The following is a 72,089-nucleotide window of genomic DNA, read 5'->3' as shown; positions in this document are numbered from 1 at the left end:
CTGGGACATCTGCCCTTTTGCCCCAGCACATCTTCAGTCAAGGGCCAGGAAGCTTTCTCATGCTTTCCCTTATCTGCATGCCAACGTCCTCATTGCTCCTGCTGCAATGGGAGCCCTTGCACCCTCGCAGAGCAAATCCCAGACATCTCCACCACATTGCTTCAATGGTGGAAACTGATGGAAGACCCAGGGCTTAGGCAGAATATGGCACCTCCATGACTACAGCCTTAGTTCAGTGATGACTAGAGAACAACAACAACAGAAAAAAAGTAGGAAAAAAATATATTATGGGTTGGAAGCGGATGATCTTTGAGGTCTCTTCCAACCCAACCATCCTGTGACTCTTTGACCTTTGATGTCCCATCCAATCCAACTCTTCTATGATTTCACAGGATAAAATAAACACAGAGCATACATTTTGATAAATATTTTGACAAAAATAGCCAGCAAAGAGTTTGTTTCTCTCGCTGTTACTCTCAAGGCTGTACTGTCAGCTCACTGTCACTACTAGTGCATCACTGGGACAGCTGATGCCCAGCCCTCACCCTTGTCCTTCTCTCATTTTTCCAGCATACCATATTTTTGCCACATCATAAAGAGGAAATAATCCAGTTTTGTTGGAAGGGTCAGGCCCGGTGGATCAGAGCACATTTATGTGGTTGAGCCTGAGTTAGACGGAGAGAACAATTACCAGCAAGTCATTACTTAAAAACGGGATAATTTTTCAAGCAAGCATGAATGCATCTGCACATCTCCAGCAAGCAAATAGGTTTGAAAACTCCCTGAACTGGAAACAAAACCAACAAAAACCATGGTGAGTTCTGATCACATGCTTTTCTCTAACTGTATTTTAAAGAAATATTTGCTCAGTCCTATAATCTAAAAAGTGAAACAGGATTTTAAGTTCATCCGTATCTCAGCGCTTCGATGTTTAGCCTGTGGCTAAACAAGATTTTCCTGTTCACAGTTATGGTCTCATGTGTGGCTGTAATAAAAAGGCTCGATAAAAACGTAGGCACTGTCAAACCGTTGGTTTTTAACTAAACATGCATTACATAAAAAGAATCCTTAAGCATACTGCTAATCTCCCAGCGCAACATTTCACTGTAATCGGGGCTGTCATCAGCCTGTGCTGAGGCAATGGTCCCACTGCACAGCACACGTGTGGACACAACACAAGCAGCAGCAGAGCTAGCCTAAGACTTTGCTTTCTCCCCCCCCTCAAAGCATGGGAACAGAGACATCAGTGCTCCTCGCCTCCTTTTGCTAGGAGCTCGCATTTGCTGCATGCTTCTGTAGTGCCAGGAGATGATGCATCACTCCAAAGCAAGGAGCCAGCCAACGGCAGTGCAATGGGAAAGCTAAGTATGCTGTAACAGTAAAAAAAATAATAATAATAAAAAAAAAACCCTAATCAAAGTCTTTCAAATTATATGGAATACTGACAGCTTTTTACGCTGTTTTAATTAAGTACACTGTAATTTAAACCACTGAACCATAACAACCCAACGTTTAGTGTTATATCCCTAGGAGAACTTTAAAAATATGCATAATTCTGCCCGGAAGGTAATTGAGGGATATTTTTGGGGTGGTGGGGGTAATTAAAGGTTATACAGGAGAGTAATAGGAATTTTACTTGGGTACTGACAGCACCGACAACTGTGCTGAAAACCTCTTCAGGAAAGCGATTCATGTTTCTCCTGGCGTTTGGGAAGGCAGCAGTGGGCAGCGCAGGAGGGGCTGCTGTGTGCAGCAGGCTTGGGGACACTGCTGGCACAAGCACAGGTTGGTTTGGGCACACAGTGGGACTCAGCCCACAGCCCCTGCTCACAGCAATCCCATCCCCAGCCCACGAGAGCAGGATGTCCACATCTCCTCTATGGGAAGGAGGAAAACCAATGCACGAGGGGTACTTAAAGGCTCATTCCTGAAGAAGCATGGCCCAAAGCATCGCAATACATCATTTGAGGGGCAATATTTGCTATACGTTAAGCAGGGAAAGGTGCTCACAGCCCCCGAAACCTGACGGGCTGCATAGATAGAGCTGCCATAGTATGTACAGGGAGATTCAATGTGAAAAGTGGAAGATAATGTGCTCACACACTAATGGGCACTGAACTAGACACAGGCTCATTTTTCACATCATGTCATCTCTAAGGTTTGAATAAAAAGTAATGGCTAGAATGAGCCTGGATCTATCTCAGACATTATCATTTGCCTCCTCAGTTTTATTTGTGTTGACTTGTACAGTCTAAAAAGATGACAGTCTCCGGGCCCCCGGATCAGTCTGAGTGATAATACACAGCACATTACACTGCTGGTGACAGGTTCTGTTCTCCTCGCTGGCATATGAGCGCGGCGCATCTCCCTCCGTCATCTCAAATGCTATAAACTGACAGAATAAAGAATCTTGCAGAGGGGACATCACAAACCCTGTCTGTTATGATTTTATGAGATAAACTGGAGTTTCTAGGGTATCTTGTTCAGGAAATTAGTGTCAGTCAAACTTTAGGGGAATTTTTTTCTTTTTTTTTTTTTTTCTTCTTTTTTTTCTTTCTAAAAAGATAAATAGCAGGCTCCAGAAAAGTGGCTTTCTCTATTTACATCCCCACACAATCAAAGCCTAATTTCGCATCATGGAAAAAAAAATATATATATCCATTTTCAAGTAAGAATCCTATTATTCTGCTGAGGGTGAAGGGAACATTTCCGACTTCATCCACGCATTCTCACAGCGCTTTCACCCGAGCATCACCACAACCTTATGTTGCATCGGTATTTTCCACTCTTAAAATGCCTCAGATACCCTCACAGCCCACAGCCCTGATCCTAGAAGTTGCTCCAGCCATTACATCCAATGATAAATTCACATAACCTGAGATTTCTCAGCTGAACCTGGCGCGCTCGGCCCCGTGGGCATAATGCTTAATTAAGTGTAATATCTTTATTTAAGACCGGCGCTCTCGCTAACTCTGAGTAGCGTTCCAGAAATTATTTTCAGAGATTTTTAGTTACAGGAAAGCATAGGGAAAAAAATATTACTGAGATAATCTGCAATCTGTAGAGATAGATGAGAAATCTAATTCTTTTGTTTAACCTGGAAGATAATTCTAAGCCTGCAGTTAATGAATCCCAGTAGGTTTGAGGGGCTCGGATTAATCTCTGCCATGCTAATCCTGCCGTGGGGGGAGGATGCTCACATCCCACATGCAGAGGGCAGGGACCGATCCCAGAGGGTCACCGTGGGGCTGGGTCTGCTCCCACCCCACTACCATTAGGTACGGCCAAAAAGGCTTTCCAAGCCTCTGCTGTTCTCTAAACCTAACGAGATGCTTTCCTCGTGCTTTAAAAAAAATATATATATATACATTTCAGAATCATAAAAATTTACAAGTACTTGAACCATAATCTGCCAATTGTGGCAGCTGTTTCCCATGTAATTTCAGATACTTCTGTTATAATGAATGTGTCTCACTTGGCTGAAGTTCCTGTGAGTATTTAACTCAGACTGTACACGGTCCTTTCCAGACCTGTTTCCTGCTCCGAATTTCCTCTGCTGTCTGGATGAAAGGATGTCACAAAACATGCAAAAATGTATAAGATATACAGCACTGGCTCCCATCTCTGTTTTAGTAGGAACTCTCTCCCAAGGATGCTTCCACTTACCGCCAGGCAGATTTCTCACATTGCTTTTGAGTGTTACATATATTTTATAAGGAATAGGAATTGAAGTCATAACAAAAGTAGAAACCATGTAGGAAAGGTGAAAAAACAGAGAGAAGCAGCAGGAAGCACAGGACTTATTTCTCCTTTCTACAAACTGTAGCACTGCCGTTTTAAAGCGTTTTTGCACCGCCTCATCTGTGAGACCCCAATGCAAAATGAGCACTGGGCTCCCACATCGAGTGTTCTGTTGGAGCATGGAGGCTGGAGAAGACCTCTACGACCCCAATCAAAGCACCATGCCCACATCCCTCAGTGCCACCATCCCCATGGCTCTGGGACACCTCCAGGGATGGTGGCACCCTCTTGCATCCCCAAAATTGTCGATGTTTTTTCCCGCATCTCATCTTCAATAGCTTCCCCCCAGCAGCACACAGCGTGTGCGCCCCGAGTATCTCACACACCGACCTCTCCAGTCACTGGGAAGGAAAGTAATTACTGAAAGGTAACTATTAAATAGTACCTGCGAGCGGTTCTTTCTTAGAACTGGGCTTTAATTTCATTCACTACTGAAACTAGATTTTTAATAATTGCTAACAAAGTCAATTCTGCTTTCTCAAAGATTCTCCAGTTTTTGTAGCCTGAGCAGCACTCGTGTTCCCATCCCCAACAAGGAGCAGTGCCATGCAGGGTACCACAAAGTTGATGCACCCAGTAAAATGGTGCATTTAAGGAAGAATTTTAGCAAAGGGTGCCCAGTGCCAGCATTGCTATGGCAACACCCAGCAGTCTATAGCAGCCATAGGAGGGCCATATGCTGGCAGGTCGATCTGCACTGTTGCTGCTTCCACACCACGAGGCATGGAGATGTCCCCAGCCCAGGACCTGTCCACAGGAGGCCAAAGGGCTGGTGGCACAACAGCGTGCTTCAGTACTGCAGAACCACAGAATCATTAAGGCTGGAAAAGACCTCCTAGAATCCCCAACCCCACCCCACCATGCCACTGCTCACATCCCCATGGCTCTGGAACACTCCCAGGGATGGTGACCACCCCCCTCACCTCACTCCCTGGGCAGCTGTGCCAGGATGCTGTTGGCCTTCTTGGCCACACTGCTGGCTCACGATCAGCAGCCATCCACAAACAGCCCCAGATCCTTTTCCTCCACACAGCCTTCCATCCACTGCCCCACGCCTGTAGTGCTGCATGGGGTTGCTGTGGCCAAAGTGCAGGACCTGGCATTTGGTCTCATTGAACTTCACCCCATTGCCCTCAGCCCAGCAATCAGCCTGTCCTGATCCTCTGCAGGGCCTTCCTACCCCCAGGCAGATCAACACTTCCAACATACATGCCGAAATGCTGACATATCAGTGACAGAAAGATGCAGCAAGCCCTGAGCTGCCCACCTACCCTGCAAGCAGGATCACCATACCACACCGTAACCCCACTCACGTACCCAGGGGTACCACCCAATTCCCCCAGACAAAGAAGAAGCTGCCCCAAACAATCCCGTGTGGGATTATATAAGGCCCCATCCCTTGGGGAACCTCGGCTGCTATTTAGCTGATTGCAATTTCTCATCACAGCAATTCTCAACATCATCATTATCAGAACAGCAATCAAACACAAACAGGAGCTGGTTCTAAATGAGAGGTGGATGGGTAATGAAATAATTGCCGTGCTTCACAGCCCAGGGACACTCCCCAGCCCCCAAATACCTGACCTTCTCCTGGCATGTCAGGTACGGAGGTTTCCATGTTTTACATCACTCCTGAATACGTTACAGCCATAACCCTTGTGTTGCCAAAGGCACACTGGAAACTCCAGCTGATCTCAGAGAATTCCCTTTGTAATTTCCAATTTGAAAACATATGCTCTGCAAACAAAACAAAAAAAAAGCAATTTCTTTTTTTAATTGTTCCTTTCTGCTGCCCTATGGTTTCCTTCTGCAGCAAAAGGAAATGTGTCAAGGCACAGCCCCACTGCAGCAGCGCTCACACCCGTGCTGGGGCTGTGTATCACAGAGCAGATTCTCAGATGCCATAACTGTTGCATTTCTGATCATGCAAAGGTAATTTATCGCTCAAGAAAAGCACCATTACGTGCCCACTCCAGGTACAAACACTTATCCAATTAGTGTCTCTGCTGGACAAAAAATCCCAGAAGCTCAACTTCTCAGATTTTGCTCAAAGTTAAAAACCCTGGTGAACTGTTTATAAAAATCTTGAAAGCACTGAGACAGGCCCTGCATTCATCTTTTGGTACCTGTAGGCTGCATTGGAGGGCTGGCAGAGATGCACTGTCTGCACAGATCAGGAATGACACCTCGACCTTCCCTGGGGGCTGCATTGCAGGATCCAGAAAGTGAAGATGAGCTTTCTTTTAATTGTTCTAATTTGTTTGAGCTTTTTAAAGTATTATTTTAATTTTTTATTCAATGATAAGAATCCTACCTCCAAGCACCTAGGCCAATACTGTGTGCAAGGAGCAGCTCATTGGGGCCCCATTGGGAGCAATGTCACTGGGCAATGCAGGATAGGGTACCTTTGGGTGTCAATGTGGGGACACTGATGGGATGCAAGACAGGACACCTCTGAGTAGCAGTGTTGGTGCAGCCTTCCTTGGCTCTGCCCAGCTCTGAGCTGCATTGAGATCTGGATCCAGGAGTAGCTGCATGCAGGAAGTTTAGTGTAGTTCTGAGCACTAAGCACTCAAGCAAACGCTGTGCTTCAGGTGTGAGGGCTGCCTGGAGCTGCTCTCCCTCATATCAGACACAGCTCAGTGCCATGGCTGACTGCAGTGCATGTGCACCATTCTGCTCTATGACAGCAAGCCCTTTTCACAGAGATAAGAGTCAGAGAGCACTGCAAGTTTGGCTTCCTAGGTGAGATAGAAGACATCGATTGGTTCCTGGGAGCTTGTTTGGTGGCATTGGATCACTTCCTAAATCACTAATTCCTCTGGCAGCAATTCTGCACTGTGCCAGAAGTCAGCAGTGAGCAGGGCTCGGGGATCTCCATGGAGGTGGCAGAGCATGTGTATTCAGATATACTTATCTCCCAGATATATGCATGTATACACTTCCAAGCTGGAGATTTTTTCCTCTGCAGTTTGAGCAGAAACACCCAGACCTCAGTGTGTGCATCTCAGTGTGTGCCCAACTAAACATCTCCCCATGGCTCCAGTCATGTTCCTACAGCCAAGCCTTGACCCACAGCTGTAGGACATAAACATATAAATACACACCTCCACACCCTACAGACTGCCTGGCAAGCATCTGGGACAATAGCCTGCAAGAAACCACCAAATCCTAGAATGGCCTGGGTTGCAAAGGAGCACAGTGCTCATCCAGTTCCAACCCCCTTCTGTGTGCAGGTCACCAACCAGCAGCCCAGGCTGCCCAGAGCCACATCCAGCCTGGCCTTGAATGCCTGCAGGGATGGGGCATCCACAGCCTCCTTGGGCAGCCTGTTCCAGTGCCTCACCACCCAAACGCCAGTAACAGCCCCATGACAGCCATCCTCCCTCCTCCCCACAGCACACCTTGCACACGGCAATGCAATGCCAGCACAGGGCTCTGCCCACACGGGAGCACCCAGGGCACAGGTTGGATACACAGCCCCAGGCTCTCCCATGCCCAACCAGGCTCCCACATGGACCGGAGCCGCCGGTGAATTCGAGGAGCAGATCCTGACAGCGTATTTCCAGACGTATCACATCTTAATCAAATTTTAAAACAAAACATCCCCGCGTCGGGCTCCGCCGTAAAGCTAAAATTATAACACACATGTTTTTATGCTTTGCCAATTACATTTGAAATAGGGACTGTTTGTTTCAGCCCCTCTAAAAATGAGACGAGGATGAGAAAACAACCTATTTCCTTATTAGGTTCAGGAGTCAAAGGACTCCGCCAGGAGCCGCAGGCTTCAAGAGCAGAGAAGATTAAGACATATATTGGATTCATGATGGAGGGCACAAAGTTCATTTTCAAAATAAAACAGAATTTTATTCATATTCCTTTTAAAATTCAGATTGCCATTTGCCAGCTGACCTGTGACATGGCAGCAGTGTATTACATTTTCAATGAGCAGCCTGTCTGGAGCTGCCGGCAGAGCAAACTGCTTCCTGGTCGCGCTTCCCCAGCACCCCGAGAGAGCAGGAATTTGTCGGAATCCTTGTCAGCATTGTCAGCAGTGAAAACAGGGACGAGGCTGCATGTTTGTTTTTAATAAGGACACATGCAGAATAGCAAAGTCACCAGCATTATGCACCGAGTGGGGCTGGTAACAAAGAAACGTGAGCCTGGCTGCAGTTTGTGTGGGGGAATCGGGGTGGGAATGTTTGGTGGCGATGCTGAAAATAAAAACAAAAGCAGACTAAGGGAAAAACACATCTATATTTAAAAAATAAAACGCAGAAGCAGCTGAAAGCAAGTTTGGGGAGCGCGAGTCAAGGCAAGGCTTTCTATAGCATGGAGCTTGAATTATCGCTCTCGCCATCTGTCAAAATTCTATTACAAAAGGCACATATGCAAAGATACACGAAGACTGATTTTCATATATATTAAAACCCACAACTACAGCAGAAAAGCAGTGCCCGAGAGCTCCGTTTAGAACTTCTGGGGCTTTGCTCTGATTCAGCTGCACCAGAACAAAGGGGGATGTTCAGCAAGGACCCGGAGCCACAAACACACACAGCAGTCACCACACCACGCAGCTCTGTGCAGGGAGGAGAAGGAAGGCTGCTTGGGGGGCTCCATGCAGGACCCCCTGTCCCACACCTGTGTCTGTCCAAGCAATCAGAGCAAACCTGCTGTTCCCCAAACAACTCCATCAGTAACTCTGCCTCAACCTACCTGCAGTAACGCTTGGGCACCGAGAAACAAGCCCCTTTGTGACAGGTGAATTTAGCTAATCACATATCAGGGCAAACACACCTCATGCTCAGTGTAAAGCTGATGATGAATATCAATTCTCTGCATGCTGAATGTTGAAGTTCTCCCAGCCGAGGCTCTCTCAAGTGAGCCATGTTAACCTGCAATCCATAGTTACCCACGTGTCGGCAATGTATGAGCAGGATAAGCAATTTTGCTGGCAATCTATTTTACCTCATCAACAGCTGAGCTCTAGGACAGAGCACTGGGTGTTAGTGCAGGAGCTGTGGAAGGAAGCACGAGGGGTGGCTTTTCCATGTTGCACCCAAAGTGCTGCACGCCAGAGCACTGCAGCCACGAGCAAATCAGGGCAGATCCTTTGATCCCCAAAGCCCCCCAAGGGCACCTGCAGGGAAGGACACACACAGCTGCTCCCATCCTGCAGCCAGGAGTCAAGCTGCATCGCTTCCACCATAACACATTACTGCACAACACAACAGGACCTCACTGATGGCAACACTGCTCTGCAGATACCCATGGAGCATAGCTGGCTGCTGCAACTCTTGACTTCCAGGAGTCTGACTCATACAAGTAAAAATAAATAGAAAAATAAGCATTCTTTGCAACAGCAGTGCATTTTAGACCCTATTTTTTAAGTACTGATGCTCATTGTTGCCAACATTCATCACCAATAATCAAAACCATAGGCTTATTTCACCTGTCCATCTATGGCCACCATCTACCTGGTGGAAGTGAGACGTGCAAAGCTTAGCTATACGTTACACTGCTGGTCTGTACCATCAATACTCTTTGCATGAGTCTCAGCAACACTTTCTCAGTGCCAGACTGCCAGCAGCACTGAGATCACCAGTGCTGCCCTGGAGAGGCCGCAGTGCCCACAGCCCTGGTGGCTCCAGGTTGGGGCAGTGGGCACGGGGCCCATGCTGCAGCCAGAAGGGTGCACTGCCAATAGCATGAGCTGCTCCACTCTGCTCTGCCTCCCAAACCTGGCGCTCGCCTCCTTGCAAATAGGGCAGGATGCAGAACCCTTAATTGGTGTGTGCTTCTCCAACACGTTTTTAATGAAAACGCAGCACATAACTCTTAGTTTGTTGGCTGGCAGAGCCCAATTTACAAAAGTGGGAGTGCAAGATAAGAAAAGAGTACATCTGCAGAGCAGGCTGTGCAATGAATCACACAGTGCCAGAGTTGAGCAGAATATAATTGAGTCCAACATCTCTGAGCACTTTCACCATAATTAATGATAATCTGTAACAGAGGAATCTGAGATTCCAGTTCAGAGAACTGTTTAATTAGGCCAAGTAATGAAAGCAGAAGCAGTACAAGAATATGGCCTGCCTCATGATTAATGATTCATGCTACTGAACACAAAAGTGCCGCACCGTTAACTCTAACGGATGCTGCATCTCTCTGGCATTTACAAAATAGTGAAATGCATGCATTTTTGTATTTTAAAGACGTAACTGGCAGTATCCTTTTCTGAGCTATTTACATGATAAATATGGTTGCAAAGGTAACCGTCTTCCTCTCGGGTCCTTTGCTCTGAGGTGCTTCAAGATAAATACGGCACTGCCCGAGCGTCGGCATTAAGGTAAGGTCTCTCCTGCTCAATAATTAATACCTTCACTTTTAAAGTTAGCCAAACACTGATGTTTTTCCTTTGTACTTTGATGGCACAGATGAGCCCCGCTGAAATGACCTGCTCACAGCACTGCTGTGCAGACATTGAGCTCTCCGGAATGGGAAGAATAGTTTGCTTCATAAGGCACAAAATGGGAAGGGAAGAAGAAAGGAGAGAAGATGGGAAGTTTTGTGCAGGTTTCTACTCTCCCTGGGTCAGGGTGCAGAATGTAGAGCAATTTGACACAGAATTGCCCTAGAAGTGTAAGGGACATGACAAAAGAAGTGATAAGACTGCCTGGGGCTTTAACTTACAAGCCAGCAAATTATATGGGTTTTATGTGACTATTTACTCCGCCATTCAACGAAACAAGGAGCACTACTTATCACAGGCACCGCAGAAGCCCACGGTACATATGCAAGGTCTGAGATAAGAACACTCTCACAAAGGAACACGTTCACTAATGTCTCCATTCCCACCAGATGAGGTCTCCTCGGGTGCCTGCCTCAGAGGCTGCCGCGCTCCTGCACCCACTGCGACTAATGTGGGTGCAGGACATTACCTCCTCTCTGCTCTAATGGCCACCATCTCCATCCTGCTGCCATCCTCATCTCAGCAGGGCACCCCAGTGCCACCCCCCACGTACGGATGCTCCAGGGCAGCCCAACGCTCCTCAGCTCAGCAGATGGGGCATACTCAAGTTCTCAGAAAGGCAGCCTGCTCTACTGCACGGCAACCCTGCCCATGGCTCTATGGATGGGCTTCAGGACCCCTTCCAACCCAAGACGATCCATGGTTCAGTAGGGTTTCACTGCACAGATTAATACCAAACTCACTACCATTAGCGAGCACTAGCAACATCTAATCCTTGTAATAAGTGAGATTCTCAAGAAGAAAATCCTTAAAAACCTGAAGGCACAAAAAACAACAACAGCTCAACCTGGAAAAGCATGAGCCATATCAATAAAGCGACACAGTACAGCTGCAGCAGCCTGCAAAGGCAAAGTACAGGCTTGGAGCATCTTGCCCACTTCTTACAGACAGACATAAGGCCTGGAGAGGGCTCAAGAACAACAGTGCTTTTTGGGAAAGCACAGGAAAATTCCCATCAGAAATCAAAGAAACGTAGAGAAAGCAGTTCCATCTTACCTTCTGGGCAAGGCAGGACAATGCACGCACCTCCTCCTGCATAGAATACAACTACTGCTGCTGCTAGCTAAATGGCTGCTAGAGGACCACCTCCAGGGAAATAGTGGGTAACAGCTTCAGATGATGGGTAACTCAGCCCACCTGTTTGTAGGTTCAGATGGCTCACCCAGTTGTAATTAAAGCCCCAGTCACAGCAACCCAGGGGGCTTTTAGCATTTAATTACAGATGGCTTTTTCCCTACCAAAAGGTGCAGGTAACTGTGCTATCTACAAATCCACAATGGATGTTGTTGCAAAGGAAACTCAACTTCTTGAGCATTTAGAAGGGAAATGTAGAAATAATACAGCCATAGTAATATTTTTAAAACTCAAGCTAGCATCTTCATTTTTCCCTATCATTAACCTAAGAGAAATTAGCACCATGACATCTGGCCTTGCTGAGAAAATAAATAGAAGAGGAAGTGTTGAGATTAGCCTGAATTTTCCACTTTCCATCACCAAATACTGACTTATTTTAGGTCTCTTAAGAAGTATTTAGGAAGAGCCCGAGGCTTATGGCACTGGGAGAATAATGCAGCCGCCTTCCTTGGCCACCTGTAAGAAGTTCTGTTGGGAATGGCTGGGGCTCCTGCAGGTCGGCCCTATAGCAGCTGCTCAGATAGTGGGAGCTACAATTCACAACTGTTCATCCTTCACAGTGGGAGGGAAGGGACCGTTCCGTTCTCTCAATACCCGCTGCCCCAAAATGAGGCCTGAAAGTCTCAGGAACATTTCTGTGCACAATGCTGGAAACACAAAACCAAGCAAAAGAAGTGATTGTAGGGTCTGTTTTTTAAAGCATCCCTTTCCTTCTTTCCTATGGCCTCCCTTTTCTGGTGCTGCATTCAGCCAGCCCAGCCTGCAGCAGGTTGGTGACAGCACCAGGTGAGTCCTTGCACCAAGCAGAGCAACATGACTTCAGCTGAAATGTAACCCACTGCAGGTGGAGAGAAGTGCAGAGCTGAGAGCCCATGGGTGGATGTACGATGCCCAGCAACTCAGCCAGTCCCTGCCACTGCCCCACGCCAGCACTTGAACAGCTGGAGTTATTGACTTTGCAAAATCAATAGCTATTTTTATTAATCATCTTTAGATAGCATGATGCTCCTACTATATCTCTTTCAGTGACTAATACAATAAATTTCCCCTTTTGATGTTCCCTGACATTTGAGCAAATTAAATGGAGCATTAAATATGATCCTCTTTGGGACAAAAGTGGGCAGAATCATTTGTGACTACTTTATTAACTGCTAGGAGAACACTGGCAGCACCTTCAGAATGTTGTTCAGCAAGCAGCATTTATTATTATTTAAATTTTCCAGAGCGGTGCTATATTGCTATGGATCAAATGGTTTTAGTTTGACCCAAATGGAAATATTTCTGTATTTACTTTTAGTGTAAACAGGATACCAGAAGTGGAACCATGGTCCATCTCTTCCATGAGCACTGCAAGAAATATTTATAAAGTATGCTTTGTCATTCGAAAGTAGGATATCTCTTGGAAAGTTCACACCAGTAAACTTGTAAAAAAGATGTAATGACACAAGAATTGTTATTTTCTCCTATTACAGAAAAGCAACGCCAACTCACAGTTTGTCCAGAGGAGAGATGGTCCCCTCAGCCCACCCCTGTGCTGTGGGGTCCTGGCGCTTCGCAGCACACAGCCACACTTACCTGCCATGTTCTCCATCAGCCATTTGCCACCATTTGCATCTGAATATTCAAAGCACGTTAAAAAACTGAAATAGCAAATTACATCATTAAGACATTTGCTTTATCACTGCTTGACAGGGAAAATACTTTGGGAAGAAAGACTGCGTGAAGGAAGTCACCCAGCACCGCTGCAGGCCAGTGCAGCAGAAGCACACTTCTGCTGTATCAGCCCAGCCCTTGGTGAACAATTTTTGCACAAAACATCTACTCAGCACCTACACGTGCCTTCATTACATCTTAATAAGAGATTAATGTTACGCTGCTTTCTCCTACTGCAGCCAAAATTAAAAGTAAAATTCCCCCCATCTCTCACAGAAGCATTCGGAATCACTGCTGCTTCTGCTGGGTAAACATTGAAGTTTGAGATTAGGGAGATAAGAACCAAGTGACATGAAGTAAGAACTATCCTGAATTTTATTCTGGGCTCAGAGCAACCCCAGACATGAACTTTGATTGAACCTGGAGTACAAAAAGGAATTACAGCTGACCTCCGTCCAGGCACGCCGCCTCTGCCTGTAGAAGCAATACAGGTGTGTTACCACAGTGCTCAGCTTGAACTAATTAGTCCTGCATAGAAAATAATTAACCCCAGATGAGCATTGTCTGAGCACCCAAGCTCTGTGCCCCGCAGGCTGCAGGGCTGATCTTTGGGCTGAGGTGCCCACAAGTCCTACTCAAAAATTCCTCCCATCGTTCCTCCAACCCAGGGCTTACTTTTTTGGCTTCACATGTGCACCTCTGTGGGGACGTTCATGAAGGAGCAGCTGAGAGGGGTGCAGAGGACACCCACACACCCTTCTGCATCCTGGGGCATGGCTGCAGCCCACAGTGGGCAGTGCCCACCAGATAGCTGCTGGCTTCAGTGGATGCCAAACTCCATGCCTTATTATGCAGAAAATAAAGGCTTTGCCCACCTAATTGGTATTTACTGTTAAACAGCTGGCTTGCTGTGCTTCTGCTAGAGCTCCTAGCCTTTCCCTTTTGTCACCTGCATGGGGTGAAATGCAAAAACGACAGCAATAGCCTTAATACGCTAATAGCCAGCCTCAGGCAGCTGGGATATGTGCGATTTTAAAGTGTGAAAATGAATAAAACAAAGTGGATGGAGCACAGGGGCCGCTGCATGCCAGGAGAAGGGGAGAGGACAGAGCCCAGGATGGGTCAGCCCTGCCCGTGGCAGGGGGTTGGAACTGGATGGGCTTTAAGGTCCCAACCACTCTGGTTCTATGACTGTAGGGCAGCAGCACTTTCATGTGCCTCTTTTGAGCTGACTGAGATGCTGACCACTAAGGCCACCAGTGCACCACCTCAGTACAGCTGGAACGCTGGTGGCTTACACAGGCTATAGATACAGGTTTTAAGTCGTGTTACACCACAGCAGATATTTTAGCTACTGAAATGTTTAAACCTCCTGAAGTTTTACTCTTTAATTTCATTTACCTGTCAGAGAAAGCATCAGGCGTTCTGCAGCCTGATATAGAATAGAGCAGGTTGTATGGAGGCCAAACGACAGCAGGGAGTATTTGATCCCAAGTCCACAGGCTCCATGCAGACCCCCAGTTTTTTGTTCAGCCCCTCAGTGCATCCCTTGTTGCATCAGTGCAGGGCAATGCACCCCTCCTGTGCAAACCCTCCAGGATTTGCATCACCATAGAGCAGTTTATCTACACTCTGCCCACCGATGAAGCAGGATTTCAAGAAGAGCAATGATAAATGATATGCCAAGTCTTGCTACTCACTGAGACGTATGCTGAGAAAAGATGTGCTCGGTCAACACAAGGCAGGTGTGTGGGTACCATCAACTTACAAGCAGAACGAAGTTACTCTGCAAAGTCTTTCCTTGGCAGCTTATTTTCTCTTCAGAGCATCACTTGGAGTTTTCAGATACCAATATTTGTCAATATTTAACGTGTTACATAAACTTACACATCACAGCTTCTACTCTCATCTCATCTGCTGTGTTTTGTTCCCAGGACAGTGCTTTCCTGGAAGCAGGCTGCCCCTGCTCCACGGAGCTGTGCTTTTGTAATTGCACAGCAGAATGGTGACCCCTTTTTCCAGCAGACAACAATGAGATGGCACTTCCTAAGTGCCCCAAGCACTGCCCAAACTGCCCTGTGCCCCAGAGAAAGGCAAAGCAGCTGGGTCAGGCACTTGGAAAGGCAAGACATGCTTAATTATCTCTGTTTGCTGGTTGAGTTTTTCAGTAATTTATTTTAACACTGGAAAAAAAAAAAAAAAAAACCACAAAAGCAAAACCAACACAACAACAAAACCAGCATGTCATGAGCAAGAGCCCATTTCTGCTTCCCAGAGCAGGATGGCGCGAAGGACTGGAGGATCTTCACAAGAGTCACTGAAATTAGCTTTCTGCAATAAGCCCAGTCATGTCACCAGGCTCCTTTTAGACGATCTAAAGATTAAAGGCTCTATTCCTGGAGGGTTCCTGTGGCATTTACTCAGGGATTTTTATCAAGCTTTATGTGATGGGCTACCTAACACACCTCTTCCAACCTTAACAGCTAACAGGAATTTGGTATCTCTCAACATGGATTTTGTGCTGTACTGCAGAATATTTGGCAAACATCTTGAGACTGTAACTAGTCAATGGAAGGGAGATAAAATGAAATAAGGGGAGAAAAGTGGGAAAAGATTCAGAGCAAACATTTAGATTCAGAAGCAAAGTATGTATGTATACAAAGCCAGTACGCACACTGAATCCACAGCTTCAGCCACGGTGGTGTAGTTCTGTACCCTGGGATCAGGGCTGGTGTGGTAGGACCCAGCCCCAGGCAGGCTGCTGGGATGGAAACCTCGGTTAAATGCAAAATACAGCTGCAACAACACTGTGGGCTTGCTGGGAAGTGCAGCTGGCCGTGCTTATGTTCCCTGCAAGTGCATCGGATGCCATTTGAGCATCCAACACCATCTGATGGAGAGCCACGTCCTCAGGACAGACAGAGATGTTTTGTTGATTCCCTGTTGAGCACACCCAAATTCTGTTACTCTCCAGCCAAATATCCTAGCCACCACGCAGGAGCCCTTCCATAAGCACCAAGTACACTGCAGTGGTTTTTGGGCAGCATCATTTCTGCACAACAAACCATTTAGCTCCTATGTCCTATGTTTGCTGGTAAATGCTGTGGTTCCACAGACTTCTCAACATGGTAGACTGCGAGTTGCCCATATTTCCCATCCACTTCAAAGCAGAACCACAGTGCTCAAAGGTGCAGGCACGGAGCAGTGCCCTGAAGGCTCTGGAAATGGTTCTGCTTTTGGTTTTCTGCCAGGTTTTCTGTTTCTAGTTACGAGTAGATTGCAAAGGAAAGGGTCAGGATTAAGAACTGATGAGCGAAGCGCATATACAACTATGCTTGTAGCTGTACAGTTACCTGCTTAGCGAGTGCTGTGAGCTGGTAAAAACTCTATGTGAGGTATGGGAATAAAACACAGCCCTGGATCAGCCAGCAGCACGGCCCAGTCCTGACGCTGCTGGGTGCTGGGAAGGAGCTGCGGCCGCTTAATTCCTTGCTGCAGATTTGCTGGCTCCCGTTATAAAATGCTGCAATTACTGCAGGTCATGAACATGAAATGCCACCAACGCTTCCAGCTGTGCCTCCCCAATAGCCTCCCGACAGAAGTACTGCAACACGGTCATAATAACATCCCAGCTGCAGCCACAATCACAGGAATCACTGACGGTGTCAATAATGTATAAAACCTCAAGGAAACTCAACTGTACTCACCAAAAGGCATTCATCAATTTCTTTGCATTTTATCTACCATTCAGAATGGGCTGGTTTTATTGTCAGGCTTTTAAATAAATGGGGAGAGGGGGGAGATAGGAAATAGGCCCTGGGTGAATTGCTCTGTCTGCAGTAAATGGTATTACAGAAAGTTTTGCCTTAACACCTGAGTGCTCCGGAGCCTGGAAGGGTTGGGGTCTGGGCAGTGCTGGGGGGCAGGGAGCTGCAGAGAGCCCTGTATGGGGACAGGGGGAAGGGGGGGCTGGGGGAGCGCGGGAAGAGCTCAGATCAAAGGGAAGCCTCAGCCCTGGGGACTCACACGGGCTTTTACTTAAGTCTTCTCTGAAAGGAAAAGAAATCAATTTAATTAACAAAATGCTTTACACTAGAATTCATCAAAATGCCCTTCAAAGGGAAAAAGAAAAAAAAAAAAAGAAGGTGGGCTTCAAATGGTGTGATATTTTCATAGATACAACCACCATACCCAACAAGTTTCCACGACTCGACTGTGGAACCATTGCCCGTTTCTGGGCATCACAGCAGGAGCTCACCTGGCACTGATGGGGATGGGGATTGGGAGACGCCAGGCACTGGGCAGCATTGCACAGTGCCCACGGGCACAAGGATCTGCTCCAGAGCTTCTCTTGTTTGCTGTTGTTTGCTTGTTTGTTTCAAACCTCCATGGAGGAAGTTTAAGACCTACTCAGGATTCTCTATAATCTCCTGTTGCAGCACAGGTTTTCCCTGCGAAGCACCTTCATGTTGAACTCAGAGTTAAATGGACAACCAGATTCTCAAAGTGCACGTGCTCACAATGCTCTGCATTACAACTGGAGAGATGGGGCTAGAAAGAGGCAAAAATATCTGGTAATTATCAGTGATAGCTTTCCCCCTGCTTTTTTATTAATGCACGCACTAAATGAGACTGTGCATTCCTGCTGTTGTGCATCAGCCTTCAGAGAGCGTGTGGATGGGTGTCCAGGGGAGCAGGGAAATAAAAGCAGAGACAAAAGTAACTCATCCTGCAATACCAATTATATCCACACGTACCTGAAGTAAAGGAGCTCAAGCTAAAAATGCATTTGAAAGAGTGTTTCTTCACCTCCCAGGCTGTTATTTTGTGGCTGAAATGTGAAAATAAAAATAGATTTTTTGCATTGGCAGGGAGGAAACTCCCTGTCTGAATAGAGGATGACAGCCTGTCCAAAAGTGGGACCAGATCTACCGCTTGTAACCACCTACACAGCACTACACGCCCAGCATGGGACCAGCCTGTGCCAGTGGGAGCCTCACGGGGCAAGGCAGGCAATAACAGGGCATTTGTCAGCCTCCCCTTGTCCTGAGTTCTGTAACGCAGAGCCCAGTGTGATGAGCATCCTCCGATGAGGAGGAAGGCTGCAGATTGGCGGCACAGCACCGTGTTCCCATGCAGGGGCCCAGTCACGCCTCGAGGACTTGGGGCAGCCATGTGGAAGTGGCAACTTCCTCCAAACACCTTCAATAAATCTTCTTTTTGTCTTCCTCTCTGTCTGCCCTGGATCTGGCTGCCAGCGCGCATGAAAGAAATTACGAGAGCTTCTCAGTCACCGCTACTCTGGTTCCTTTTGCACTACAGCATTTGTCATTGCCAAAACAGCAGAGTTTAATTAAGTGTTGTGAGCAGCCTAGTGAGAAACACACTTTAAATTAAACCTCTGTACATGCAGCTATTGGTTCCTTACCTCCTGAACAATCAGCGGGGTGTTCGGCATAAATTCCTCCTCTCAGGGGAAAGGCAGCTGCACGCACCTCCAGCAATTCATAAACGATCCGGCTTCCCCACAACCATATCTTATTAAAGCACATTTAATTATTTCTTGGTTTTAAGCACCGGTAGATGAAGGCGATAATTAATGTGCCTACCACTAAACATTTTATTTACTCTTGATATATTAATGGTATTATCAAGAAAATACGCTACAGTTTCAGGTTTAACAAAATTACATGGCAAATTATCTTTTGATGCATCAAACAGTCGTTAATATAATGGAATAAATTATTTTAACACCTCAGTAGTAATGAATGGGTACAAGTGTGGAAGCATCTTAATTTTTCAAAATGTTTTTACACATTCAGATTACTTAAATCAACGATGCAGGAGTTGGGGACGGAACGGATGAGAAAAACCAACACCACAAAACCGATGTTGGAAGGGATTGATTATTTTTGTTCTCCAAGAGGGAAATATTTCAGCCTCACCAGTCTTTCCAGGAGAAGGTACCCTACTGTACAATGATCACAGCAAAAATAATCGCTGTCAGGAGCAGTAAGAAACATTTTGGTGACATTTGGGCATTTTTCTTGCCATCTGCAAACACTCTGCATTCGTCTCATGGAAATTAAGCATGTGCTCGGCACCAAAATGACTCCTAACAAAGAATGTTTGGGGAATTATTGCCACTAATAAAGCAGCTGTATTTTTGCTGAAGTGTTTCCTCGAAATCTGGACAGTGACAAACAGAGGCACGCATTTCTATGGCCCAACATGAGGGGTGCAGGACTGCGGGCTCCACTCCTCCTCCGCCGGGATGCAGAGGGGTTTCCAAAGGTGAAACACTCAGTCTGCGCTCATTTCAGTTTGGGAATGTTCCAGTGAGTGGACAGAGACTCCCTCTCTCCCTGGAAGCACTCGAGGCCAGGCTGGATGGGGCTGTGAGCAGCCTGGTCTATAGGGAGGTGTTCCATCCTGTAGCAGGGGGTTGGAACGAGATGATCTCAAAGGTCCTTCCAACCCAAACCACCCTATGATGCTACGATCCCTAACTCATTCCCAGATACTCACGCTTCAAAGCTGGTGAATTTGCAGCAGCTCCTTTTGCCAACCCAGAGCTGTGCAGCCCACAGCTGGCAGGCAGTGCCCGGGGTGACCTGCAGGGCTGTAAGAGCTGAAGTAATGGAGGGCAACACAAGTGATGAGGAGGAGGTGATTTATACAGCTGTGCAGCTGTTGACCACTTTGTTTAGGCACTTATATCTATATTTCCTCTTATTGTGTCTCTCTCAAGTGTTTGCTAGCTAAGATGGAGGCATTAATTGAATTCAAGTGTAGAGACCTGAAGTATTTTTATTATTATTTTTAGTTCTCTCACCTTTTATTTCCATTAGCAAAGGAATGTAATCACTGTGGGGATTTATGGCTAAAGGAAGCAAACAGAGCTGGTTACAGTTATTAAAGTAAAGCTACTGGCCAGAAATAACACAGCCCCAAATGCACTGCAGTGGAAAAAAAACCAGACCCTTGACGGTCTCACAGGTCTCAGAGCCACAATGGGCATTCAAGTTCGTTCATTTTGCACATTTTGGACAAAATCAGCGAGCAGTGGAAGGGTTTTATCTGAAGTGGTGTTTTCTCACTTGTTTTAATGGGTTTGAGGCAGGTTTTTAATGCAGGTCAAAATCTGAGCAGCGTTAAGTAAAACGCAGCTCTAGAAACAGAGAAGCTGCTGCATGCATTGCATCACTGGAGCCTGCATTTGTATGGGAGCCACTAGAAGGGATTTCACATTGAAATGCAGACACATATGTCATGTGTATGTAAACACGGGATCCTTCAGCATAACTGCAGAAATGAGGACATGGTTACACCACTAAGAACTACTAGGAAGGGCACACGCTTGTCGGCCAGCCCCGCAGCTGCCTCCCACTGCTATTGATTTCAGTTAAACTATTCAGAAAAGCAGACAGGTGCCTCCAGAGGGCAACTCGGAGAATCTCAACGAGGAAGGCCCAGTTTGGCTGTGTAAAGAATGGGTTTCCATCACGTGTCAGGGAAAAACTCCCTCACCTTTGTGAACATGTATTCCTCTGCTGCAAAATGGCACATTCTGTTGCTTTCTTCCTATTATTTGGCATCACTAATTCCTTTCAGTCTTTCTTTTGCCACAGGACTGAATGTAACATAGATGCTGTTTGGAATTCCTTTTTTCCCTGAGATTTTTTTTACCTCGTGGGATGAGTTCTGAACCCTTCCCTGTGCCAAATACGCGTGCAATCTCAGACTGCTTCAGCTTTTACTCCCCCTCCCCAAAATAAGAGCGGATTGGCAGCTCTGTTATTAGGCATTTTCAGAGGCAATTCCCAAAAGGTGCCTTCTGTAAAGAGAAAATAAAAAGTGTTGAGGGGTGAAAGGAAGAGAGGAACAATGCAAGTGGCCAAATCAGGGCTGGCCACATCCCAGCAATAACAATATCAGATCGCTGTGGGTCGTGGTTGTGCTCCAGGCAACGTCTGTGCAACAGGAGAGCGTTCAGATGAGGGTTAACACAGGACAGGTGTCTGGAAAGCAGCACTGTGCGAACCCTGCAAAGGGAGGAACTTCACTCAGATTTGCTGACCTGAAAATGAGAACAGCCCCAAGCTCCCAGCAGCTCCTGGAACAGCAGCCCTGCACCCACAGACCCCAAAGCAGAGCGAGAAGAGGCAGAACCCCGCATGTTAAAGCAGATTGCTCAGAGATGTGCCCAAAGAGAAAGGCATGCACAGCCCTTGCTTCCTCTCAATAGCAAACCCTGATTGAAACACATCGCGAATCACACAGCCATCCTGGGACTGTTCAGGATGTGGCTTCTCCTTGTCTATGTCTGTAGGGGCTTGCAATACACAGCTTTATCAAATTCTTATTTACTGTCTTTGATAGATTTTTTTCAGATTGCTGCTCAGCTCCAATTTTTAAATCAAAATGCAAATGCCCAAACCCAGCACTGAGTGTCCTGCTGTGTCATGGAGGTATTACTGGTGCCATGACTGCTGCTGTGCAAGAAGAAAAAAGGACTTAAAGCAGCGTGTGGGGTTGGATTGGGGCAGGAGTTTCCCATCCCCAAATGGCTGCCATGGCACAGGCACTGCTGTTGCTCTGTGGACACAACCTGAGTGGGATGCCCACAACCTGCCTGGCTGGGAGGTCCTCCCAACGCACACCATCCTGTGAGCCTCTGATTCTGCGATTCTATTTCATCAAGAACAAGCTTGCCAAGCTGGGATTCTTGATGGGACAACATTTCCCTGGCCAGCTTCATGCTTCAGCCACTCAGACAAATGAAAGCAACTCTCCAACAATCCCTTCCACGCAGTGAAAGCACCTGAGGATGAATCGCCAACCCACAGCCGGTGCGCTGACAGAGTCGCCTCCCGGTGCACAGAAGCGCTGTGAATTTTGCACAGCAAATCTCTCCCTTATATATATATATATTTTTTTTTTTTCTAATTTGCTAGCAGTATTAATTACCACTTCTGCAGTCCGGTCCGCGTTGCCAGCTTGATTATTCTGGCTTGCTTCAATTCAGGGAAATGAGTTCTGCCATGGCACTTAAGAAGTCGCGAACATTCACCCTTTTTAGTGGCGTTAGGCTCACGTGTCACAAATGGGAAGTGACAAGGGGACCACACTCAGCACGAAGCACAGAGGGATGGCTGGGCCATTACTGCAGCCAGCAGAGCCCAGCACGGCCCAAACAGAGCCCACCCACAGCGATGCATTGAGCCGACAGCCGGGGCTGCGGGAGCGTCGGGGTTAAATCCAAAAGCTCTGCTGTTAACGTGAACCTTAAACAAACTTCCAGCAGCATTTTTCTTTTCGGCGACTGACATTTTTCTTTATGTTTCGTCAGTCATATCTGAGCGATCAGACAGCCGCACACGTGGTACACCCACCAGGATTATTATCTAGACCAAAGGCCCAGAGCTCATTGTAGCAGGCATGTAATTCTTTACAATGTATGCCACGTTAACTGTGTTGGGTTATCTATTCAACAGCTGACTGAGCCGGGCTCTCAAGCTCTTCTCAACAACCATGTAAGAAGCGATGACAATTGTACTACTTCATAACCGCTGCATGCAACTCTGACACACACTTCACAGCAACCAGTCATCTATATAAACCAATTTCAAGAGCAAAATTGCATGGTGCCTCCACTCTGTTATAAACACAATGATATCCACTCACAGCTGATAAATGCACTGCATCTCTCCGGAGCTTTAAAGAGTGACTTCCCTGCGCTCTGTGCGGTGCCTGCTGCTGCTGGGGGCAGCTTGGGGCAGGGGGCTGCCATGCTGTGTGCTTGGACACAGTGTGCCCAGCTGAGAGAATAGAAAAAAAATGACAGGACTGCATGTCATTAAAGCTTTAAATACTTATCGACTCCTCAGCAATTTTCAAATTAATTACTGTATCTTTTCACAGGATTACGTGCCATATAATCCTTATTATGGAGGAAAATATCTAGAGCCACCGCGAAGTCCTTGAAGAAACACTTCAATACCAAACACTCGAACAAAGGGGTAGATTAACGGCTGCCAAACAAATTACAAACATTTTCCCAGCCATTATAGCTGTGATAAAATGGTGCTGTGGGACCTCAGAGCATTTTCCCACACCCCTCGTCGAGGTGATGCCTTCGGCTGCAGCGGGGGTGCAGAAGGTCTCCATCTGGAAACGCGGTGATGTGCCCCGACCACATGCAGCAAAGGGCATCTCTGGGCTGCAGGCACCCAGGTGGGCAGGAGGTCCTTCCTCGTGTGCAAAGTCACACTGCAAAGGAAAGATGAAATACAAAGGTACCTCCACCTAATGAACCCCGTAACTGAATACCAAAACAAAGAGTTGTCCTGACAAAACACAAAAAAGGTAAGATCAGTCTCTGTTTGCTCACAGCTCTAAAAAGCAATCCAGAACAATCCATAGCTAATAAGCCTTGCTGCATAGAGCATAATAATTCGGATTCATCGCCGTTGATGCTTTGCTACCACGTTGGCACAGTTTTCCCCGCTGCCCCACGTGGAACGGCCCCCCATTGCAGCCCCGACCTGGAGGATGCAGCAGCACAGCCAGCCTACGGCCCTGCTTTGGATTAACTCGGCTTCCGAGATTTGTCTGCAATCCTCATTTTACTCTAATTTAACCTTTCCTAGTTAATTTACACCGGTTCATCTTGCCAGCCTGTACCTGCCAAAGTGATCATCCTCCATCAAGTGTCTGGGCGTGGAAAGGGCTGCTCCCTGTCGTCTCCCTACCCGGCGTACCTAATTAAAGTCCTTACAAACCTTTAGGATGACAAGACGAGACGGGGATCACTAAGGAAAATAAGAGCACCCTTTCGGGGCCGCGACCACACCGCGTTCAGACCCGCACCGAACCCGGCCGGGAGCTTCACGTGGGGGGAGCGGAACGCAAACAGAGAAAGCGCCGCAATCAGCGCTTAAATTGTCCTCCGGGCACGTTTTGCATATGAATATAGAAGTTGTGATTAATAGGTTATCTAACACATTAACAAAGGCTTTCGCAAACACCGGCCAGCGTCACAGGACCTGCCAGCCCTTTCGGTGCTGAATGGAGCTGTAGCCGCTGCTTGCTGGAGTCCGGGCTCGGGCCAACAAGGCCATCAAAGCCCCGAGGTTGCCGCTTTCTCACCCCGTGGGCTTTTTCTTCATTGTGAGCCTCAATGCCCCCGCTAAGCTCGCGATTAAGAGCCATTTTCAAAAATACGCAGAAAACAGCGTCCCGTGCCAATGAGAAATTGGAACTGCTCTGGGCAGGGGAAACAATGCGGCTGAAACAAAGAGGACATCTGGAGCGTGGGCACCACGAGGGGCACGCGGCATCACCCCGCCTGCACGACGGCACTGCGGCACACCGCGCGCATCGCTTCCCTGCTGCATTCCTGAGTTCCGCCCCGAGGTTGGGGCAGCAGCGCCCACGTGTGCGCGACCCTTTGGGGACAGGTCGTGCTGTGAGTGGGGACAGGTTTTGCTGTGAGTGGGGACAGGTCGTGCTGTGAGTGGGGACAGGTCCTGCTGTGAGCGAGCAGCGGGCACAGGGGAGAAAACATCCGGGGAGCGCTCACCCAAAGACCTGCCGGAGCACCACGGGGAGAGAGAAGAGCAAACCTGCTTTCGGGCACAAACAGTCGGGCTGCAGCAACAAGCAATGCGTCTGCTTCCTTTTTTTTTTTTTTTTTTTTAATCCTCTCTTAAGCACTTTTAAAGTGCCCAATTTTTGACTCATTTGAATTTAAATCAGCTTGCATGGAGAACTTGGAGAACTTTTTTTTTTTTTTTTAAAAGCGCTTGCTTGGCAGGCACATTTTCCCAAGATCACCCGGCTTTAATTTTAAATTTCAAAAGCCTTGCGTTTAATCCCTTGAGCTGGCCTGGTACCTTGTGCCATCTGTTCCGGGGTTTTGTTATAACAGAGAGCACCTGCAGAGTTTTGCAACATTTCAAGCTGTCTGGGAACAAAAATCAAAATAATTATAATTTTCATAAACTAAAGGCGTTGATCCAGACGCCACAGCCCCACCTAAGAGATTTTTTCATGGGTGGGGGAGTTCAGTGATTGCTGTCCCGGGGCACCGGACATCCCCAATGGCATCAAATATCTCCAATAGCACCAAGCATCCCCAATGGCACCAAGCACCTTCAATGGCAACAAATGTCTCCAATGGCACCAAGCATCCCCAATGGCACCAAATATCTCCAATAACACCAACCATCCCCAATGGCACCAAATGTCTCCAATGGCATCAAATGTCTCCACTGAAACCAAGCATTCCCAATAACCAAGCAACCCCAATGGCACAGAGTGTCCTCACAGCACTGAATGTCCCCAGAAGCACCAAGCATTGCCATTGGCACAGTGCACCACCATTGGCATGGCCAGAGGCACACATGGCACCCAGTGGCTCGGGATGGAGGTGTCCCTACCGCAAGCTGATGGGACATAAGATTTGCTGCTGCCTAGAACAAACAAGACATCTATTAGAAATATGGTGTTTGTTTAAACTTCATTATCCAGAGCTCTTTATTATGGATAAATCTCTCCTTAGGGTAAGCTGACTAATTTTGAATGGGGTATGTATGTCACATTCCTACCTGTGGTACACATATATATGTGCCTATCCCATATGCATGAGGTAGATTTGCAGAATTATGATCATTCTCTTGCAGATGTTGACGGTCCCCTCCAGGACGGTGCTCAAAACAAGGATTCAGCCCTCAATCTGTATTTCTACCATGGAAAAGCTCAGCCTAAACTGGGAATTGTTTGTGGTCTGGGCCTTGCTAAAGAGTGGATGGAAAAAGAGTAGAAAAGAGTTTTACAAATGGTGCAGATGTTGTCATTGCAAGGCTGTGAGACAGCCATGGAGGTCCAGGGGATGTCCCTGGAGGTCCAGGCTAGGGATGGCTTAGAGAATGAGCATGGGCCACAAGTTGGAAGCAATTGCCTACAACCTCTGCTATTTCCAGCCTCACCAAACCAAACTTCCCTCCCTTCCCCAGGCAGCCCTGGGTCAGGCTGGCTAGCTGTAAGCTTCACCCATAAAGCAATGGATCCCATCCCTCCCATCAACATTTGGGAGTCCTGTGCAATGCCTCAAAATGCCACATAGGGTCCTGTGATTTGTTACCCACCTGGCTGAGATGTGCCATGAGAAGAACAATTCCCCTGACACCAGCATCGGAAGCCCTCTTGCCCTTTTGGAGCTGCATAGAGGCTGATGCCTATGAGGAAAAAGGGAAGAGAAATAATACTGTTGCTTCTGAAATCTCAGGCTAATTTTCCCAGCTTGCTGCTGCAGCAGTATCCCTGTTAGGGAAGATGTGCTCGCAAAGTCCAGCTCCCAAAGGCTGGACAGAAATCAAATCAAGTCCAAATCTTTTGTCCAAAACCCCAGCAATCTTGCAGTGCTGATACAGAAGGTTTGCAGTTACCTGCTGCAGAGTCAGCACTTCACCTTTCTGTTTCCTGCCCCAGAAATTAAACCATTATTGTCCCTATTACTTTGTTGTTCCTTCATTCCCACCCTCACTTCCAAGCAGAAGGAAGAAATTCTTCTAAAGACTAAGATCCATGTGAATTAATTTGTCATTTTTTACATTTAAATCTCTAAGCTGATGGTGCACAAAATTAGACACATTTTTAAAGCCAATCACCAAATAATGAAAAATCAAAAATTAAAAAACCTCATTACAATATTTTCATGAAAGGGAACTAAATGTTGCATTATCCCTCTTGTGATTTTGCCCATTCTTATGGCCACATTGAGAAACATTAGGAAATATAAAACCAAATAGGATTACGATATCAAATGTTGGCAATGCTTTATGCATTTTATCTGTTTTGCAATGGACCAGTAATGATGAGGGGCTAATGGAAACTGTGGACCCAAAATTTATAACAGCTGCTTCAAAGGAAAATTCTTCTGCTACGTGGATCTTATTTGTGTGGGAAAACCCAATTACTCCCAGGTTCTTGTACCGTACTATTTTCTTTTATGATGCTTTTTGCTGTAAGTGCTTATTACGATTAGATAACCCAGTTACAAATAAACTGTGACCCTCCGCTCTTATCTCCAAATTCACAGCTTTCCAATTTGTCACAGCTAGTTGAGAACTTGACTTCTTATTAATTACTACCATGGGGTCCTAAAGGGAGTTGCAGGGCTACAGCATCGTCTCCTCTCCTGTGAGGCCTCATCTTTGAGCATCTCCGAAAGCTCAGTCTTTGTAGAGGCAGCTGCTTCTTACTGGGAAGAAAAAGTTAAGAAACTACGAGAGATTTCGGGCGTATATCCTGAGATTTGAAGAGCCAACAGTCACCCAGCTGCAGTTTACAAGGCGCAGCCATCTCAGGTACACACCTGAAGGACACAGGTGGTACTCATGTTCTTAGTGACATCAGTGAAAAATCCCAGGGATCAGAAGATCTTGTACAGCACCAAGAATGTAATTTCAGACTTCTTCAACCCACAGCAGGCTCAGGTTTCTTGCTCCCATGTCCAGGCGTGGGGATCTCGAGCTCAGCCACGTCTGCACTGTCACATGCTGAGCCCACCCTCTCCCCAGGGCAGCTTCATCCATCCACTGGTGCCTCCCATGTCTGTCCAGCAGCACGTCCTCCCATGGCTGCTTGGGCCCTGCTTCCGGTGTGGGCACATCCATGCTGCTTCAGGACAGCCCAAGGGCCAGGGACAGAAAGGGCTTTGGAACAAAGTAGACATTTACAGCTGTTAAACAAAAAATAACTCAAGCAACGTGAGAGTTGCATAAAGCCTTCTAATTACAAAGACCTGGCAAAGAAACATATCTGGTGATTCCTAACATCCACTAATTATCAGCAGCATTTCTACAGTTAAGAAGATAAACGCTCAGCTACCCTCTAATAGAACTCACTAAGCCCAATTTCCAAGTAAAACAAATAAAACCTGATTTGCAAAGTACACTATTAAATATTTTATCCATTAGCCACTGTTAAAATCATTCTGCTATCCAAACTGAGCACCTTCTACTTGGACTGTTTCCAGTGCACTCCAAGAATAATATTCGGCATCAATTAACGACCAGTTCTCGTGCTGAACCCACAGCGTGCATTTGTGATGACTGAAATGCATCCTTGCTGCTCTCTGAATGATAGATGAACTGCAATCCAAGCTAAGTTACGGCAGCTGCCTTATTTCGGTACTTTGTTTATATTTTAATTAATGTCATCAAGAGAATATATTGATTTGGTAAGCTGTTTTTTTAGTGAATCATCATACCTGATGCTTGTGGCTTTTTAAAAACCTTTGGTACAGCGTGTGAGAAGGCTTCATCTTAGAAAAAAAAGGAAGAAAGAAGAAAGAAAGAAGAAAACATAAAGGAAAAGGAAGGTTTCAGTCAGCCCTAATGCTACCGAAATCCACAGTGCTTAATTTATCGAATCTCCTGTTAGTGAATGAACAAAGGTAAAAATAACAGGCTAGTTATAAACTAGTACTATGATGATGACATCGTGAATTATTTAAAAAGGGCATATTCAGTGTGACCATAGAGCCATCAATCATAATAGACATTGATGAGAAAAAGAGGTTTCAGTCACTTCCTATCTGCCAAGAGAACAATTCTATCTCACAGGTAGCTGTGAAGTGCCGCTGACCCGATGTCACTCGCATTGTTGCTCTACCCTTTGAACGGGGAGAGCAGATTCTCTCAATATTAGAATCGAATGAGTAAATAAATTCTCAGTTCACTGCCACACTCCTTCAGAGTGCACACTTCAATTTGTCTAACAATGGAGAGGACAGAAAAGCAGAAATCTCTTAAAGCACGGATGAATTTTTTATGGATGCTCAAATCCAGCTGCAAAGAATGGGGTTTTAAATGGTAGCAGCTCTGCTTTTAGCAGGAGCCCCCAGAGACAAAGTCCTCTGGAAGCGTTTTGTGTTGGATTCAGCCCTTCCAAGCGCACCATCCCTTCCTCCAGGCCCATCCCACCAAACCTCTCTGCTGTGGTGCCCGCATCGATCCTACGGAGCTAAGATGGCAGCTCCAAACCAAGGAGCAAAGCAAGCAAAACGAAGCAAAGACTGCGGCTGAGAAGATGGCCGGCGAGCAGAAAGGGAGAGAAAAAGCGCTCCGACTTTCAATTTGTGCGGGATTCATCTAGAGGAGACTCTTTCACCTGATGCCCCCGTAATTATAGCCGAAACTTTCCCTCAGATCACAGGTTCCGTCATTGTTGGTTAGCCTAATTAGCCCACGGAGCTGTGCATCTGCACGGAGGGGGCAGAGGAAGGCTCAAGCAGTGCTGAGCTCCATCCTCGCTGAGCGCACGCGCCCTGGGGACACCTCCCCACTGCTCTGTCAGCAGCATCCCACTGCAACCCATCGTGTGCCAACGTGTTCCACCGCGTCCCATTGTGTCCCATCATGTTCCATTGCATCTCATTGTCTCCCATTGCGTCCCGCTGCATCCCATCACGTCTCATTGTGTTCCATTGCATCCCATTGCATCCCATCATATCCCGTTGCATCCCATTGCATCCCATCGTGTCCCACTGCGTCCCATCAGCTCCCATTACGTCCCACCACCACACCCAGCTCCTGCCTGGCCCCAAACTCCCTGTTTCCCCCAGCCCCGCCATGCCCCACCAGTGCCCAGCCTAGTTGCCTAATTGTTACCGACAGGTAAATCAGAGGTAAAAGAGAGCTAATTAATTTTCCATCCCGGTTTTATTTTACTGTTACTGTTTTGAGAAAATATAACTAAACCCCATTAGTGTTAAGGTAAGACCATGAAACAACATAATATAATGCAAGAAAGACATTTAATAGCGTAGAGGAATGTTAAATTACTAATTAACTCCAAGTTACTGTATAAAAAAGCATAGTAATTTACAGGATTATTGCAATATGCAGCTTAGATTGCCACAAGGGTCAGCTAGGGAGCATTTCGTTCCATTTCTTTCAGTGTGGTGGTTATTGTAAAATTCTTCTCACATTAAAATGTACTGTCCTTACCCACAGTTCATTGCTGCTAATTAGCGGCGGTTGAGATTTCCCTAGCAGTCATTTTTTTCTCTGTTCAGCTGCCAAATGTTACCAACTGCTCGCGATGCTCCGCGCTGTCCGGCTGCCCGCCCCGCTCCGTGGCACTGCTCCGTGTCGGGTTCAGCACCTGTGCCAGGGAAACACTAATCTAATTATTTGTAGTGCTTTTGTTGCACGGAGGCGGCCGAGCCGAGCGGTTCGTGCTCTCAGCGCAACTCAGCAATGGGCATTTCTTCCTCCTTGCTCCTCGGCGCACTCGAAACTGGAATCTCTCCAAATATGTCTTTTGTACGTCTTCAAAAGCGAGTGTTTCCGCATTCTATTTAAGCAAGAAAAGGCGTCTTTTAGTTTTTTACCTAAATATATAAGAAGAATGCCACAACTTTGATTAATAATTGATTAAATAAACCATCCGGACATCAAAGGCAGGAAGAGGAGCTGTTCCACAGAAAGGCTACGCTATCAAATAGCACTTTGTTGTCTTAAACACCGCTCAGATTTGCAGCATTACATGGCACATTCATGTCTGAGGTTATAAACGGCGCTGCTTTCCAAAGGGTTTTTATTATCTTTATTTTAAGGAGAAGAATTCAGATCTTCTTTTATTTTGGTGTGGGGTGTTGCTTTTTTTTTTTTTTTTCTTTTTTTTTTCCCCAAATTTAACAGTTTGAAAACAGAGATTTGGATGAAAATCATCCATCCCCGTCCTTTCCTCTCTCTTTTGTCGGCTTTATGACTAATTTATGTTTAACCTTCTTGAGAATACACTTTCTAAAAAAAAAAAATTCAAAGCAACTTTCACTGGTGCCCAATCCTGGGGCAAAAGGTCTCAAGAGCTCTGAGATGGTTTGGAATTGATGGAGGTGACACGATCTTTTCCACCTCCTCTTCACAGTAGTAAGAGCAATCAGGAAACAACCGCTAATTGCTTCATCAAAATTAAGCTTCTCTATCCTCGTACCAATTATTTCAGCGTTGCTCTTTGGCGTTCCATGCGCCTGCTATCCATGCTCAGAACAAATCAGGCCTCTCGACTGCAGCGTGTTTCCCGGAGTCGCTCAATAAAAGAGGGTTTCAGACGTCAGCTCTCAGCCCTTCTACCTGCTGGCACCTTTCTCTTTGCCTCACCAAAGCCAGCTGAAACGCCGAGCACCTGAACGTACTTGCACTTCATTTACACATGAGAAAGGTTTGTAAAATCTCCACACGACAAGAGTGAAAAATTCCTTCTGCTGACACGGATAAATCCATTCGGTCGGTGATCAAACCGGTAGCCCAAGGGCAACAAAGAACAAGTGTCAGCCACATTCGCTCTGAAGTTCCACAAAAATACCCCCTGGGAATTCCAATCATGATGCTCTATATCTATATTTATATAAGAGGTAGGAAAAATAACACGTATATATATTGCTCATATCTACATGCATCTACATATGCTCATATACATATATATGAAGGCATTATAAAGGGCAGAGAGAGTGGATTTTGAGGACCTTAACCGGATTAAGAACTTTTAAGCTGTTTTAATTTTTCCTCTGAAATATGATGGCCAGAGTATTTCCAAGTGAAGGGCATTGCTCTCTGCTAAAGATACCTTTTTCCTCTGTGATCTGTACCTAACACCTATAGTATATATATGTACATATCTACGTGTTGTTTCTCTGTGCTGTAATTTAGGTTACATTCCTTGAATACTTCTTTTTGGTAGCAAAATGCTAAATATCTTAAGAGGCTACAAATATATTTCTGTGAGTGATGAAGAGAGCAGGAGATGAAAGAGCAGAGCTGACACAGCCCTGTGTTATTTCCTACATTTTGCTTCTGTTAATGCTCTCCCTCTGTACACTAATTACTAGAGCATCAGCTTCATGCACAGACCTTATTCTTCTGCTAGTACCTTGGAAAAAAGGCAACACAAAAACCAGGAAGTGAGACAGGTATCAGGGGTAAAACACAGATATTTGGGCGCATGCTGAATATAAGCATTATATCTGTGTGTCTGTGGGGGGGGGGTTTGAATGCATGTGTGCAGAGAAAGCAACCATTCTCTGCGAGACCCCAACAATTCCTGGATGCAGCTGATAATCTTTGATTATTTTTCCAAAAATGAGATTTTTCATCCCATCTAGCTAGCAGATCGAGCCAATCACAAGCCCATTTCCATACCGGCAAGGTTTCATATTACTTTGAATTATTAAATCCAGCCCACGGTTACCGATACTGTATGTGCTCTTGGAGAGAAAGCACACACACACTCATGCACAAACTTTGCATGAAGATTGAAAAGCGAGGCAGAAGAATAAACAGAGCAGTGGGGAAAAATAAAATATTTAGTACCTACTTTTCATTTATAGGTGGTACAATAGGTCACAGTTCTCCACTATTTCCACACCTAAAAATAAAGCACCTTGAAATGACACAGATCGAGGGGATCCTGGGATGTAGCAAGCCCGTATTTATTTGGTTGGTTTTGTGGATTAATTTTTTTGAATGAATCCCAAGATTGCCCAAAACAACTCTATAGGTGCCATCACCAGGGCAGCGCGAGCCAAAAAACAAGACTCAAGTGCCACTTCCCAGGGGCTGGTCATTGGGCTCTGCCCCATCTCTGTGCTGCTGGGGCAATGCCAGGAGACCCAGGGCCCTAATGGAAGGGCACAGACGTCAGCACCCGTTGGCAGTCAGTGCTCCTCTCGGCGCAGATAACTCCAAAAATAATCAGAGCGATGCTGCATGCTGCTCCTGGTCAATTAGATCGAGCGATTGGAGCCTGGGCGCTCAGTAAACAAGCTCAGAAAATGTCCAGGACCGGAATACTTATCTGCTTCTACACACTCAAAATGATTTTCCACTTCCCATATGGAAAAATGATAATGCAGAAAGCGGATGATTGCGAGTTTGCAGTGACTCCAAGCGACTGGCATTGTTATTCATAGCACTCACCGGCTGGGACCTGCACACCACGAGTCCTCCCCAAAGGCAGCACTGCCTCTGGGATGCAGGAACCTTCCCCAGAGTGTGGTAGGAGCTGCTGAAGGCACCACCTTGTCCACGCAGGCCCAATTAGCCAGCAGAGACAAAACCAACTGGAGAAATAGAAATGGCTCATCTTGCAGAGCAAGGACAGGACTCACTGTGCGCTTGCATCCTGTACACGCGTCTCTCCTCTGCTTTCTTGGGAAAACTCACAGCTTCAGCATAAACTCTTGCTCATGGCTGAAATGCACAGCAACTGTACAGAAGACAAAAATGGGGATATGTGGTAAGAGTTAAAAACAAGTGAGTGTGGAGGATGGCACAATCCATCATTGGAACAGGTTGCCCAAGGAGGTTATGGATGCCCCATCCCTGCAGGCATTCAAGGCCAGGCTGGATGTGGCTCTGGGCGGGCTGGTCTGCTGGTTGCTGACCCTGCACACAGCAGGGGGTTGGAACTGGATGAGCACTGTGCTCCTTTTCAATCCAGGCCATTCTAGGATTCTATGATTCATCCAGCTTTCAAGAGCCACGGGGATGTGGCACTGAAGGGCACGGTGGGCTGGGGTTGGGCTTGAGGATCCTAGAGGGCTCTTCCAGTCTTTATGGTTCCCTGTTTCTGTGATTCCCACCACATTAGCCCATAGCATGTAGGGATATTTTCACATCCCTGGTTTGTGCCAGAAGCTCCTGCAGCACAGGAAGGGAGCAGGGAAGCTCTGTGGACTGAGCTCCTGGGGGCTGATCTAGAACAAGGCAGCAATGGGAAATGTGTATTTCACATTTCCTACTGAAGTACTGCATTCAGGCTGTACTGAGGACTTCAAAACACCAATTTCTGTATTTCTCTCAATAGTCTGATTTGTGTCACCTATGGTGCAATTGCTCTGAACTGAATTTGTACGTAAGCTATCAATGGGAGCAAATGGGAGCAGGCAGCCCTTGGGGAACAGGCTGTGTCATCAAGGGAGCCCATTGGGTGCTATTGTAGAACTGCAGGGTTACAAACATTGCGCTAGAAGAAGAAATGCAATTAATTCCCTTTTAAACAAAGAGCCCCCCACATCTTAGGAGACTTGAAAACAGTGCATCAGAACACCCATTTAATTTGAACATACTCAAATCGTATTCACAAGACTGTAAGTGATTTTTCGGTATCACATGACTGAACTGGGACTCCAAACTCGCATGAATCACAGCCAGAGAAAGTCTGAAAGGAAACTGATCCCAAATCCCAGCTAACAGCCGGTGCTTTCGGGGAGCTGCGGGGTTTTAATTGCTCTGTTGAATCAGAAAACCGAGTGTGTGCTCTGCTGTTACCGCTAATTAATGCACTGACTGCTCTACGCTAGCTCGACCAGGACAACACATTTTGGGGTTGCCTGGTTTTTTGTGTTTCAGCACTGATCGTTACTGACCTCGTGTGATAATTTGGGCGCAGTTCCCCTGCTGATATTGAGATCCTCGCTGTTGCTACCGACTTGATGGAGAACAAAGTTAAAGCCACTGCAGCGCAGCAATCACGGACGCCGCTCAGTTCGTTATCCTGGCCGTTCTCAAGGTCTGTTGGTCATTTCTGTTTCCACTGCTCTTCCAGGAGGAGTTACAGAAGCTCTGAGTAATGCTTTAGAGAGTTTATGATTAGAGCTTCAGTGACCTTTTACCTTGATGCTCTGAGATGCCACACAGTGCTTCCTGCAGACTTTGCTACTTGGTTGTAACCTTTACTATCCCGATTCAAATCAAACTTCCTCTGATTAAAAATTTCTTCTCTATGTAATTAATGTCTTCCTCCTTCCTTTCTTCCTCCCTCTCTCATAAAGAATTTAAATAGAAGATTTTTGGATGCGATGCCTCAAAATATGTTTGTTTTTTTTTGTCATTACTGTCTTCATAAATCATTATTTCTTAATGAACAGCTAGCTCATTCTCCACACTGTTGATACGCCTCAATATTCAGCATCACTGTCAGCACAGATTTGCTGTTCTTCCCAACATTCATTGAAGAGGCACAAATAAAATGTGTTTCAGACTTTTGCTGACTGTCATCCCCATCCTGCTCTCGAAGGTGGCCTTGGGGCACATCTCAGAGGCAGCACGGTCCTTTTTCATTAGATCTCTCTGATTCTGTATCATGTAAAAGGGAAATTCTGGTACATTTAGCAAACCATGTTGCTCTTTAAAAATGATGAGGCATTGGAGGTGTTTCTCAATGCATGTAGAAGATGATTATTACCTTCTTGAGTAACGTTGTCAATATGTCTGAATATCTCTACCTGATGGTACAGAACTAGGCAGGCATTTTTGCTGACACATTAAGAGTTTTAGTGGTTCTATACATAAGTTACCTAACCACAGCCAAATACTAGGCCTTCCAAGGCAATTCAGGATCTCAGAGAGATATACATGCATTCCCCTGTGACAGCACCCCCTCCTTTCTGGCTAAGCTTTCCCCAGGAAGCCTTGCAAGCACTCAGCACCGCAGCCCTTCCCCCTCTCATTGCCCTTGAGGGAGCACCAGGGACCCAGCAAGAACCTGGCTCTGTGTGTCCCAGAGGTGGGCACTGAGAAGACCTTGTTCTTTATTCCTCTGTCTCATGATGCCAGTGACATCCTCTTCATGCTCTGGGATCTTTTTCTTTTTTCTTTTTTCTTTTTTCTGTTTTTTGCCAAATATGTTTTTCCTTTCATAACACATATAATGGATTTTACCAATTACATTTTAACTCTTCAATCCCCACAGGGAACTCGAACCAAGGTTTTGAAGTTATTCTCCAAAAGAGGAGAGTGGGGAAGCAGTTGGATTTTTTACCTCTTTTTTTTTTTTAATCTATGATTGGAATTTCCTACAACTCTGCTTTAGAAACCTTCTAAACTTTCAGTAAACCTCCAAATACAGTTTTGTTGGACAAAAATACAAAATAACACGAGCCTTTGGGCATGGATTTGTTCCCCCCTAGCACGAGGTGCTGGGGCAGGTTCTGCTCCTTTTCTCCCCATACAGACACATATTGCATTTTCTGGGTTGTTGCCCACACAGACAAATTTTGTGACTTCCTTCTGCAGAGCTGCAAGAGTAATGAGAAAAAAAAAAAGAAGGAAAAAAAAAAAGGAAGGGAAAGGGAAAAAGAAAAGCTACGGAGAGCCCACACCCCCATCATGGCTCCGTGTGCCCCAGCTGCACATCATACATGCGGAACATTGAACCGTCCTCTTAAATATTATGACATGGAGAAAATCACATTGTGCTTTAGCCTATCAACAAAGGAGCAAAGCAATTACAGAGCTAAACACAGTCGAGGAAGACCCAATAAAGAGAAATCCAAGAAAATTTGGTGAAAATTCTTAGGGGGCCTTACAATGTTTAATCATGCTTCAGGCCTAAATTAATATTCTGCTTCTAATTCAAAAGCCTGAACCACAAAGGTACATCTTTTGGGTATTTTTAATAACCGTCGTACAACACTCTGTGAATTAGCAGCTGGTCTGACTGGTATTTTACCTTTTCTTTGCTTACTCAAGTAAAGCAGTTAATATTAGTATAATCATCAAACTAACATTAGCCAGACAGAAGGACAGATTTTTTTTTTTCTGTACTGTAATGCAGAATTATAAAATAAAATAAAAAAACAACAACAACAAAAAAACACAACGAAACCAAGATTTAGGAATTCCTCTGTGTATTAGTTTAAATAATTTTTTTTTTCCTAGGCAGTTTCAATAAACCAAAAGATCTTTGTTGTATTCAGCCATTTTATAAGACAAACAATAGATTAAAGAGCACCCAGGCACACGGGAAGCAGGAAAACCTGCCCCCCGCTGGGCGAGAACAAAGAGCTGAGCACACACTCCTACCCATGGCTGCTGAGTGGCATGAGCAGCGAGGATGGAAGGAAGGCAATGTGGATGGAAGCAAGCCCATCCTGCTCACTGCAGGCAGGGCGATGCACAACTCACCTGCCAAGTGCAGGTTAGTGGGCTTGCTCCTGACCTCTAAAACAGACCCAAACTTCTCACTGCCATGCTTCCTCCTTCCAGCCCTGCTATTTTCAAATGTGACATCAGGTCAGATGCTTGGTTTCACATCTGGTTTGTGGAGGAACTGGTCTAACTCAAGTTTTAGCTGGGTTTGGGTAATCATGTGCAGTTGTCAAGGAGAAAGAGGATTTCCTCTAAACGAACAAGAGAGACTGGAAGGAACAAAAATGTTGAACAGAAGTCTCTGCCATTGAGAATCTCATTGAGAAGTGTCTGCCATGAGGTCAAACACTGCTCACAGACAACCCACAGCTGGCCCCACCTGAAGTCTGCAGGTTTCTAATTTGGATACTGACCAGAGCCACGGACTTTGGTACATAGTCCCCATTTTCATACAGTTCCTACTTAATAATCCCTTAAAATTACAGCCCAGGGTACCTGAAGCTGTGTCTGTGATAAGCAAGTAGTATAAACACCTGCTTGTGCTGTTCCTCCTGTAGCTCTCAAATCCCACTCTGACCATACGCAGCCCCTGGAGCACAGCAGGTCAACCACATGCAAAGCTTCACACAGTGCCTGGTATTGTCTTGCTTTTGCTGCAGATAGACAAAAATAACAAATGTATGTAAATACAAAGGCAAGCAGGCAGGATAGGAGAGGAACCATTCTTTTGAATCTGGGGTTGTATGAATCCCTTATGGGCAGTGTCTCCATTAACACCTGTGTGTACTTGTACCTCTGCAGCTCTCTAATGGTTACACCATTCTATGTTACAAAATGCTCCAACGTATTTTTTCTAGAGGAAAATTCCACAGTGCTCCTGACCTCACCATATCCCCAGCAGACATGAGGACCCACACAAGCAGAGGAGGCAATGGGTCTGATGGGAAACAACAGGGTGTAAAACTCTGCACCAGTGACTGTGGCTTGCCAGCAGGTCTCTTGGTGGGGACGTGCTGCTGGTAGCTTCTTTAATATCTTCATGGATTAATGCCCCAGGAAAGCACAGCTTACAATGTGTTTGCACATGGTCTTAGCCAGAGTCCCTTGCTCTATGCTGCACTGATTCCCTCTGCACTGGACCATCTGCTTCCAGGGAAGACAAAGAAATACCAGGAGCCCCTGCCCACCTGAACTCCAGCAAAGAAGCCCCCTGAGCACTCATCAGCCCTCACCAGAGCAAATCCTCTCGTTTTTCAAGGAAAAAAGTACAGTTCTGCACTTCTTTATTTCCCATAGTTGGCTCAGCACTGCATCCTCTGCCTGTGTTACGAAGCACAGGCAGAGAATGAATGGATGGGAAGAGCAACCCCAGCTAGCAAAGAGCAGGGCCTTGTGTTGGTGTTGGACCAGTATCCATAGGAGGGGCTAAAGTGCAAGGGGAGATCAGTTTGACAGAGCAGAGATAGGCTTAGCAATGCAAAGGTTGATGAAAAGAGACGGAAATGGCAATGAGAAAATTCAGAAAAGATCTGAAGTGTTACACGTAACATCACAATCAGCCCTTCTGTGCGCCCATGTGTGCAGAGACATTCAGACATCTCAGCCATTGCAGGCTCACTCACCAGTGTTCCCAGTAAAATTAAGGCAGCTTTAAAGGAGTGTATCGCTTTGTCACGTTTATTTCGCATCTTCCTGATAACACGGTTCATGCTGTAAAAGGACGACCTGAAAAATCAAGCTTGGTTAAAACAAACTATTAAAATAATGTAAATATGGGGGAGGGAGGGGGAATAGAATTGGGAAAATGGAAGAAAATCTAATGGGGAGTTTAATAAAGAGAGAAAAGCTATTTTATGTCAAGGTAGCAGCTCAGAAAGAGAGCGTACAGGTGCCCTGAGCAGGGCCTGGGGTGCTCCCTGTGAGCGCTGGGATAGCTGAGCCCTGCCACACACCACACACAGGTGCTGCAGGGCAGGAGCCCCACGAGATGGACCAGCGCTCTGATCCAGCATGGCAAATCCTGGGAGTCCCAGTAATATCTGCAGACAACGTAATTTAAGGTGTCCTTTCCATTATTCAAATGCGTATGTTGCTACAGGGTGAGAAGACAGGCAATACGGCGTGGAGCAGAAACAAGAGGACACCGGTGAAATGGAAGGAGAGGGGCTAGCAGTTTGCCTGGCTGTGAGCAGGCAGCACCTGAGGACACTGGATCTGGTACCTGCTCTGCACCAGGCAGGAGGGAACAGGGAAGCTCCTGGTGGGAATCTCCTGGCGCCTTCTGGGACATTGCACTCAAGGGGAGACAAACTGCATGGAACAAAACCATCTCTTCTGGCCCAAAGCATCCCAAGCCAAAGATCTTACCACCTCACTCTGTTTTGCAGCAGTTGGCTCTTCCTCTCACAGCACACAGCAGCTTCCTTGTTCCATTCTGGACAAGTGAACACAGAACCATAGAATCCTTTAAGGTTGGAAAAGACCTCTGAGATCCCCACGTTCAACCCCACCCCCCCATGCCCACTGCCTGCATCCCTCAGTGCCACATCCCCACAGCTCTGGGACACCCCCAGGGTTGGTGACCCCCCACCCCCTGAGCAGCTGTGCCACTGCCCAACCACTCTTTAAGAAAATTTTTTCCTAATATCCAACCTGAAGCTCCTTTGGCACAACTTGAGGCCATTGCCTCTCATCCTATTGCAGGTTACTTGCATCAAGAATTGCACGAGTATTTAATCTATTCAACATGCAAAAATCAGCTGCATATCTAACATGAATTCTCACATTTACAATATTTGAAAAGCTCGCCAGTTCTGCAAAGCCATTCTCCAGTATGCTGTGATTTCCACATCCCAACAGTTAGGAAATTGGAACCAGTATGTAGAGCATTTCTCCCCTTTCTGCAGTATCCTGACGGCATGATGCTGCCCCAAGTTCCCAAAAGAAGCCCACCAGCCCATCCCCAGGCACTCCCTGTCGAACCTGCAATGTCCACAGCTCTCTCCTAGTGCTGTTCTGGTGCTCATTGCCCCACTATATCTGATTGTATTAATTATAAATTACACCCCGGGTTACTTCTCTCACACTTTAGCTTCTTTCATGCTCCTGGCATTGCCAACACCTCAAACATTGTGTTGGTATAAACAGTTTGAATTATTTAAAGGGATTCCCAATGTACACGTGTACAATGTTTCTACACTTAGTTTCCTATCTTCAAGCCTTCCTCACTATAATTTAATTTTTTTGTCATTATATAGGAAACAAAAATGTATGGCAGATTGAATCCCCTATGTTCTACAGTGCATTTTCAGACTCACAAGCCTGGCTTCTTGGCGTTCCCCAAGCAGACACGATGCTGTAGATGGCTACTTAGATGCATGCACACACATCTTGCAATGCACATACAGCTCATTACAACATACATGATTTCATATTGCACTGGAATACATACGTGAATGCTCATAAAAAGCTAAAAAAACATAAAAGAATGATTGGTTACACTTACCAGAAAAGAATGTAAGTAGCAATAGATTACAGTCTATTCTATAGCTTCCATCCAAACGCAGCAAGAAAATCTACAAATAATGCTTTCAAGCACGTTTTGGTCTGCTTTTTACAGCAAGCAATTTAAAAATAAAATAGAGAGAGCCTTTGTAACATTGATAATGTGACTGTTTTCAAGGTGAACTCGCTCCTATTTTTCATGACGCCCATTAATAGCTGGGCGGCGCGCCAGGAGGCAGGGAGGTGCTGCCAATCGCTGCCATGGGTTTCAGCACTTGGTGAGCCAGTTTGTGAAAATACCCTGGAATGTCTTCCTCCACTCTGTTCCCACAAATCTTGAAACAGAAAACACTTTTCCAAGTGACTTTGGAATCGGCTCTTATGTCTCTATTGCATATTGCTGCATACTCACCACGGCGACCGAGGAAAGCTGACCCCGCCAACTCCCGACCTCATCAAAGGACAGAACTATAAAAAAGAGTCTGGTGAGAAGCAGTTTTCGCAGTAATTTCAGCCTAATTTTGCCAACATTACGTTAGAGAAATGAGCTGTAAGGCACGTTTTAATAGCAGAACTATAAATATCTCTGCCTTGGAGGGCGCATTGCTTTATCTAACAGTGTTATACCTGGGGCAACTCTACTGTTTATCAAGCAAAGAGACAAATGTTGTAAAGGTGCATCTTGCAACCTGCAAAGCCCACGGCTTTTCAAGCTCTCCTGCTGCTTGTGTGCTAGGCAGCAACTCATAGAATTGCAGAACCATAGAATGGCCTGGGTTGCAAAGGAGCACGATGCTCATCCAGTTCCAACCCCTGCTGTGTGCAGGTCACCAACCAGCAGCCCAGGCTGCCCAGAGCCACATCCAGCCTGGCCTTGAATGCCTGCAGGGATGGGGCATCCACAGCCTCCTTGGGCAACCTGTTCAGGTGTGTCCACAAGTTTGAACACAGCAACAAGTCATTCCAGTAACAACACGTTTATAGACATTCACAAGCTTCTCCAATCCTCCCACCACGCACACAATAGGAAGGGTTTTCTGAGCCCCTCTGGCCCTGTCCCTTCCGACCCTATGGGGGCTGCAGATGGGATGAACCTGCTGGCATTTGTCATTTGAGGCAGTATTTGTAAAATGTTTCAACCTTGCATATAATGCATAACGGTATTAAGTAGAATATCTAAAGTACTTAAACTAATTATGCCTATTTTGTAAGATTAATTATAATTAATAATTTAACATATTTTATCATTTAAGTCAGTATCCGTTCTGATCTTTAACTTTAGAGAGCACACTGTATACGTACCACATAATTAGGGCTTATGTATCACATAATTAGGGCTAAATACTAGGAAATCAGGCTAATTAGACCAAATCAAACTGAATTATTTAAGCTTTTTTTTTTTTAGATGTAGAATATTTAGTAATTAAATACTGATTTCATTTTCTTGTACTCATGCATCTCACTTGTCCCTCGGCCGCCTGCTATAATGAAGCATTATAAAAGTGTTTGTCACGGAAGCACAGGACTGGGGGCTCCAGCAAACAGCTGGGGGGGGGCTGGAGTGCACACAGCAGTGCAGACATCCAGAGCTTTGCCTCTGCCCCATGCCCTTCTTTGGCCTCTTTGCCCACAGCAGCACCCTCACCGGCTGCTGGCCACGCACCCAAGAGCACCATTAGTGGCCATGGCTCTGGTAGGAAGCGTTCTGAACAGGGGCTGTTGGCAATATCACATGTAATAAGGTCTTTCAAACAGAGCACGTTGCTGCCAAAAAAAAAAAAAAAAGCATAAAGAACAAGTGAACAATAACAGGACTGTACACAAAAAGAAAGGACCGGCCCTAAAACGGTCGCAGCAAATTTGTCGTTCATTTCTCGTATACATTTACAGCTATAAAAACTTCTCGTTTTCTGTGGAGATTAATTCATTTCATTAGAATTCATCCAAAAAGACAATAAAGCCTGGTTATGGTTTATCATCCTTCTAGGGCAGATGATCTAAACGGAGTACTTCTGTTACTGAGCCACTGGTGAGCGCTGCGTGCAGCCCAAACCCACAGGTGTGGGAGTAACATTGCCTGGTTATATGCTGGCACCAAACTCAAAGGATCACCTCCTAAATGATCTTGTGGCTGGCCTTCAAACAGAGCAAATCATAGAATGGCCTGATTTGAAAAGGACCAAAATGCTCATCTAGTTTCAACCCCACCCTGCGAAGTTCACCTGGGGGCAAAAAGAGCATCACTTTCTAATGGTGTATTTCTCAGTTTACCAACTATGGAACAGGCTTGAATAGAAAATACATTGATGGGTGGCAAATCCAGGAAAGCTGAATGCAGCAGTGGGCACAGGGCTGGGTGGCATCACTGTGCTCACCTCCCACTCAGCTCCAGGTGTGCATATTACAGGATTAACACCCCAGCAGTGCAAGCAGCTGGAAATATTCTTTATATCAAGGTAAATGTTAAAGGAATCCATATGAGATCAAAGGGCCAGGAAATTGAAAACAATCCCACACCAAGTAGTCAGGGTCCCTCTATCTGAGCAGCATTTGCTTCTGCTGCCTTATCCAGCGCTCAGAGGAGTCAATAAAAGGAATCCCACGGACTTCCAGGGGCTTAGGCGTGGAGTTTCCTTGTGTTTTGTTCTGAAAAATCAGTGTTCTTCCTGTTTAAAGTGCTTAGGGGCTAGATTTGCACACTGACTTTTTTGAGTGTCGCTGCTTGAATCAAAATAAAACGGCCTTTGGGTGTTTTTTAAAAGCTCACCGTGGCACATGTGCAGGAGTGTGAGGAAGGCAGAGGTGTGGCAGAACCAAAGGAGCAGGCATTGGAGCTGAGACAGCCCGTGTCATGAAACAACTGAAGTAAAACATTGCTGAGGATGCTGGGTGGTGGCATTCCCTGGGGAAGGGAGAAAATACAAATTCAGCTCTGAACACAGACCCACAACACCTGGCACAGCCCCTCACTGCACCAGCACTCAACAGGATTGCTACCACCTCCATTCATTGGCACCCAGCATCACGTGCTGCCTGCTCTACCCATCAGCACTTGGCACTATAATAGAACGTAGAATGGTTGGGTTTAAAGGGACATTAAAAACCATAGAACCATGGAATGATTGGGTTGGAACGGACATTAAAGACCACAGAACCATGGATTTGTTGGGTTGGAAGGGACCCCAAAGCCCCCCACCCTTACCTCTGCTCTGGGCTGGCTGCCCCCCACCATTTCAGGCTGCGTGGAGTCGGACACATCCAGGGATGAGGCACCCACAGCTCCAGGCAGCAGTGCCAGGGCCTCACTCCTCCCTAATACATCTAATCTAATGTAATCTTACATGCCACCTCCTCCTTCTGCCAACATGGGTTGAGTTCCACGTGGAGCTCACAGCCACAGCTGCCCATCTGCCCACAGACAGCAGCAGGGCCCAGCTCCAGGCACGTCGAGCTATGGGGTTTCTCAGGATGTGCTCAGCTTTTTTTTGCTGTCTTTTAGGCTCTTTGTTGAAGAGATGCAACATCAGTGAACCCTTAACGACTTCCTTTGTGAGCAGCACAGGTTCTGCAAAGCAGAGGGTCCCAAGCAGCATCAGTGATGGCATGGAGCAAGGAGTGCTGCTTATGGCCCAGGTGGAAGAGCTGAAGTCAGGGAGAAAGGTTTGTTCTGACCTTGCCTCTTAGCATTTCTATTTCCCATCCACACGGAGTCCAGGTTTAATTTGTCCTTGCAGAAGGGCTCCTGCTCTCCTCTGTATTCTCTGGATTGATGTGGAAGCACAGCTCTCTGTTCGGGCAGCAAAATGCAAAGAATGAATGGAGCTCAGAATACAAATAAACTATTAATAAACATTGATTTTGTGGGTTTATGCTTTTTTCTTAGCCCTGTAGCAATATCTGCAGTGTGAAATTCATGAAATTAAGCTATTTTGATTTTTTAACACTGGGCTTTCTAATCACTATTTTATTGGTAATTTATTACACATTTCAAATTGGCCTGGAGATATCCCCTGGCAGGATCAGCTGCACAGAATTAAAACAAAATGTCAATTTTCACTTACTCATATGAAAGGAAGGAAGGTGGGTTTTCTTTCTTTTCTTCCTATTTTTGTGGTCACTTTTTAAACACCCTTTTTGACAGACATCTATGCAAAAGTGTACAGTTCCAGCTCAGAAAAGGGTAATTTAGCAAATCTCAAGCCTAGGAGAAGAGGAGGATCTCCCTGAAACTGCAATGCACAGTGGGTGGCATTTTTGGCCATTAGGTTAATTAGATAAATCCATAACTGACATGGCAACACCCTCAACGCACACACCGCCAACTCAACGCGATTTAACCAAGCGTCCCCCAGCAAAGGCAGCCCAAAGACACGCAACATGTCGGCACAACTTTTCACCCCTAATTAAACAGAGCCCTTCCCAACAGCTCAGGAAATACAGGGAACATTTTTGGATGCGCAGCATCTCATCATCCCACAACAGCAGCGGCGCTCCGGCTTCACAAGCAGCATCGCCACAAAGAATAATTTAACGCCCATTAATAAAGGAATTTTCAGAGGAGCTCGAGCTCAAATTATATCAATCTTCCACTGTTCCAAAATAAACGCATCAGGTGGCATTTAAATGCAGGTGGCTAACCATTTTATCAGTGCACATATTTAAGCTATTAGAAATTTAATTAGAAAAATTAAATTAAACACACTTAATGCAGATTCTAATTCTAGCGACACTGTCCTTATCATTATGCCATTTTTATAGCAAATTATAAAGTATGTCTAAATTGTACAGGTTTGTTTCTGACTGATAGCTGAACTCAGATAATTAAGTTGTTAACCATGTACTTCAGTGGTCAACATGGTTATATATCTTTGTCTTATCGCTTCCCCTCCTCCTTGTTTCCACAGATCTCAGGGGAAGCAGATGAATGGCACTTGACACTACCCACCTACACAGCGACTGATTAGACGCAGCCCTGTGCCACAGGTACACTCAATTATGGGCTTTTCTGAGACTCAAGCGTTTCCTGACGCCGAAAGAGCTGAAACTGTTTATTCGACGCATTTTGCAGCCGAGGAAAGCCGTGCTGAATTGGACTTTACGCCCGCAGTGTATTTTACCACCTTGGAGCCTCCAAGCAGAGCTGTGCAAAGGGATTTATTGCATCCGGGCAGAAATGAATAAATCCCCTCTACCACGTCAAGCAAACTGCAGCAGAGAAGGGCAACACGTCCCGGGGACAGGGATGGGGATGGGGACAGCACGGACGTGCCAGCAGGGTGACACGAGTGCAGGCAATCTAGCAGTGGGTTGGACCAACACATATCAAAATACAGACATTACAAATGCAGGCAATCTACCAAGGGGTCAGACCAATAAATGCCAAAATATAGACACAGATGTATAAGTAACGGAAAATCCGACTGCAATTCCCCTTGCAAAGCAATCGATATTCATATAATTCAAATGCTGCCCACCAGGAACCGAGCATTGGTTTTCTAAGATTGGAAAATACTTCTGGCATATTAGAAAGGAGAAGAAATTGAGATAGTTCAAGTGCTTCAGCCAGATGCACGTATGTGTAGTTTGGGGTGTACAAGCTTTCCCTTGATGCTAACAGAAATTGTGCTGTTCTTGTAATTTTTGGACGTCATAGAATCACAGGTCCTGCTATCATGTTTGCCAAAACCGTCGCAGGAGATGAATTACATTACTTCTTATCCTAACCTGGTTGGGGCAGCTCCCCACGTCCCACCCAGCTGGGCCCTGCTGGATGGTACTTTTTCAACGTTAGATGCAATGCAAACACGTGGAAGATGCACAGAACCTTAACTAAGCATCTGACTTTGCCTATGGCCCCTACAGCAACTATTATGAACGCGAGAGCTGGGTAATGACACCAGACTTTTCTATCAGGCAGTTGCAGTAATTTCTTCTTCCATTTAACGTGGCTCTGTGCTGAGCATCACCCACACCGAGCATTGGCACAGCGGCTTTGGAAGGGCTGAGGACCTAATGGAGTTCCACTTCATTGCTCCTAAGTGATTACAAACTAAATATCCTCCGTTCAGAAGAGGAATATGTGTTTCTTCCCATTTGCACTTGAGAGAGTAACAAACGGGGTTATATTTGCAATATGTCAACAATAAAGGCTTTGACACTGCAACTTGGTTACACAAGGTGCTCTGTATGTTATTTGGGGTTGGGTCTTTGGTTTGGGGGGGTTATTTTTTAGCTCCCTTTGCAGAAAATGTGGTAGAGGGGGAAAAAAAGAAAAAAAAAAAGGTTATTAATGAATTCAATAGGGTCTAGTGGCTTTCTTTTAAACTTCTGAACACAGGAAACATTTCAAAAGATGCTCCTGAAAGGAAAAGGAAGCTCTTCTGCCTGGTGGGGGGCAGCAGCCCTTCCCTAGAGACCTCTCCCAGAGAGCAAAAACACACACATACATATAGGCCAGGCAAGTAGGATTAAAGAAAATCCTTTCCACAATGCATTTTGCTGCTTTTGCTTCTACGTGATCAGACTGATTTCAACCACACTTTCTAAAAAATATGTAATTATTAGCATATAAATTTAACACCTAGCTCTGCTGTAGTGACTACATGCCTTTCATGATTTCCTTTACTTATTTAACATTGGTAATTATTTGCCTGAAATTATTGTTTTCTTTTTATTGTATTTTTGTTATTGAATCTTATTTATTGCTTAAAATCTTATTTATTGCTTAAAATACCTTTATCTTTCAGATCCCTGCAGACTTTCATTTTTAGTATACTTAAAATAATTACAGAGGAGATTGAAAATAAATGTCCGAATCAATTTTTTGATCCTTTGCTCTTGAGTATTTAAGCACACAAGCCTTCTCTTTCTTAGTTTAGGGGAGAGCAGTGAGTGCAGGACGTATCGTGGTCTGCTGTGAGTGGTCTGCAGTGTCCAGGCTCAGCAGCACTCTCAAGCTGGATACCAGGAAACACTTCTTCACAGAAAGAAGTGGTTAAGCACTGCAATGGGCTCCCCAGGGAGGTGGTTGAGTCACCATCCCTGGTTGTGTTTAAGAACCATTTGGATGTGGTGCTCAGGGACATGATTTAGCAGAGGGTTGCTAGACTTAGGGTAAAATGGCTAGGTTGTGGTTGGACTCAATGAAGGTCTTTTCCAACCTGAGTCATTTTATGATTCTATTCTACAATTGCTTTGGTGAAAATGTTGTATCTTGCCTAATTATGAGCTTCTAGGAACACAAACTCTGTTGGCCTACCATACGGATGCACTGGGCACACTCGGACAGCCCTGCTGCTGGTGTGGCACAGCAAAAACAGGAGGAAGCTCAACTGGGAACTGCAGAGAAGACTTCTGGCAATTGCTTAAACAGTGCCACACTTCTTTGCTGAGAACGCTTTAGGTAGCTGCTATGTATTTACAGGTTTGAATTCAAGACAATAAAGCTTAAGTTAATGAGCCTTGAAGGAAACCGTGCATGGAAGTGTGACACTGGAGCTGGGATGCCTTCAGACCAGGACCACCTGAGCACAGCTGGGGGCCTCAGTCCACAGCCCCATGGCAATGAGAAGCACCAGTTGGGCTGTGAGCCCCTTGAGATGCTCCTGGGCTGGGGCATGAGGCCACACAGGGCTTCCTGCAGGCTGAGATTGTGGAATCACAAGGTCATAGAACTATTGGACACCTTGAGTTGGAAGAGACCCATAAGGATCACAGAGTCCAACTCCTGGCTCTACACAGGACCACTCACAAATCAGATCAGAAATCCTGGAGACCACCAAAACTCAGAGATCCCAAAGACCACGGCAGGAGTAAGGCCAGCTGACAGGGAGAAAAGGAAGCAGCACGGGCAGCACTCACATCTACATGTGCTGAGCCTGCAGAACAGTGCTGGTAACTTCCTTTCTTACTAGTGGCAGCAGTAGTACTATTCTATCAGTATAAAAGCCTTTAGGAATGTCTGAAAAAATATCATTTAATGTTAGGAACAGAAATGTTAGTAGAAAAGCCTGGGGAAAGTTGATTCTTTTTTTCCTAGAAGCCAAAGTTTGAGGGGGAGAAAATAATGGCCGTTATTGATACTGTGTGAATTTATTTAGGAAGATAAAAGGAAAGCTTGTGTGTGAGCAGAAAGGGAACAAAAGAGACTGAGAAGGAAAGTGAGAGCAGAACAGAGAAAAGATGGGAGAATGAAAATAGAAATTTCAAAGGAAATCTGGGAGTCAAACTACTCTTGCGGAAACATGAGAGTTGTGAAAGCAAAAGCAGTTGTTCTGCAATTCCTAGGATTGTTTTCCTCTATTGGAATTACTGTAAAGTCCATTTCTTACCTTCCTTCAGCGATGTCAGTGCAGATGATGCACTGTTACAGGTGAGACCCAGCACAACTGATCTCCCCACTGCAGCCGCAGCCCCTGCAGGACCTCCTGGACACACGGACACCTGAAGGCCTTCCATGTACAGTTGCTGCAAACACCTCTCCCAACACAGAGTCGTCCTGACCTGCCAGTGAAAATGCCCTGTTTTGACAAACACAACCTAAACTGAATGGCAAGTGTTTCCAGCATCACGCCCCACGCACTCCACACTTGGAAATGAAGCGTTCTATCATGACAAGCCTGCTGTGTGACCTGGGAGGTGGCCAGGGCCATTTTTAGAGCTTGCCTTTTGAAAATTAAGCAATTTGCTGCTATAGAAAGCCCCATATAGAGTCCACAACCATCACTGAACACCACTATTTGAAAACTTCCCTAAAACAACAGCAGGAGGTTTTTCTCCTTCCATCACCTAAACCACGAGGATTTCCGAAGTATTTCTCTTTACAATACGTCACCCAGTTTTGCTACAAGTTTTATAAACTCTCCTGTTTTCAAACGTTAAGCATTTTATTTTCATACCAGCAGGAAAAAGTAATTTGGGCAGCACGGGGAGGTGAGGTGACAGCACTACCTGGCCACACACTCACACAGTCACAGTTTACACTGCACTTACTGCTACTGCATAGCCCTGGTGCTTACCAGCAAGCATTGTCCTGAGGAGAAACCTGCTTAATGATGTAAGAGGCCAGACAATGGACATATGTCAATATTGGCCTTTCATTCCCCAAGCAGCACGCCTTTGCTATCCAACTGCACAACAAGTTGCTAAAGTTTCCAGGAGATGAGACAACGAGCAGAGGATTTTCTGTGAATTTGCCCTTTCCTTTTAGAAAAACAACTGCAGAGCTAAGAAATCTAGAGGAGTGCTTTTTCCTTTCCTTTTCCAGGAAAGGAAATTCTGCAAAATTCTTGTTGCAGAATTATTTGATTTTTGATAGGCTTTAAGACGCTGTACTAAAAGCAATGCCCAAAATGTTATCCTGGCATATCCTTAAGTCTAAGTGAATAGAAATGAGGACGACAGGCAGACCTGCCATTCTGATAAACCTGAGAAGGCCACATAATCCTAAACAAGAGAAAGCCACAGGAACAGAGAGAGAGAAGCCCCAAGATGCACACTAACTGTTAATTATACAACGCATTTACGATCGCTAATAAACAGAATCACTGCTGCACAGTCTTGTGGTCTCTGCTATATCACTACAGAGGGCAGCAACAGACAACAGAGATCTTTAGCATTCAAGGAAGCGTTAAACATCTCTGGTAAACAGGGAGCTGTGTCCTGTGGCACTCCGGGAGTGCACTCAAGGAGCCTCGCTGCTGCTCTGGGTGCCAGGGAAGCCAGGGCTGCTTCACAAGTTCAGCCTATTTTCCTCGGTCCATATATCAAGCCCAGACAGTAAAAATTAACCATAAACCATGAGTCATAATATAGGAGCTGGACCATATGGTGGCAAGAGCGATTTGTTTCACATTTTCTTTCCCTTTTACACTCAAAACCATTCGCTTTGGGCTTTGTGACATCACCTGCTAGATGCACGAACAATTGCCTGATGACTGCATCCTCTGCAGCCCCCGGGTTGGGAAGGGCCACTGCAGACATTCGGTGTGAAGGCACAAAGTATGGATCCGATGAAACTTCCCCAGATGAATACATTCAAAGGACTTGCTCCGTAGTTTTGTTTCAGCAGCAAAACGTGGCTGGAGGATGGGGGGAGTGGGCACAGCTACTTGCAGTGGTCACATCTTCCTCAGGCTCCTGCAGCAAAGGAGGGCAGCAAAGGTCTTGTGATCAAAAGGGAGGAAAATGACTGACAACACAGAGCCAGTTCAAAGGAACCGATGGAATAATTAGTTCCAAAAAGAGTAAAAAGACTGAAGAATTCATGATGTCATAAAAAGCAGAGCTACTTAAATCGGATTAGAAAATAAAAATGACACGAACATTGTAAATATTCACAGATCACATCATTGACGTGTAATGTGCCGTTAAATGATGTCAAATTAAAGGGGAAATTACATGTGTAAGAACTAGGAAGAATAAAGGGAAGACATTTTAAAGATGCACAGTCCTTCAAGTGAAAATCCCTATCGTATATCAGGGCTGATCACTGCATGGATGAGGAAACTATGAGAGAAGAATAAAATAAAGTATGGGAAAGAAAACACAGGGTAAAAACATCTCAATTTAAACGCCGCAGGGAAAGGCTGTTAACTCCACAGCCAGCACAGCTTCTCCTCAGTGCTTTGCCAGGCTGCTCCTCACCAAGGAGATGCCCTGAGCCACGTGATTCCAATGCTTAAAGCCCATTGAAATTGAGCCTAAAGTATTACATGAATCCCAGAAGTTGTGTGTGTTCACGTGGGAGGTGTGGGAAAAAGGATTTTGCTTTCAGATCAAACGGAATTTTCTAAATTGCGCCGCAATTAATGCAGTGTTGCATGAGTGAATGGGGATGGGAAGATGGCACTTCCCAATCCACCATGTTCCCTCAATGGTACCTCAGAGCCCTCAGCCACGGTGAGATATCATCGTGTCTGTGGCAGATAGCGATGTTCATAGAATCATGGAATCATTAAGGTTGAAATAGACCTCTCAGATCCACGAGTCCAACCCCAACCCATCCCACCACGCACACTGTCTCTCAGTGCTACACTCACCCTTGTGGCAAATAATTTACCTACACTGCACCTTCTCAAAGTCTTTAAAAGATCCTCTGAACTGCTTTCCCTTCCCTCCATGTGCTGTCTGAATCCCGCGCTCCGCAGATGGCACTTAAAGCTCCTGAAAATACCCACATCATAAAGGGTAGAAGATGCTCTGCACACACACATATGCACATGTATTTTTTTCTTCCCTCGCGGTCCTTCCCCATCTCTGCAAGGCGCTGGAAACGCACAGCACACGAGCAGGAACTCGAGACTATCGGTGCTATCTGGTTCCTCCGCCTGCTGATAAGGCATCCTGATGTGCACACCGTGATAACGAGCCGCCCCGCTCCCCACAGCGCTGCCCAGCGCCCCATCCCTCCTGCCCTGGGCTGTCCTCGCAGCAAACCATCGCTGAGTGTATTTCAGCCCATCCCAACCCACGCAGGCGCTGCTTTGCCCCAATCCTGGCACGCAGGCACGCTCGTATCCACACTGCTGGGGCTGCTCAGCGGGCAGCGGGATCGCTTACTCTGTAATTACCCACATTTGCACCGAGCTAAGACATAAAGGTTAACACCTGTACTGCTATAAAAATGTCACGCGGTCTTTAATGATCAAGACGTCAGTTTGGTCTTATAGCCAAAAGATGTATATTTACGTTGTGGTGACTCATGCAAACATATATATTCACGGGGAAATATAAAGAATAGAGGACAGAATATTCTTACATTCCACTGTGAGGGAAGCAGTGCTGCATTTGCTCTTCAAAGAGCCCAGGGATGTCTGTGAGCACACCAGGGCATTGCAGCCCTCCTGCCCAGCCCACGCTGCTGTTTGCACAGCCGGGTGTGCACACATACCTGCTACATGTGTGCCCCGAATATCTATCATGCATATGTTAACTATGCTCAGAGGTATGTGAATAAATACAGCGGGATGGTTTTGTCCTTAGACTCAACAGCACGGCCCCGAATCGAAGAGAATAACTGCAGACAAAACCACAGTTTGCTGTAGAGTGCTGTTCACTGTACTGCTGCTTGGTGAAGGAAAATGTCGTGTCTCATGGCCCCTTTTCTGTCCTCTTCCTTTCGTGTGAGGGACCAGAAGCAAACCGCCAGCCTGCCCCTGCCCTTCCCACTCCCCAGAGGATGTGGAGGTTATGCCTTTTTTAAAAAGCACATTTTAAAACATATAGAGCAAGGAAAGCTAGCAGAAAAGCAGAATCTGCTCTGCAACACCTGGTGGTTGTCTCTGTTTCATCCAGAGGGTCACGGCTAGGACATGCATTCAAACAACCAAAGGGAAGACAAAAGGGGGCACTTTTACATTTTACTATTGCAACTGTATATAAGAAAAAACAGAGTTCTGGACAGCAGCGTGCTCTCTTGAATGTCTTTACCCAACCAGCTCCTGTTTTGGCCCAGAGCTGCCGTCACCCAAGCCCTGCAGTTGCTCCATTACGCGCTGCTCCGGTCCATACCTGCAGGTCGCTGGTCCCATTCCGGGTGGGGAGGAGCAGTGTGTCCATGGGCTGCCTGGGGATGCTCCTGCTCCACACTGCCGTGGGGTTGTGAGACCCAGCCGACGCTCCGCAGCTCCCAACCAAAGTGCAGCTGTCTGAGCCCAGGAGCAACGGAAAGGACTCCGAGGTCTTTATTTGCTCAATGGCATTTCCATCCTGCTGACTGCATGCACATTGTCTCTCAAACAATTAAAAAAATTAGACATGAGAGAAGAGAGTCATTCTTTAGCTCGAGATTTCTCTTCTCTTTCTTTCTCCTTTTTTTTTTTCTTCCTTTTGGCTGAGTTTTATAATGTCATAAGTATATGCATGAAATGAGATTACCCAAACAAAGGCATTTATCGGGGAGAACTTTGCTCACGTGCCCTGAAATGTCTCGGAAAGAAACTTCAACACAGAAGTAGATCCGTGAGGGATGCAATATATCACAAGGCCTCAGCAAAAACAGAGCACAGCTAAATAACTTGGAAATATTATACTCCTAATGGCATTGCAGAGTCAATCAATTTAAATGTAATAAAGAAGAAGACAGACAATGAATAGAAAGTTCAAGGACTTTTCACCTCGGGCTTTGCTATGGCTGGAAGTCAACCACCCAAAGGCTGCAGCAGTCTGTGCATCCTCCAAGTCAGCTCCAGGGTTAAGAATCAAAAGTGGGAACAAAGGGCCCCTTCGATTTCAGGGAGTATTGCTCCAAAATATGGGCATACGCCTAGGAAAAGCAACTCGATTTAGAACACTTTTAACGTAAGGATAAATTTTCACTACATAATCTTACCAGGAGATACTGCAACTTATCTCTTCATGCTTTTGCTTATCACCCTTATCGTGGTTAACTTATCACAGAACATCACAGGCGGGACTGGGCAAACAGCTGCACTGATTTTCCTCTATGCTTCTGCTAGTATTTAAAGGCTAATACGCTGTGACCATTGTGCATGTAATTTCTAGACTCGTTCTTTTTACAACATTTATTTCCCCAACTTTCACTTATTCCATCACCGCACAGCAGCAATACAGAATATAAGCCAACGTTTACCACCAGACTTGATTTTGAACATGAAATAGTGGAAACCATTAAATGTTTTAAACGTAGGTGTTGATTTGCATACGCACACCGTTTATACTGAAGCCTTCACCGGGACGTCACAGAGCACAGGCTTTCTATGGAAATGATGTTGTTTGCTGCCTTCGCTACGAATGTAGAGCGAACCGCAGATTGCAATTGGGATTCAGTGCAAGATGAAGCTTGGAAGCGTGAGGTGGAAAAATTGCATCTCATTTCTCCTTGCCAGGTGGTAAGGAGCTGGCTTAGGATTCCGTAAAGTCTCAGACTTTGTCCCCATTTCAGCCTTTGGAAGAGAAAACTGAACTTTGGTCTTGCTCCAAGAGCTCACGGGAATCAAGAGGCAGGTTTTTGGGATGCATGAGACTGTGCATAGGAGCATGGGAAAGGCCAAAGAGCTGAACGTGAACGTGGTGTGTGATGACACAAGGGAGAAAACCTGAAGAGCAATATTTGGGCAAAAGAAAAGGCTAACAGCAGTTAGTGATTTGCTGTCCTTGCTTTTACAGCAAATTTTACAAAAATGAAATACACAAATGTGAATTTGGAAAGCTTCACAGTGGGGTGATGGTCTTTTCCACCAAGATCTAAACCTCATTATCTCTGTAGCTGGATCATCCAAAGGCCAGGAGCTGGGAATAAAGCAGCTAGCAGTTTCATTGGGCAGAGCAGTGACCTTCCAGTCTCTCACAGCAACCTCTTCCGTCACCTAAACTCCAAAGTGCTCACCCTGGTGAGACCATGGTTGTGGAGGTAGGCATACCAAGCAAGATGCAGCTAAAAGAGGCAGCAAATAAACCTTTGGAACTTTAGCATCCCAAGCAATTTCTGGTTTTGAAAATTATGTAATTATCACATAAACTGCCAACATCCTCGCAAGTGCGCAGTGACATCATTAATATTCTCAACAAGGAAAGTACACTAATGTCACACACTGAAGCACTAATATCACTATGCAGAATGATTCAGCATACAGTTTAAAATACACAGAGTATTTTTGTTTATCAAAGCACAGCATAGGAATCATTTACTGGCATTGTACCCATGATTTGCTCTGGGCCATGGGTGTCCAATCTCTCGGCTTTCTGGACTTCATAGAGTGAAGGCGAATTGCCTTGAGCCACACATGAGATATACAATACAGCTGATGTATATAAGTAATAAAACTTTTATATATATGTGTGTATAATTAAAACATAAAAAAGAGGACAACCAAAACTTAGAACTAGTGGGCTGGACACAAACGAAGCCACTCTAGCCCCTGAACTTAGGGGAGCAGAGATGCTCCTGCTGAATATGAGACCATGCATCCAAAACCTCTCTCTTTTCCTAGCACACAGCTTATTCCCAAACTGCAATAATATGCTCACACTATTCTCCTACTGTACTCACACTGTGCCTTGCTCACAGCATCCTAGGGTTTATTGTTTTACAAGAGCAATCGACATGGAGCCGATGTCACCGTGCCGGTCATCAGAGCAGTGCTCTTTGCAACAGAAGAGAATTAGACCAGATGCACCTTGCTTGCTTCTGCAGTGCCAACTCAATAGTGCTGCTTAATATATAGGCAGATAACAACACATTGGTAGCCCGACTATTAAATTGAAGCCAGATATTATCAAATTAAACCGCTAACTGGTAGGTCAGTGGCTAAGTAGCCCACGTTCCTTTCAGTGCCAGATTCTTTATGCTAGATTTAACCAGTGATGCCCAATAACGAAAAGCTGCTCCCATCGCTGAGGACCAGCAGCGGGGAGGGGCCGACATCTGCTGCCTTCTGAAGTTTGTCTGAGCCCGAGAAAGCCCGGCTACAAACAAAGGCTGCAACAGGAGCCGGGTGTTGACTCTCTGCATCACGTGTCGCATATTAAATGATTCATCAAATGCTGTGTCACAACCTGTACAAAGACTTAAAAAATGGATCCTTCCTCATTTCATCTGACTTTAGCAGCAAGGGCCATCTGCATAAACCCCGTCTTCCTTGAACAACCTTTCTTTTCTTAAATGCACCCCTTGTAATGCAAACGTTCCACCCAAATTGTTATTAGAGCAAGCAGCAGCCACTGAATTTGGGTGAATGGGGCACCAGCACCATTGGGCAGCTTGGGGCAGGCTGGTGGTGCTCTGCCATCAGCTCTCCCTGCACGTTATGGGTAAAATTTATACAGAACATTTTGGAAAACTAAATAGATGAGTAAATAATTTCACTGGCAAAGTGTTATTGTAACCTGCCTTGTATGCTCCTTGTAAAGTACCGTAAATTATGATTTTAAATTATGATGTTAGATTAGGTTTTCTGCAGCTTAATATATTGTAATATAATATAATTGCTAAATGCAAATGAGATACTATACAGCTTTCCCATAGAGTTGTTCATGAAAGCCAAGCGTTTTACATATTACAGTGAAGTGCATGTTATTAAGAAACAAATTATAATGGAGCTTAATTTAGTTGGGAGATGCGATACCTTGCCGTGCTGGCAGTGCAGGGAGGTTTCTCCCTTTGCTGTTACCCCACCGGCGTGCAGCTCGAGGAGCACAGCACTGAAGGACCCGGCAGCTGCACCGCACCTTCCTGGCCACGCATGGAGCTGGTTGCTTTCGAGTCAAGCAATGCTATCAAGTCATCAACGTGGCTTCAAACGCACTCTGTGATCATGACTGACAAATGCTCTTTTCAAAATAACAAACGCGGAGCCGGTTAGCATTCAAACAACGCGCACACGGAGCAAAGTTTGGGCAGAAGGCACATTTCACTGCTCCAAACACAGAGCGCAGCATTCGGCAGAGGGTTGGGAGTAACGGCTGTGCAACACCCACAGCCCCACAGCCCCGGGCAGGGCCTGCCCAGCCTCCCAGCCCCATGCCACCCGTGAGGCACTGTGCACTACAGCGGCTGCACACGTGCCCTGGGAGCACACCCCTAAGATGGCTTGCAGATCACAGCTCAGAGCGCACATCTCCCAGCACGAGGTGTTTGCAGCTCCGGGCACTTGGCACGGTGCTCCGGCCTCAGGCACAGGCAACGGTGGGTTTGTTGCGGAGCAGGAGAGCCCCGCTCGAAAGCAATTCATTATTAATGCCAGAATATTCTTGCTAAACAGTTCTGATTATTTCACAAGAAAGAGGTCAAGGTATTGGAGAAAGGGATTTAATCAAATAAACTCTCAATCTCTCCCCAAATAGCATTTTCGTCCGGCTGCATGTAAATTCATCAGACGCGCAGCCTCACAAAGCACAGGAAGGTTAATCCGCTGTGACTGTTAAAACTTCTCTGATATGCCCACGGAATAAAGATTGAAAGCAGGACAAGCCGTGCGAGCCACCCCAAATTATTTCCTTTCTCCTCTCTTCCTTCAAGTTTGGCCGTGCCCCACAACATCCCCACTGTTTGGGCACAGCCTGCAATTCCCCGCCCGGGCTGCACTTTGGGAACTCCACAAAGCGCTCTTTGTCTGCCCCTCGGCAGCGCTCGCTGCTCGGCTGTGGGCTGACTGCTTCACAGCTCCTTCCATCCCCGCGAGCAGCACAGAGACGGCCGCCAGATTCCTTGTAGCGCTCCTCGTTTAAATCAGGTGCCGAGGAACTCAGCACAGCCGTATCCCAAGGTAAATGCAGTGACGAATACTGATAATTCCTCCGGGTCACCCAGCACTGATCAGACAAACCCCGACTTCTAGCAGAGTAAACCAAGGTCTGTTTTTAAAGGCAATCTTTGTGAACTTCCAATTAAGCACGGCTTTATGGTACGGCTGTAAGCAGCACAGTCGGCCATAGAGGAAGAGCTGCAAAAGTGTTTTGTTTGTTTGGGGGTTGTGTTGTTTTAAGCATACGTACATTCTCAGATTCCTACTGAAACAGGGCGAGGGACAAAAAGGCAGGCAGAAGCACAGCAGGCAGGCAGGGTGAGTTTTACCAGTATTTTTGCTTCCCTTATCCCAAATCTCGCAGCTGAAGCCCTGTTTAGTACAAAGTGCCATAAATATCTGCATGAAGTCAGATCAGATTTACGAGACAAGCCCTTCCAGCACAACACCAGCACGACGGGCCCAGCGCTGCCCTCCGACCAAGCCCTGCGTCAGCCAAGGAGCAGCTTTTTGTGCACGGACACCCGAAGTGGTGCTGCCCTGCAGACAGCCTGCACCTGAACAGCCCCGCCAGGCAGGCAGCCCCTCTGCCCGCTGCAGGGATTGCCCTGTGTCGAGCAGGGCTCCTCACCGCACACAATTGCTATCCCTCATTTAGAAGTCACGCAGCTGCCATAAACTCTGTTTCCTCCAGATAAAAAGTGTTTTGCCGCCGGTCTTCTCTGCCCCCTCTGCTCCCAGCACCTTTCCCGCAGCTCAGACACCATTTTACACGAGGACGCTTTCTAAAAAGCAAAATGTAACTGTCTAATTAAGAGCGGGATGATTGGCTAGTTCACGGACTCTGTGACAGTTATGACAAATACACATATTGGCACAGCCCTAACCTCGCTTCACAGTTTGCAACACAAAGATGGTATTTTCAGAAATGTGCCGAACACCCTGCTACAAAGCTTCACCTTGTCTAGTGCTATTCCATTTAATTTTTTATTAACTGCCTGAACATATGCCATTCTAGGAGAGGGTAATAGTTACAAAATGTCAGCAGAAACATTTAAACTGCTAAAATGTAAATGATTTTATAAATTTGTAATGAAAGGTAATTGTCATGTGGGAAAAGTAACAGAAAAACAGATATGTATAAATGTAAAACTGGTTAAAAAAAAAAAACCTCTTGTTGGTCGAAGGCAGCAAAATTTCAGTATGTTTTAATGATCACTGGAAGTAGTATTTAAACATAATTAGATTCACACGCAGAAAATGCGAATTCTATAATATTTTACTTTCCAACATTAGTAAAGTTCACAATAATGAAAAGACCTCATAGAACTTTAATGTGCCTAAATTCATTAAGCAGTAGGACATTAAGATCCCTCATTAAAAAAAAGCCAAAAAAAAAAAAAACCAACCAACCCTACCAAAACAAATAAATCACGTTAGATAACACAAATCCCGAGCATCCGTCAGCATCGGGCAGCTCGGCTTTAAAAGAACAATATTAGAACGCGCTCAGCTAGTTTCTTTACTTTCCACTAAGATGAAAAACAATTTGGTGATTAATCCCTTCAGCAACGAAGCGCTGGGTCAGTGCTCCCCGAGATGTCAAGAAGGAGAAGAGCCGGGCGCAGAAGGGCGCTTTTCCTCCGCCACCACACAGAGCAACCACCTCCCAGCCAGGTTTGCGGGCAACCATCTTTAAATGCTTGAGCTGCTCTGCGTGGCCATGACAAGATTTGCAATTCCCCACGTTTATTTACACACCATCACCCCAACTAGACATCACATCGAAGTGGCATGGTCGCAGCTGACCCCAGGGTAGTCCCTGTCTCTGCCGATCCAATTTTATCGTGCTCTGCAATTGAACTGCAGTCACACTGCGCGGGATGTATGCACACTACTCCGCGCCGCAATAAAATTAGCAGAAGCTTGTCAGGGCGCATTTTCGAGTTTTACGCTGACAGACACTGGACAAATATGTCTGCTTTTCAGAAATCCACAGAGGTTTGTACTCTCCTGAAATGTATAGCAGGCGGTCGGATTTGCAAGCCTGTGCTTTCCTGGATGGGAAAGCGGCAGGCACGGGCGCCGGGGCAGAGTGGCACTCGCTCTGCACTCCTCGCTTTTTCCTCCTCCCCACCATGCAAAGCTAGCGGTCATTTGTATTTTTATTGTGTTCCCTGGCGCTGCTCCTGCTTGGGATTGGACGCACAGAACGAGCTCCTCAACCAGAAATTAATAGAACATAAATCCATCATATTTTGAAACCAAAAGTTCGGGGGGAGGCACGGCTATCTGCGCTGCGCGGTACGTATACAAATTGCCTTCTGCAGAGATATTACCTCCAGTTCACGTCGGCTCCCACCTCCAACTGCTGCTCCGGGAGGAGAAGCTGCTTTAATTTTTTTAAGCACCTCTGCAGATGAACTAAAAAATGATCATTTGTTTCAAAAGCCGAACGCCAGGAAGGCTAACACAGTAAATAGGAGAAATTCACCGTCGGTAATGGGACCGTTTTTAAGTAAAACCACCTAATATGTTTTGTAATCTACACCAATGTAATTTTATTAGATATTCAGTGCGGTTCTTACATCAAACAGCCTCAGAAGCCCCAGGATCATTTTATATTCACTGGAAGACAGAAAGAAATCCAAAACCTAGTTAAATAAATTGTTCATTTATTCCTTTCCTTTTATGCACCAAGATCTACATGTGGTCATTAATTATAAAGAGACTATTATAGCACCATATTTTCATTCAATACGATGTCCTGGTATATATCAAAGAAGTCCCATAATTAAAACAGAAGGGCCACAATGACAATTAAAATTACAATCTATATGGGGAAAGAAAGTACAGTTCTGCAATTTTTCACCCTGTCACTGTCAGCACGGTGGGATATTCCAGTCACGTCTCTTGTAAAGCAGCCTAAATTCTTCCTCACCAATGCAACCTCAAAAGCATTATCAGCACCTAAGCAAAAGCCTATGCAAGTATAATTTAATACCAAGCCACAGTTTGCAAGTAATAGCGTATAAAGTGATATTTAAGTGGTGTTTTAAGCACACTTCTGATGGCTACAGCCGCTTTTTACTGGTAAATGCGTTTTCCTTTGAGTAGTGATTATGAGTCCTGGGTGAAGAGGTCCTGTGTGCAGGTCTGCCTGTAAGCCTTACTTCCAGCTGCCAATCTTTACTTCACAGTGAAGAAAAAGCCACATAGCACCTTGTTCTTACTCTTGTATGCTGTCATCCCCTGAGCCTGATAACTGCAAAATCATTTCCACATAACACTTTTCTGCTTCTGCCTCTTAAACCCCGAGACCTACACATTGTGCATGCACTTGCACCCCTGGCAACCAGCCCCCCAGAAGCGGCCCCTCGCTGTCCCCCGCCCCTGCCCACCGCCTGGTTTTCACACCGAGCGCGGTAAATATCTGCATTAATGGACGACGGAGCCTTCTTTTTTTTTTTTCTTTTTTTTTTTTTTTTGCAGCAATATGTATTTGCTACAATTTATTGTCTATAAAAGTCACGAGCGGTGAATTATTACTGTTAAAACTGTGTTTTTCTTTATAATAACTTTAAAGTGAGCACTCATATATGAAGCATGCAATGGAGATTGAGAAGGTTTTGTATAATAAAACTGTGACATGGTCATTTTTTCCAGTTTTGCATTACACAGACACACTCATGCATGGTGCTTTTTAAATTCTTATTATATGTGAGGTCAGGGGGTCGAATGTCAGAAAGTACTGTTAATTTCACGGGGTTAGGGGAAAGTAAATTCAGAGGGAATACAGATCACTTAGCACAGAAAAGCAGCTCCTCTGAAGTTTGGTTTTACATTTGTTAACCATATCCTTCAGCTGACGAACCATTGAGACCGCCGTGACATTCCGCTCCCTGCTATAATGGCTCGACACGCTGCCGGCAGCGCGGCACGGAGCGGCACTGCGCCCATGTGGGCACCACCACCTCCTCCGCGCCGCGCCGCCGGAACCGAGCGCCGCGCTGCCATTTGGGCTGCGAGGGCTGCATTACACGCACAGCTCTCGAGATGTCTTAAAGTTCAATCTGACAAGAAATGGAAAATATATTCCCGTCTTCATTGCCCGGGAAGGTAGCATCTCGCAGCGCGTGCTATCGCTACCCACAGCTCTTTTGTGGCGCTTTGTAACGCAGTGTTGAAGTTCACAGTGCTTTGCCGGAGGCGGTGCTGGTGGGGTTTGGGCTTTTTGGGGTGCTGGTCATTGTCTGGGGTTTGGGTGTTTCTTTTTTTTGTTCTCCGTGGTGAATAGAACGATGGAAAACGTGAGAAAATACAGAGTATGCCTCTGGGTTTCAGACAGCAGAGGAGAGGTGGGAAAATGCGCAGTGACACAGCTGCTATTTCACCAGGACTACTCCCAAATCTGCTTTGTTACAAACAAGTCCTTCTCTTGATACACGCCTCCTTACTCAAATGCCATTCAAAGTGAAAAATGCTTTAGCAACGTAAGGGCACATTTCATCCAGCATGTTAAAGACCTTTTTTGCCATTGTCTCTACTCAAGTTCAACTTAAAAAGAGCACCACGGTAAGATCGACACTACGCACCCATCTGCAAAAGGTACAAAAAATCACCAAACCAAACCAAAGCAATGTGCCCAAATGACAGCCAAGAGCTGTTCCAAGAGACAGGCTTCTCTTGCTCAGCTGCCCACCAGCAGGCCTGGAGCTGGGAGCAGCCTTGGGTGGGCGCTCTGGGCTTTATGCACGGGTTTCTTTTGGAGGATTCCTCTGAGTCAAAACTCCAAGCAGGCTCAGCTGCCCCCTCGTAATTACATTCTAATGACTCAGGCTGGGTGTTTGTGTTTTGGCAGCATATTTAATAGTGTTAGCATTTAAATGGTCACAACCGGACGCGGAGGGCAGCGCTCGCTGCGCGGCAGGGCGAAGTTCAGCTGCGCTGCGGCTGTTTGTCGGTGCCCGGGCAGCAGGGCAGAGCCCAGCACAGCCCCGGGCACTGCTTTCCCCAGACTCTGCTCAGAAACGCAAGAACATCTGTAGCAAGACTTTGAATCTACGGGCTGTGCGGTTTTCCAGATGCCCAATTCGGAAGCAGAGCGCACTGCATGCCTGGCTTTCACATTTGCTGCTACCAAGAGATGCTGATGACACTCGACTGCGTTCACTGCTTCCTCCAATGAAATACTCCCTGAAACTATTCAGGCAAACACTGAAGTGGCAAATGTGACATATTTATATTTTATTAAAGATGCATTGTTAACTTTGCAGTGGTATATTTCACTAGCTGCCTTTTATAATTAAAAACTTTTTTCTCAAATCCCCTTTCCTGTAAGTAGCCTGTTGCCTGAAGATTTAATCCTTCATTACCAGTTAAAACAAAATCACCAATTAGGCACATGAACACGTCCGTATTAATCTCATTAAGGTGATGGCACCAAATAAATTGGAACTATTTTTGTGCTTTTACTGTGTTCCTATGGCTTTATCAGGCCCTGTGGTCATATACAAAGACCTTGCAGCTTAGTCATTTAGAGTCATTCGGTTGTGGACTAAATGTGGCATTACCATCTATGGCTGAAAATTGCTTTCAGCTTTTAAACTGCACTGACTAGTCTGTAGTTAATCTTAGATCATTCACTCGCAAAATTAAATGAGCCAGAACGATGGTCTTTTTTTTTTCTTTTTTTTTTTCTTTTTGTAAAATAATACATCACAAAACACTTATTTGCCCTGCCCAAAAGAGAGATCAAATTCATTTAAAATCCCATAAACCAGAGTTGTGAATTTTTAATTTTATTTAGTAGCACAGAAATAGAGGGTAAGCTATCTTTCCACAGCACATCATTGCTATAAATTTACATATAGAAGATAGTTTGATGCCTAACCAACCTTTAATCTACCCTTGATGTATACTCCTACTTCAGTATGGATCATGTGATACACCTTATTAACGAAAATGTAAGAAGGACTGTTTGGGATCTCTGATGTAATTAGCCATAAACCACATTTTTTTAAATTAAAAGGATAAAAAAGGAAATAAGCACTTCCTTTGTCACCATAATTGTGCCACATGTGCAGCCTGCGCGGCGCCTTTCCCCACCCGGCCTCTCCCTTCGGTTACACCAGGATTCCCATCCATCCTCCAACAGTACTGTGAAAAAGCAAAAGCGGTGCAGCGTCTGCTCAGCTCTGAGCTGCCTGAAGAGTGCAAAAACCAAAACAGTCGCTGCTGCTGAACTCAACGGAAATCTTACATTTCTGCTCTCCAGAACCAACACCCAGACCACCTTTGCTGAGACACCCAGCTGCCTTTCCATTCCTCAGCTCATCGCAGAGCAGCTCATTCCTCTCTCTACGGACACCACGGGATGCTCCCAGTTCTGCAGGATACGTGATAACAGGAGTGCTGCCCAGCCAACCCGCAGCACTGCTCGCAGGCTGACAGCTGTGATCTCCCCACTTCACATTCCTCAGTTCAGCACGGCAGCCTGGCTACTTCCACACAGAGGCACAACCCATGCTACTGACAGAAGCAAGGACCCGCACCGACCTGCACACAGGAGCTGCAGGATGCACCAGGCCATGTGTGTGGGGATGCCCATCCATCCTGCTGCCCCGAAGCTGCCTCCAGCCCTGACTCAAACAGTGCCGGGGCTGCAATGCCCGAAAGCAACCAGCGGGTCGCATCTCTCAGAAATCTTTATGCATTTTTTTTATTTTTGGAGGAAACCAAAGTTCCGCACTGCTCTCTAAGGAAGGACGTCTGGAAACGAGGCACAGAAACCGACATCCTAATACAAAATTGCTGCTTCATTCCAAACAAAATATATATTTTTTTATCTGAGATTTTTTTACTTTTCAGAAGAAAAGCTGCATATTTTGTTTATTCTCTAAAAATCTTTTTTTTTTTTTTTTAATAGCCTGAACCAAATAATTTCTCATTTCTACAGGCTTCACTTCACTTTTCTCACAGTGAATAAATTGCAACTTATTTCCATGAAATCCGCAGATGACACAGATCCTTATTTTGCATAAAGGCATAGAGAAGTGTCTAATACCCTCCATATTCCCCCGCTAAGTGGACATTTGCATGGGGCGAGGAAGGGAGGAGGCGGCCGGCCCTCCCGCGGTGACAGCTGTAGGGTGGGATGACATCTGACAGCTGTGACAGCGCTGACGGCGGCTGGATGGCTCCCGCACCCGATCCAATTACAGCGCACATCCCTTGACACAGCCAGCCGCCCGGCGAGCGGAGGACACTATTGATCTCTTGTCAGGGCCGCCCGCCACGCCGCGCTCAGCTCGGGCCCGGCGCCCTCAGAAACGAGGGGGGTGCAGGGTTACGGGGCGCGGGGCAGCGCTGGCCGTGTGGGTCTGCGCTAACGGCGAGGCCGGGAGAGGCCGCGGTGATGTGACAGCCCCATCATGCCCGCGCCGCTAACGGCGAGGAGACAGCTCTGTGTGCTTAGCCGGGCGAGCGGACGCGATGAAAAGGCCACCGCAATTAGCGCGGGCGGGTCGGCCGTGCCAGTGACAGCAGGCCGGGCGCAGGAATGGCAGCTGCCAATAATGCTAACTTCCAAACAGAGACAATTAGGCCCAGGCTCCATGCGGTCCCGCTGCACCAGCACCAGGCCCTGCACCAGCACCAGGCCCTGCACCAGCACCAGCCCTGCACCAGCCTTGCTTCGAGCTGCACACCAGCATGGCTTGCAGAGGCCTTCTCCTCATTAGGAGGAAGTTTTTCACACACAGGGTGGTGAGGCACTGGAACAGGTTGCCCAAGGAGGCTGTGGATGCCCCAGCCCTGCAGGCATTCAAGGCCAAGCTGGATGTGGCTCTGGGCAGCCTGGGCTGCTGGTTGGTGACCTGCACACAGCAGGGGGTTGGAACTGGGTGAGCACTGTGGGCCTTTGCAACCCAGGCCATTCTAGGATTCTGTGGTCCTCATTGCCATCCTCCTTCTGGCCCCTGGCAGCACTCAGCTCAAGGATGAAAAGTGGCCGGAAACCCATCAGCAAAACCCCCAGGCCAAAGGACATGGAACATCTTTCTTTCAGACATTATTTTGTTGTACCAAAACCTAACAAGGATTTGTTTTCATCATTTCCTTTAAAAGTTTCTATGCGTTTTCTAACAGTTGCAAGCCAGAATTACTTTTAAGAGCCTTATTACACCACCATGCTGGGGGTCAAGGTCTGGAGTTTGACCCAGCATGCACTATCACAGAATGGTCTGTGTTGGAAGGGACCCTTAAAGGCCATCTGGTCCCACTCCCCTGCAGCATGCAGGGACACCCACAGCTCCATCAGGTGCTCACAGCTCACTCCTCTGACTCTGAACGTCTCCAGGGACGAGGCACCCACCACCTCTCTCAGCAGCCTGCACCAGTGCCTCACTGCCCCTACTACAAACCACTTCCTTATATCTGATTTAATCTCCCTTAATATACAGTGGACTAAGCTGAGGATGACTTTATCCAGTATCTCAAGAAGCAGGCTGAGAATAATAACAAAGAGAAACCAGCAATGTTTTGACAAAAATATAGACAATAGCAGAGCAGTCCCCTGGGAATGACCAGTAGAAACGTGACCCTAAGCTGCAATGTTTGTGGGACAGGCAGCTACATCATCATGAGAGAACAGGGACGTCATTCTTAAGAACTACAAAATACCCATAGTTGGAAGGGACCCATAAGAATCATTGAAAGTCCAACTCCTGCAAGTATCAGAAGTATCAGGAAAAAAAAAAGTTTTTTTCTCTTCAGGTATATAAATATGCTGTCATACCTACACTTATTCCCATTATGTTCAGGAATTTTATCTTAAAACACACTGAAAGAGGCCATGCTCGGTCCCATATGGTAATTCAAATATCATTATTACTCAGCCCAACTTTTTTTGATAAGGCTTTTCAGCAACAACCACACATTGCCAGCTAGATGTCATTATAAACAAAGTTATTGATCACCTCACCGGAGCTGGGTTTGAACCTGCAGACGAACTGTGAGCTGCTTCCACGCTATAATGTTATTGATCAGAGCAATCCAGCTGCCACGGCTCTCTGGAAAGGAAAAAAAAATTAAAACAAGAAAAAATGGAAGCCTGAAAACATCTTCCCTTTGCACACGCATGAAGTGAAATAACAACTTCAGCCTGAGCTGCTCTTTTTCTTTATTTCTTTTAATTTTTTTTTTCCCCAAAGCCATATATTCCCTCATTTCACAACGTAACCACCAGGTCTGCCAGCTTTGGGAACAGACTGTCATAATTTCCCACCACTCGTTGTCCAAATTCCCCAATCTTTCAGTAAAAAGAAATCCTCCATTAACCCTCATTAAGTTTAGAGCTCTCCAGAAAGAGGGCTGTGAGGCTTGCACACCCTGCTCCCTACCCCAAACCCGTGCCCAGCTGGACCATGACAGTGTATGCCCCACCAAGCCTTCCGACCATGCTCCCAGCCTGCATGTTGCACAGACCTTTACAAGTGAGAGGCTCATTCAAATGGCTCTGCCCAGAGATGCTCAGTTCTCCTTTCCACTGCCGTTATGCATTACGTCCCCCAGTGGGTTTCAGTTACTTTCAGAGATGCATGCTATTCAGTGCTAAAATTGTCCTTTCTTACAATCTTAACCCATCACCATCTCACCATGTTAAGTGAAACTGGAAGGAAAATGCCTGAGAGGGTGAAACCCAGGGCTGAAGCCCCAGCCCTTCCCCTGATCCAGAGGAGGGAACCAAAGCAGCTCAGCACCACGCCAGCCCAACTCACCAGCAGCTGACTTAAGAGCACGAGCCACAGACCTTCACAAGAATGCATTAAACATAGAGTTTTTCTGAAAACAGGCTTTCCCACCCTGAGATCATGTACTCCTCAGAGGAATGCTTACCCGCCTGATAAACACTGATCTCTGCAATGCAAAGGCAAATGCGAAGGAAATAAGAAATCCTGTAAGGTGTTAATCACAAAGCATGGCAAAACGTGCATGCAAGAATTTAAAAAGCAAATTGCTTCAAATCTGTTTGAAAATGCTATTCACGCCTTCCAAGCAATGCAGTCAGTGCTTTTTATCTCGTCGTTTGTTTATTTTCTTTTCTGCTGACACAGTTTTACCCTGAAACAAAAATATTTCAAGGTGGAAACTTGTAGCAGCACCCCTCAGAAAGAGTGGGAACTGAAACCCACTTGCTCCAGGAAAGGGCTGTTGGTTGTTTCCAGTACATGTGGTGGTGGAACCCCACATAAAATGTGTCCATGCCTGGGGCCCCCAGCACAGGAAGGATGTGGACCTCTGGAGCAGGACCAGAGGAGGGCCACTGAGATGGTCAGAGGGCTGGAGCACCTGTCCTATAAGGAAAGGTTCAGGAAGCTGGGCTTGTTTAGCCTGGAAAAGAGAAAGCTGCAGGGAGACCTCATGGTGGCCTTCCAGTGTTTGAAGGGAATGTAGAAACAGGAGGGGGAATGGCTGTTTGTGAGGGTGGACAGTGATAGGACAAGGGGAATGGTTTTAAACTGAGACAGGGAGGTTTAGGTTGGATATTAGGAGGAAGTTTTTCACACACAGGGTGCTGAGGCACTGGCACAGGTTGCCCAAGGAGGCTGTGGATGCCCCATCCCTGCAGGCATTCAAGGCCAGGCTGGATGTGGCTCTGGGCAGCCTGGGCTGCTGGTTGGAGACCTGCACACAGCAGGGGGTTGGAACTGGATGCGTATCGTGCTCCTTTGCAACCCAGGCCATCCTGTGATTCTATGATAATGGCACAAATACTCTAGAATATTCTTCTTTCTTTCTTTCTTTCTTGTTTTCTAATAAAAACAGAGATTAGGTTTCACACCTGAAATACTGAAGTCTCATTTATAAGAAAAATTCAGTCACACATTCAGCTCTACAGACAAAACCAGAGATTCTCTAATGTTCATGGAAACTGCAAGCACTACAGTAGTGAAAGTCAGCTTCTCTGTAAATCAATGGAAGCATCACATTCGACTTGGGATTTTAACTTAGTTGCCACCATGGATTTTAGTGGCCATTGCTGTATTTCTTCCTCAGCATCCACCTTATCGTAGTCTCTTCAGTGCTGCTTGTTCTGCATGTGCCTGGCAGGTCACACGAGGCACGTCTGCAGCAAGGCCACCACATTAACAGATCTACACATATACATTCTGGATGTATGCATTCACATCCTTATTGCCAGTGCATTACCTCTACTACAAAGATAAAATGTACACATGATCTCTGAATAATTCCATTTAAAGCCATTAAGAGGAACTACAATGCTTACAGGTGGCTTTACTAAAGAAGAGGGAAAGAAGGCCTTTCTCCAGGAGCATGAAAACGTGGTAGAGGTTTTAGCGTACCTCATTAATTTGTCCTGAGTTGCAGACATTCTTTGATTGTGATACTCTTTAATGGCAATTCTTAATTGTTGACATTAAAAAATATGCTGAGCTGAGCATGGAGAGGAATTCTGGCTACAGTGCAGACGTTACCTCCTATTCTCAAAAAATTAAGCATAACGGGCACAGTGGCTTAATAACCTCTCTCAAGAACCATAGTTCAATCCCGAGTGCCATCAGAAAGGTTAGATATTTAAATCTTGGCAAACAGGCAGTTTGTGAATTTCAGTGCACATGGGCAACTTCGTCAAGTCTTGAGACAACGGAAAATTTGGAAAAGAACTCCTTCTAAGTGCAAGCAAAGACTCAGATACACTTCTTCCAATGTGTGGATTCCATTAATGTCATTCATCAAAGCATTATGATCCAGAGATTCAGTCCACCGTTCTGGGCATGCAGAAAGGAGCCCAGCCATGCTCTGAAGAGTGGAAGGGAAGTACAGAACTGCAAGTCAAGCTGATTGGCCTTCCTCTGAGTTTATTCTCACCTCGTCTCCTGAAGTTTATTTGCTATCTTCTCATTTTTAATTCTAACTCAATCAGCTGTTATCTCACTGCTAAACCCTTCTTACTTATTTTTGCCGTGTCCTTGTTGTACTTTATAACATATTTTAACAATACTTTATTAAACATCCTAGCTGAAATTGTTGATTTTGTTTTAGTAACACACTTCAGTTGAGTGAGAACACCTCCAGCAAGATACCCTCAGTGTCTTCTGCTTCCCCATCACCTCCTTTGCACAAGGAGCTGCGTCCCAGCAGCATGCATAGAGATGTGCTGCTGCTGGACAGGAGGGGCATTAACATGCAAAGCAGTGGGCCAAACAGTATCTGAATACTCGTATTAACATAATGAATTTACATAAATGAATTTACATTGCAGCGAGTTCTATAATATGCACTATACATCACATTTCTCTTTTTCCTCTCCAGTATCAGAGTTTATCTCCACTTGGATTGTGACAGAAAAGAAGCTCCATTTACAGCCCTTCATGTGAAGGACCTGCAAATTGTTTCAGATATACATTATTCTACTTTTCTCTGTCTTTCCCACTGCTATGGATAAAAACCTGAATTAACATTACCTGCTATCACTGCCAAGTTCTGGAGCTGCTCGCTAAGTTAAAGTTCCATTCAGGGTATTAGTCTTGCTTTGAAAAACTGAAAGTTTTCAGATCGTGCTATATAAATATCTCATGTCTGAATTAATCTACAAAGTTTGTTAGAAATGAAGGTCAGGACTTGATTTTGCAGCAATTAGAATCATTGATATTTTCATGGTGTCAGCCTCCTTTTCCTGATTATCAACTTCCATGGTGCTAACACCTAAAAACTTTGCCCCTCTGACCCTGCTCGAGTTTAGATGTGGATACTGTAATGTCGAGAATATGTTTCTGCATTACTTTTAAGTCTAAGGAAATTTGTTTTAGAAAACATCATGAAGAACAGAAAATACGTATGCAGAAGTATATAATTTTACATATTTTAATTAAATACTATAACCAAGTCAAATACCAATCTGGATTCTGCCTTCTCCAACCTTTGCCTCAACACTTAATGCAATTTATTAACGGTGTTCTGACCTACAAGGCAACTAACTAGGAGATCAACTCCCAGCACCAAATGCCGCGAATAAGCTTGCCGGTATTCAGCTATTTTCTGAGAGCAAGGACAGGTCAGCCTGCCAGTGCCTGGAAAGAAAAGAAATGCCATTCCCTTCAGAAATAAAGTTGTGATGGTCATCCAAGCCGGATCCAAAAGAAGCAGCCGGATCCAGGCTGGACATGGCTCTGGCAGCTGGTAACCCTGCCCATGGCAGGGAGATTGGAACCATTTGATCTTTCAGGTCCTTTTCAACCCAGGCCATTCTATCATTCCATGACCCTGAGTTAAAGATACGTGTTAACTCTTCCACTAGCGCATAAAAAAACATGCTACAATGCTGCCAAGCATGCAATTGCTCTACAAAACCACAGGCATTTCACTATAAAAGCCAGGAGAGATCCAATGAAATGGAGGAAAAGGGAACTGCCAGAGCACCCATCTGGTGGCTCCTCAACAATCTCTTGTCAGTCAAGAGATCAGAGTCTGTTCACACATTAGAACTGAAAACACAAGCCTGCTAACTTGCACTCAGCTGAAATTCCAAGTGGCACTGGACACAGAAGCGTTCCAGTGGTTAGTTACAGAAGGATGTATCATTTCCAGTCTGCAAAGCACCCACAGTACCTTTGTGTGTGCATCTGCAAGGAAGCTAAGTCTTACTGTGTGCTGTCCTAATAGCGTTTGTACACATGGCCTAATTTCAGTCCAACTCAACAGAAAGTAGAGAGAAGATTTTTTATGCTTTCAACCATTCTGATGAACCTAGTGGTCCAAATCATTTTGTCTATTTTTTGTTTTCCAAAAGATTGATAATTTGACCTTTCAATAGGCCTCACAAAGCCAACATGGGAAGCAGAGTGGGAAAACAGAGAGCTGTTGCTTATAAGCTATTTGAATTTGCCCAAGTAGGCTGTGGATGCCCCATCCCTGCAGGCATTCAAGGCCAGGCTGGATGTGGCTCTGGGCAGCCTGGGCTGCTGGTTGGTGACCTGCACACAGCAGGGGGTTGGAGCTGGATGAGTGTTGTGCTCCTTTGCAACCCAGGCTGTTCTATGATTGCATGAATTTCCATCAAATTTTCTTCAAAGCTCCAAACTTCCATTAATGTAAGTTGCAGAAAATACAGCTCAGCACTTTTCAGCACAGACCGAAGTCAAGTGCCCATAACAAAGGTTGCCAGTCAAAAGTTTAGTTAACATGACTTGTTTTATCAGATAATACACACATATATGTATAAAATATTGTTAACATCATTTTCCATCACTAATAGTCTAGCATGCAGGTGACAATGTGTCTAATAGTGATCAGAAA

The 72,089-nt window shown here is 45.8% G+C and overlaps 3 long non-coding RNA genes across 3 annotated transcripts; all 3 read right to left on the bottom strand.

Annotated features, from left to right (window-relative positions):
* Window positions 1–29,904: 29,904 nt before the first annotated feature.
* On the bottom strand, window positions 29,905–35,627 carry LOC125696734 (uncharacterized). Its single transcript, XR_007378487.1, has 4 exons — window positions 34,560–35,627; window positions 33,300–33,397; window positions 32,507–32,557; window positions 29,905–30,484 (listed from the first exon to the last, which is right to left on the bottom strand). It is a non-coding gene; the product is annotated as an uncharacterized LOC125696734 (long non-coding RNA).
* A 1,982-nt stretch (window positions 35,628–37,609) lies between these two features.
* On the bottom strand, window positions 37,610–39,540 carry LOC125696733 (uncharacterized). The gene is made up of 3 exons (XR_007378486.1): window positions 39,430–39,540; window positions 38,685–38,787; window positions 37,610–37,715 (listed from the first exon to the last, which is right to left on the bottom strand). It is a non-coding gene; the product is annotated as an uncharacterized LOC125696733 (long non-coding RNA).
* Window positions 39,541–41,984: 2,444 nt separating this feature from the next.
* Window positions 41,985–49,001, bottom strand: LOC125696886 (uncharacterized). The gene is made up of 4 exons (XR_007378599.1): window positions 48,897–49,001; window positions 44,239–44,353; window positions 43,334–43,468; window positions 41,985–42,330 (listed from the first exon to the last, which is right to left on the bottom strand). It is a non-coding gene; the product is annotated as an uncharacterized LOC125696886 (long non-coding RNA).
* Window positions 49,002–72,089: the final 23,088 nt, after the last annotated feature.

The sequence above is a fragment of the Lagopus muta genome, chromosome 8 (genome assembly GCF_023343835.1).
Source record: "Lagopus muta isolate bLagMut1 chromosome 8, bLagMut1 primary, whole genome shotgun sequence".
Lineage (NCBI taxonomy): Eukaryota > Metazoa > Chordata > Aves > Galliformes > Phasianidae > Lagopus > Lagopus muta.
The sequence above is the reverse complement of the archived record's forward strand: the minus strand, read 5'-3'. Positions and strand labels throughout refer to the sequence as shown.